The 72,089-nt window shown below is 38.3% G+C and overlaps 4 protein-coding genes and 1 pseudogene across 9 annotated transcripts; all 5 read left to right on the forward strand.

The window, feature by feature from the left end:
* The first annotated feature begins 277 nt into the window (after positions 1-277).
* Positions 278-13,230, forward strand: LOC121318771 (SH3 domain-binding glutamic acid-rich-like protein). Of its 2 annotated transcripts, none has more exons than XM_041255807.1 (4): positions 278-649; positions 8,962-9,147; positions 10,078-10,158; positions 11,313-13,230. In XM_041255807.1, exons 1-4 carry the CDS (start codon positions 605-607, stop codon positions 11,340-11,342), a joined length of 342 nt encoding a protein of 113 aa, XP_041111741.1. In that variant the 5' UTR covers positions 278-604; the 3' UTR covers positions 11,343-13,230. The 2 variants fall into 2 exon arrangements, with proteins under 2 accessions (XP_041111741.1, XP_041111742.1); XM_041255808.1 differs by lacking the exon at positions 278-649 and adding an exon at positions 4,251-4,343.
* A 4,210-nt stretch (positions 13,231-17,440) lies between these two features.
* Positions 17,441-21,927, forward strand: LOC121318772 (TLR adapter interacting with SLC15A4 on the lysosome-like). Of its 5 annotated transcripts, none has more exons than XM_041255809.1 (3): positions 17,445-17,648; positions 17,761-18,843; positions 19,194-21,927. In XM_041255809.1, exons 2-3 carry the CDS (start codon positions 18,645-18,647, stop codon positions 19,973-19,975), a joined length of 981 nt encoding a protein of 326 aa, XP_041111743.1. In that variant the 5' UTR covers positions 17,445-17,648; positions 17,761-18,644; the 3' UTR covers positions 19,976-21,927. The 5 variants fall into 5 exon arrangements, with proteins under 5 accessions (XP_041111745.1, XP_041111743.1, XP_041111744.1 ...); XM_041255810.1 differs by having other exon boundaries at positions 17,764-18,843; XM_041255812.1 differs by having other exon boundaries at positions 17,446-17,648; positions 18,679-18,843.
* Positions 21,928-26,034: 4,107 nt separating this feature from the next.
* Positions 26,035-28,544, forward strand: LOC121318773 (nuclear receptor subfamily 0 group B member 2-like). Its single transcript, XM_041255814.1, has 2 exons — positions 26,035-26,612; positions 28,081-28,544. The coding sequence occupies exons 1-2, from the start codon at positions 26,111-26,113 to the stop codon at positions 28,260-28,262; spliced, it is 684 nt and encodes a 227-aa protein (XP_041111748.1). The 5' UTR covers positions 26,035-26,110; the 3' UTR covers positions 28,263-28,544.
* Positions 28,545-30,702: 2,158 nt separating this feature from the next.
* Positions 30,703-34,744, forward strand: LOC121317871 (annotated as a pseudogene).
* Positions 34,745-37,680: 2,936 nt separating this feature from the next.
* LOC121317911 (transmembrane protein 182-like) lies at positions 37,681-42,372 on the forward strand. The gene is made up of 5 exons (XM_041254006.1): positions 37,681-37,940; positions 39,056-39,176; positions 39,566-39,664; positions 40,057-40,194; positions 41,229-42,372. Exons 1-5 carry the CDS (start codon positions 37,770-37,772, stop codon positions 41,453-41,455), a joined length of 756 nt encoding a protein of 251 aa, XP_041109940.1. The 5' UTR covers positions 37,681-37,769; the 3' UTR covers positions 41,456-42,372.
* Positions 42,373-72,089: the final 29,717 nt, after the last annotated feature.

Here is a 72,089-nt window from a genome sequence, read left to right on the forward strand (position 1 = left end):
CAAAGCTAAGCGGTAGCATGTTGTACATGCTGTTGGAAACGTGGCCGACAAGGAAAAAAGTTAGTCACATTTTTGTGTCACAAACCCAACAGTACTGAACCTTAACCTGGGTGGATAAGAAAATCATTCGTTCATTGAACAAACAAGTTTACTCCCCGTCGCAATCTCTTTCAGATTAATCTAGCCTTTATTCTTTACACTTAAAAACGTTCTTGGTACCGAGCAAACAGGAGGGAAGATCTCGCGTTGCTGGCCTGCAGCGATTTCGTTGCCGACTGATGTGATGGTTTAAGAAATTATGCAAATATTTCTCTGGCTTCCTGACTGAAAAGGGGTTTTTCTGCAGAGCCAAACAGTTGCTGCAGCTAAGAGAGTTTTCACTGGCAGGAGGAGGGGCTCAAATTGAACCAGATCAACCACAGCATACGCAATACAGCAACGAGCAGCTGCGTTTGCAAGAATATAAACTGCGTCGTGCACCCTTTAAGAGTGAAGTCGACAGAAATTTCAACTTTTTTTTTAAAGTTCCAAATTAATTTTTGCAAGGATCCGTATTGTTTGTATTTATTTTCCTGAAAGAAACATACAAAAACCAAACGAAACCATGGTGATCAAAGTTTATATAGCATCCTCTTCTGGGTCAACGTCGGTAAGAGAACATCTATATATGGGCAATTAATATAGCGAACCACTGTGTGGCAGTTAAAGAAACTTGAATATGAAAGATAAAAACCAGATAAGTTATTTTTCTGTTGTGTGTGTGTGTGTTTTTATGCATTTAACTTTTCAAGTTTAGTATTAAGAAAACATTTGGGTGACAAAAGTATTTTGCATTTATAAACTGCGTCCCCTTCCAGTCGATAATAATAGTTAACTTCTTGGAATGAAATCCTGAGCCTTTAAATGCAATTTCGGTATGCATCTAATTATTTATGTGTTTTGGACTAGTATTAGCACACTGCAATTAGAATAGTTTATTACAATATAAACACATATTTGCAGTATTCATTTTAAAAGTCTGATCCAATCTGGTAAAGCCACACATAGCCATGGACCTGTTTGTCTTCTGTTATTTGGTAGGGTTTTATTAACTGGAATTCAGTTCCATGGGCTGACTTTGTATGATACGTTTGCTTTGAATCTGTCCTCAGAATGGTTTGTTTTCTTTGGCTTGGAGGTATGGTGCACACAGTTGCTGATTATCCAGTTTTAATGTTTGGTTTTTTTAAAATCTGTTCTATGGAAAATAATTAACTCATGATTTAAAGTTTTGTTTACAGAGCCTTGTATGTAACGAATAACCTCAGCAGGACACCTTAATTTGGTTCACAAAGAAGATGGTAAAAACGAACTGTATGGAGTGACGCCTTGTTTGCATGCAAAGGGCTTCTGATTTAAGTTTTCATTACCCAGAGTTCATTCCAAACTAGAATTTTACTAGTGTAGTTATAAAAGATGAGCATGACCAAAACCACAGTCTGTGAATATGTATAGGCCTAACTATCAGACAGAACTATTTACCAGCTTGTGGTCTGTGCTCGGTGTAACTTTGGGCAATAAAAACATTATGCCATGTCAATAAAAACATTATGCCATGTCATTAAATATCTTTCCTTTTTATGCTAAAGAATTAATTCACCCCAGAAATCTTCAGGAACTTTCCATCCTACTCAGAGCTTTGATAGGGTAGAACAAGTACCCAGCAGAACAGAATGCAGTGTACAGTAGAACATTTCTATCTGGATTACAGAGTACAGTGTCCCTTTACTGTGTTTGCACAATATATTGAAGAACTAAATCGCAATAGAGAAGCATACAGCATTGAATTAAACAAAGAGAAAGGCTTTCAAATGCACTGAAATATTCAGTTCTTTCATTTTTTGGCATCAAAACTAAGCAAACGTTAGCAGCTGAGTTGTTGCATGTTTCTGCTTGTTGTTAGTGAGTTTGATTGTCTCTGGGGTATATACCAGAATATACTGATTTTGAGTTTGCTCTCTGCAGTGTGGTATCCAGACCTGTATAGAAGTGTGTAGACTACATACCAGGAAGTTCACAGCTTGTGTTTTGTTCCTGTCTGACAGCAGTATCAAAGGCAGCTTATTTCACTTACAAGTTTTGCATTGCCTTCTAGCATTGCTTTGCATTCAAAATCAAACCATTACCTTAATCAAAAACAGTTGCATACTAATTTAATTTAATTGACATTGTTAGTGGGTTTCATGAATAAAGGCTTTATATGAAAATAAAACCAGGTGTTCACTAAAAGTGCCTTTTATGTGCATGTTCAAGGGCTGATACTCCACACACAGACATAGTCAACCGCTTTTTAAAATGCAGGCCAACTCCACCCTTCGTGATAGAAAGCTGTTTTGAGTTTCATGTTTTTGTGTATAGCTTGCTCTTTGTTGTGCCTCATTTAAATAGGGCAAATGAAGAAGTTCCCGCTGAATCTGATTCCTGTTGTGACCACCTGAAAAAACCTTCAACCAAAACTCCTCTAGGAGTATCGGGTGCCATCTTGTAAGCGAGGTTATAAGACGGTTTAAGCTAATGAAACCCGCTGTGGTTGGTCTCCAGTCTCCAGAGAGAGCAAATGTTGCATGCCATTATGCCATTACAGAGTAACCAAGAGAGGCAGTGCCATTAAATTCAACTCGCTGGAAGTGGAGTACCTGCAGTATATTTGTAAAAGCTTTATTGTGTCTGTAGCAGGATAGTTTTTGAGGTACTCCATGTTTATTTTGTTCCAGTTTATAAAGACTAGAGCATTGATGGGGGGGGGGGGGGGGGGGGGGGGGGGGGTCCTCGTGGTATTTCCTGCTGTATTTTTGCTGGAAATTCCTAGAATTCCCCCCCCCCCCCCCACACACACACACACACACAGAAACAGAGAAACATTCCTTAGAATTGTCTTTCTGCATTATGCTGTTCTGTAAGAAAACACATGTGATTAAATCCTATGGAATTATTTTGCAAAGGTATTTAAAATATAATGGTAAACAAGCTTTCTGAAATTTTCTACAGCACTTTTGATTTTTTTTTTTTATTCAATACCCTCACAAGTGTGACATTATAACATTGTGAATAATATTGTCCTGCTGTGCATTCAAAATAAGGCAGGCTAACAGGAAACATGTAAGAATTCTAATATAATGCTGGTTAGTATGTTATGTTAAACTGTGGTTATTACAGTCATCATACATTTTAATTTGGTGCAGTTTTCAGAGTTAATTATTTACTTTGCCTCTATGCCTTCCGAGTTGTAAATATAGCACTGTGCAATGTAGTTAGACTTGAAATTTGCAGAAATGAAGTTAACACATCATAGTGTTACTTTGTGTGTTCGATCGCAGTGCAGATATATCTGGACCTGGATCATGCATTCTCTCATCCCCTGTAGAAATGAGAGGATGGGCTGTGAAATTATTCCATATGTCTCTGTTTTTTATTTGCTATCACTATATTGGTAAAACATGTTTTGTCACAGTACACTCTAATTTGAACAACCCAGGCTCTGGGTATATGGCTATAACTCCCATTTATCAACATGGAAATTAATATTGAAACTATACTGAAGTCAACTGCATTTAATTTGGGTCTGTTGGTAATAAAGTTGGGCTGATCCTTTGAATAAAGAATAGCGTTTGCCAGGACCACAAAGGGTCCAGCATGTGTGATGTATAAATAAATATAACTGAAGAATGTGGATATGACAGATTTTGAAGTGGAAAATCACTGGTCTTGTAGTGTGCACTCCACACTCTTTAAAAAGGCTTTGTTTCAAGGTTTATTGATTTGATATGATGGCTTGCAATGGGGTAAAGCTGCGGCAAGAGATTATAGATTGCAGACTAGATAAAACATTTCCGTTTCAGTGACCTTTTGTGATAAAACACAAACACATATCATTTGAACAGGCAATTGGCTAGTTGTCAAGAAGAGCAATGCATTTAGTCCTGGGTGTACTGGACTGAAAAATCAGCACACTCCAAGAGATCCTCTACAACCAACCCCCCCCCCCCCCCCCCGTGCGCTGTCCTCCATAACGCTTAGTTTCAAGGCATTCGTTTGGCTGACAAATTAGCAAAATCTGCTTGGCTGGTTCCCAGTGCTTAGTGAGGACATGGCTGGGGAGTGTTTCTGCTGTGCAGCTGGAAATGAGAAAGTCTTATCTGGGAGGGTTTAGTATAGTCAAGTGACTTGTTAACTCCAGGAGAGGTAGTAAATGTGTTTTGAAAGTAGGTACAAATTGTAGGCAATTAAAGGAGTGCCAAGGCTGGAGTCAACAGAGAAAATGAATGTTTGCAATTTAATTGCAGATTCCAAGTATGTATTCCAAGGTGGGTATGCTTTCGTTTTGAAAATATCACAGGAGTGCTAAAAAAGGTTTTGAATCAATTTTCTTCAAACTTACAACATCAGCAATATTATCACCTTCTTTTCTGTTGAAGATTTTTTGTTTGTATTTAAAAAGTAGGTATAAAACACATAGATGTTTGAATGACTTCTATAATTTCCTGTGTACTTCATTCTTATGTCTGACAGCAGGGTGTGCTGTTGGGTAGTGGGGGTGTTACAAACAGAGGGGTATGTCTGAGGCAGACTAAAGAGTCATAGTGTCATGGATTAAATCAAATTGACACCACGGTGGTGTGGGGGGGGGGGGGGTCTGTCTAAGCAAATCACACACCTTGGGAGCAACTCAATAATTGTTCACTGTTTACTGTAAACACATGCCATTAAATGGCTGTGGTCTATAATTTAAAACACAGAGTGGTGCTTTGAAAGGGTACTAGATAATATTATGGAAATTAACTGAAATTGAATGAAAAAGTACCTGTCTGCATTGGCTGTTTTCTGTGCTCTGCCTGTCATTGTCTTTGGCTTGTTTCGGAGTTATTAACTCTGCTTTGCTCTCTGTCCTTGCCTCTTGTAGCCATGTCTCAGGGGATAACTTCCAGGTCATGTTTCAGTTTCCTGTTCACGTTCTTGATGATTTTGGAGCTTGTTTCCAAACATGTAACCATTACTGCATTTCAATTAATGGTTCTTCAAAATCAAGTCTAATAGTTTACTGTTTGAGAAGTAATGTGATAAAAGAACATAGCAAATATGTCAATTAAGTGTTTTTTAAATTGTGTTTTGCCTTGACTGTTTTCAAATACGGCCCCATTAACTTGTGCTTTATTAGTCGTTCTTGCCATGACCATTTCATAAATGAACTTCCTGTGTAACAGGTATGAGGTCCTCATCAACTGTAAGAGTGAGCAACTGCAGAGTGAGGCTCAGTCCGGGTTCCCAATTCCTGTTGCACAACAAGTGTCTCTGTAGTGAGATAGCAGGTGACAGGATACATTTAAAACTAAACAATGTGCAGTGAAATTGAAGGTAGTGCGTACTAACTGTAAAGAGGAAATGGTGCCAACCCCACTACTTTCCTTTCCTACACAGACATGTGACATCTTGATTGCTCCCATGAAGTTTGTTCATGCTGAATTATACTTTGTTATTTTGGCGTTACAGCACCAACACTAGCTTCTCTCAACTGTATTTGTACCTACGTTGAACACAGTTTCTGTCTCCGTGGTTCTAACTCAGTTAGGCTCTTTTACAAGCCACTAAATCCATAACCTTGTTTGTGTGCTCTGAGACTCTGTCCCTTACAGAGTTCCAATCTCCCAGGCCTCTGCTCCATCACATTGTACCAGCAATAAAGTTGTAAAAAAATAAATAAATATTGAAAAAAGGCCATTTAATTGCATGTTCCTTGTGTGAACTGAAACACAGCTTTCGGTGCCAGAAATGTTTTTCCAAGTAAAAAAAAAAAAAAAGTGTTTAGTTAGCCCTGCCATTCTGGGACAGCTGCTGGTCAGAGCTAGCTGTGTAGATGCTGGGCTGTCGCTGTTTCTGTGGCCGGTGAACCGCCAGACAAAACGGCTAGCATACGGCTTTAGCCTCGGGTTGGCTCATTTCCCTAGCAAATTAGTTTAGCTTGGCACCAGTACAATGAACCCTCTGTAGTTGGCTTGCCTGTAAAATAATTGCCCTGCTAGTAGTCTTTAAATGGCTTGGAAGGGGCTACTAATGAGCAGCGGCAGACCTTAACGCTTGTGGTGCTGTGCTGGAAATAATCTGCCTGATTTTGCTTTTTTTGCAAGTAGGCCGATTTTTTTATAATTGTTTAAAACATAATAATTACTTTGGGGGTATAATTGTGCATATCAGTTAGACCCTAGCATTTTTTGGTTGTATCCAATCCTGCAGGTGAAACTTGGTATGGTCATTCTTTAGGCTCTGGAGATATTAGAATATATACAATGAAGAAGGGAAAGAGGGACGAGAGGGCAGAAATGGAAGAGCAAGTTTAGATCAAGTAGGGAGCGCTCTATACACAGATAGATATAAATCAACAGAATAGCCTAACAGATAAAGTACAGTAGTAGCATCTAAAACATAAAAAAAAAAATCAATTTGGTCTTACTAAAGCAGATCTCCTTAGTCAGGGCAAATGGTGTGCCTTGAAGGGCAGAACGGCCCTACCTTGTGTCAAGCTGATAATCCTTTAATAAGAAGTTTTTCTATACACGTGAATGTATGGGCAGCGGCATGGCAGGCGTGTCTTTTGTGTCCAGCCTCATTCACGGGAACCCACGGATTTTGCTGAGGATCTCGGAGAGTTGTATCCTGGGAATGGTGAGGCTCCTGAATTTCATACACTTGATTCCAGTGATCCTACCATATTTGGTTTGTATTCGCCTGGCTTCTGCTCCCCCTCCTGCATGCTGTGGGTCTGATCTGTGTTTTTGCTTGTCCTTATATGGCCTTGCTGTTACAGGAGAGAAACATCTGTATATATTGATGAACTGTTCCCTAGTGTGCGATGGATGGATTAATAGGACTTGAAACTTGTTTTAGGTGCAGTTTGGGGATGGTCTGGAGTATCTTTATCGTCTCTCTCTTTTATATACAGCTAGGAATTTTAAGATGAAAAAATCTTCAAAAAGTTGTATAAAACTTTTTGTGAAGCACTTTTGTACTAACAAAAGCAGAAACATGTTTATCTGTAAAATGGTTTTATCAAAACATCGACTGTAATTCTATATGTTTTTAAAAATTAAGATCACTCAATGTTAACAAAAAAGTACAACATTATTGTGTAGTCATAGTAAAAAAAAAAAGTGTGTTTCTATTTTATTTGGCTGGTAATTGATATTACTTCATTTTAAGGAAAAAAATCTATTTTATTTCTCATTATTTTACTCTGTTAAAACAAAGATGAGTTGCATTTTGTGTTTTTGTTTTTGAGATGTCTTTATAAGATGCAATAAAGTTATGTTTTTTGGTGTTCTAAATACCATTTAACACAGCTAAAATAGAACACCAAATTCAAGCCCTATTATTGCACCCCACCCCCCCAGTTTGTGTCCTGTGTTCATTTTTTTTTCTTACATCGGAACTGTTTAGTTTTTTTAGTTCATCTTGTGTTTAACCCAGTGCTCCCAAACCATTGTACAGCATGCCTGCTTTTAAGAACATTACACTGATTCGATTAATTTCTGGGCAAGTAGCCACTGTAACAGCATGAGTTTTGGAAAGTTTGGAAATCATCAGACAGTCAGAAGTTGCCTTGATAAAGGGGTTGGAGGTAGTGGAATGATTCCCTACATCTTGTATGTAGGGCATTTCTATTCTCTATGTAGGCAAATGGATAAAACGTGTATATAATGTGCTGTTTTGAAAAAAGCATGTCGTACCAAACATCTGAAATGACTTTCAGAAAGCATTGGTGTAACAGACCACTGGAAAGCAAAGCTTGCAAACTGTTAACTTTCTTTAACCTTGAATGCTAACAGTAAACTCCTTTCATTTCAGCATGTACTTACTCAGTTTGGAAGAGGTTTTTTTTTTTTTTAATCTAAAAGTTGCTCAATTACAGTTCATGTGTCTTGCTGTAGTAGTTTTATTGTGAAAGAGAATTCAGAATAATCTGAAAAGAAAGATTTACTTGCAACAGAGAAGTACATGTGAGTGAGGAATTAAAAAACCTTTGTTAATTGCAAAACTCTCATCTTCAAGATATTAATTAAACCCACTCGATTCCAGCTAAGATTATTGCTGGCTATTTATGGTATTAGTGTCGCTGAAGCAATACCATTGTTTTAAATTTGTATTCTCAAGATCAGATATGTGTCTATGGGTTGTCGAATTTCAAATGGCTCCAACTGCTATGCAATAAGAGTGTTTCTTTTTTTATTCTGACAGTTTTGCACGGTTATGTAACTGAACACAACCGTTATTTCTAAAGGGCGAGCCACTTTCATCCAGCAGTTTCTTTTGGAAAATGATTCTGAAAATGTAAGGCAATGAAGCAAAAAAACAAACAAACTGGCTCTTATAACAGCCAGGAGATTGCACCAGCAGCTGTAAACATTGTGCTGCAACCGAACGTGTTTATTGTGAAATCTCTGAACGCGTGACAACACAGGGCGGACCTACCAAATGTTGAATTAATTCCCTTTTAAATAAATCAAAAATCACATGAACCAATTAGCAGGAAACACAGCATGGACTGGAGCCTAAACGTGATATAATATAGGAGGTTCCTTAAAGGGGAAAAGTCCTATTTTCATTGAAACAGGATTTTTTCTTGCTATATCCTCCATAATTGAACTTTCAACATGTGAGATACAGTCTTCTTATTTGCAGAATTATATGAACACAATATTTTCTCTGATGTTGACCTAGGTTGCCATAAGCGTTCCTATGACTTGTTGGCACACAGTCCTCTTGCATATAGAAACGGTAATCTGATGTGATATTACACTGTGCCGTTGTGTTTTTTTTTTTAAATGTGTCCCTTTTTACAGTGTGTTTAAGACATATTCCCGTTTTGCACCACTAGGTCCTGTGCTGTGTTCGGTGTCTTGACTGACTGCTGTGCTGTGTTCCTTGTTTCAGATTAAGAAGCAGCAGCAGGATGTGATCGGGTTCATGGCAGTCAATAAGATTGAGTTTGAGGAGTGTGACATTGCAGCCAACGAGGACAACAGGAAATGGATGAGAGAGAACGTTCCGGAAAACTCCAGGCCTGCCACTGGAAACCCCCTGCCACCTCAGATCTTCAATGAGGAGCGGTACTGTGGGGTGAGGCATAGTTCCTGTCCAAAAAAACACTTAATAACAACGATGTATAACGCTAGCAGAGCTGGCTAGTGATGAGAGCTGTTTCGGTCATGGATTTTGTTCCATTAAGACTGGAAAGATATACAGAAATGTTTTATTGCTTTTCTAGCTGCCTGGAAAGATATACAGAAATGTTTTATTGCTTTTCTAGCTGCCTCCCACTCAATAACGACCTCAGAGGCTTTGAGTCCTGCCCTCAGTGCTGTTGAAAGCAAATTGAAACTGGAACCAGTGTACAGAGGGTCGTCAGAATCGCCTAATAATCATGTCTGAAAGGTTACCGAGAATGTTTTGGATTAGCCAAATGCAAATCCGAAAGGTGTGTAGGAGGCTAGGGGTATGATAAAAGTTTGGTGAAGGTTCAAAATCATGGCAGTTATTGTGCTTACCATGTAGAGTGTCGCTGACAGATAGGTGATAGACAGACACAAGCAGCACAGCCTATTTATCAATGAATGACCACAAAAGAAAAGCACTGTTTGGTCATTTAGTACCATGTGTGTCCTTTACAAGAGGTTGTCTGTCTGTCTGCAGTTTCCAACTGCTAACAGATATATTGTAACCAGCTTTAATGAAGTACAGTAGCCTGTAGTTACAGACTGTACGCCTAAACTACAGTATAATTGTTTTACAATTGCATGCATTGGTTAATCTGTAGTGTTTTGTCATGCATGAGGCTAGCCTCCCACGTGATGCTGCTGTTTATTCCATTCCAGTTTCTCTTCGCTGAGCTGTGATGGAGACTGTCTGGATGGCAGTTCATGTTTGATGGCTTAGCGCTTCTCTCTCTGTCTGTCTGTCTGTCTGTCTGTCTGTCTCTGTCTGTTGGTGGTCTGGAGGGGTTCACTGGATGTTGGTCATAACAAAAAAGTTCCTTATTTTTCTTTTCAGAATTACGAAGCGTTCTTCGATGCCAGGGAAGACAATAGTGTGTATGCGTTTTTAGGCTTGACGGCACCACCTGGGTCAAAGGTTGGTAATATTAGCTTTGCAATTAGTAAAAAAGCATCTCAAGTTTCTTTTCCCCATTTGTACCCAACTTACTCCAGATATGCTTACTATATAGCTTATTATCTTTAATGAGCTACCTGTCGGACAAGAGGAGTGGTAAACCAGAGTATTATCCATATCTTAGGAATAATAAACGAGAAAGTTGGGACATATATTGCTTATTAACCCCACACTCAGAACTCATTTTGTAAGCAAGTCATCCCAAGATGTACCCCAAATGTTTTCCTTTGACAGGATGACGACCAACTAGGAACTTAGTCCCTCACTCATTCACTTATATTTGTGTGAATTCAGAAATTATTTTTCAGCTGTCAGAGTTCAGCTTTAATTTAAAGAGGCAGGTTAATTGACACGCTCACACCTCCACAGGCTATTATTGCCAGCCTAACTGACGCCAATATGCAGAAACATTTCCTGCTCAGTCTGACGCCTAGTGCCCTTTCAGCTGCTGCCAGTGAGCAGTGTGGGCACAGAAATGCCATTGCGTGCTTGCTCATGATAAACTCCTCCACTGGAATCAAATCATATTTGAATGAATGCTGTCTTCGACACAAATGAGGGTCCACTACTAAAAAGAACAGCATGTACATAAACATCAATATAGTTTAATGTTCTGTAGTGTTTTAACATTCTTTGCAATGCCTTGTGGTTGAACAATGTGTTACCACAGTATAAACATTGTGTGTATACCCTTCAACAACAATGCAGTGGTTATGCACATAGGGGCAATGGTAGAATTGTACCCCAGTGGTAAGATTTTCATATTTGGACACAGCAATTAGCCAATGCATTACCATGGTACCATATTAACACAACTGGATTCTCAATGGGTGGCCTTAATGAATACAGGGGTGGCTTTAATATTGAAGATAACATTACATTGTTGTCAATAGGAGATGTTAAAATGTGTGCTTCATTATGAATGGTCATAGGTGGCCGAAAAGGGAGGTTTGGCTATACAAACTAAATCAATTGCTTTTAAGCAAGTAAAGCAAGCTTTAGCATGCTGCCTTTGACGTGTTTTGGTGTTCTCTCTCTCTACAATGGCCTTAGCAAGAGGTAGATGCTTCCTTAACCAATTCACTTTTCTAAACTGACCACTGTTTCACTTGCAGGAAGCTGAAGCTCAAGCCAAACAGCAGTAGTGAGCAATCACCCTTCATCAAACTACAGCGCCACTTCCTGACGACCTCCAGTACTGCAGTTATGCTTCTGATTTTAATGCATTGACATGTTTTGATATTGCACCATTTATTTATTTTTCTCTAAAAGAAGAGCCAAAAAATATTTTAAAAGGGGGGAAGAAATGTCATTAGCTTATTAATTCATTTTATTTTATTTTGTGTATAGAGAATACAGGCGTTTAGAGTGCGATATGAGAAATTATTAAAAAGGGAAATTTTGCACATGCCACCCAGAACATACATTCTGATTCAACATACATTCTCATTTTTGTATTTGTTTTCTTTGCTTTGCTGGAGAAATATGCACACATATTTCACTGTACTAACCATTACAACCGCTATGAAATATGCATATATAACTTCAATATGGGTGCAGACAGAGTTGGCGTTTGCATACAAATTTAGTAATTGATAAAAGCGTAGTGGGCTAATCAGCATACTGGAGAACCTTTAAGCACAGTACAATATATATTTTCTATTGTCAGCTGTTTTTTGTTAATGAAATGAGATTGCAGGAAGATTGTGACTTCACTTAATACACAGGCTTATAGCTCCTTGTTCAACTCCGCCATAGACGTGCCTTGTTTTCTACTAGAGAAAAAAGTTGTGTCTGCTTAATGATGGATGAATTGGAAAAATATAGGTGCATTTTAATGATCTAAATCACCCTTAAGCATTCATTACATGCATCATTTTATAATCATAAACAGTAGCCTGTCAGAAAATGTATAGAACTGCAATGCACTTAGCAGTGATGCTTTGCAAATATGATCCTGTGTGTTTCAGGGCTAGAATCCATACTTAACATTAACCCTATATAGTGACAGTGCCCTGTATTTAATATAGGTCTGTTTACCTGCCCTTCATATTCCTGTATGTGCTGCTCTGTGATAAAAGGTACCATGCAGCCCAGGTATAGAACCAGCTCTCAGAGTGATTGCTTATCTGCGGGGTCCAATTACATTCATGGCTTACTGTGGCTGAAAAGTCAAGTGGTTTGAATTATTACTCCAGATGACCTGGCTGTGACCCATTTTACTGCTTTAAAGACACAGGGAAGCACAATATTCACTGTTTTGCTGTTTAAGCCTGCTTATTTAGCACTAAAAGTGGTCTTGAAGGAACAGCTGCCTGTTTGTTCAGGTTATGTGACATGAAAATACACAGTGGCAAACATTTAGACAATTAAGTTTCAACAGCCGTTGTTTTACAGTTACATTTGTGAAAAGTACCTACTGCCCTAAAAAAAAAGTTTTGAAGTAAAATAAATGATGAACTTGTACATTACATGGTAGATTAAAACATTATTTGAATGATCCATTATTTAACAGTGCCAGCAATAATTATTCTAAATCATTCTAACAGATGATCTAGCCTGGGGTAAAGGACACATTTACACTCATTAATACACTTAGTGTCTGTTAAATCTGTCATGGTATTTATAAGGCACATTTCTGGGGTGTAGTACTTATAGCATACCACAGCAATAAGACAATGCAAAAGGATATATCGAATGACATCCAAACTAAAGGGATTTATCCGATTGATTGATACTCTAGCTGGTTCTCCTCTACAGATACAGGCTTGACTGTAGTAAAAGAACTACATAAAAAAAAATGTTTCATCCTAACGAGCCAGGTAATATAAACACATCTACATGTTAAATGAGTGACAACCTCTCTGGTGTAAAAGTGCAAAGTGTAAGAACAAACCAGGTGCTGTCCAGTGAATCAAATCAATGGTCTTAAAAGTAACAGTTGCTACAAATGGTGCAGGGTCCACTGCTTATTAAAAAAATGTTCCCTTTTGATGATGTGTATGTAATAAAATACCTTTTTTTCTCTCTGCAGATTGTTTAGTGTTTGTTGTATTAATTGCTCGCACAAGATCACAGGTTCGGGTTTGTTCTGATTGGGTTGCTCAGAAATATTTTCTCCCAAACAACTTTTGATACCGCACAAAGCAGCGTTCCCATGACGAGGGGGTCAGTTCACTCTCACGAGCATTGCTGTTGTGTTTAGGGTTAGTGCATTTTGAATGCAGCACTTCCTACTTTGATGTCAGCCAAGGCCTGTGCTAACAGCATGTACATTTCTACATTAAAATAGGGTGATCGTACAGAACAATATTTCACATTTATATAGATTCTGTATGTGGGGTTCTGAGTCAGGATGTCAAATGTAATGGGGTGTGTTGTGCCAAGAAAATGTGTGAACCCGTGTCCTATAGCACTTACTTTTTAAACGTGATAGAGGTCGTAGACACATGTCAAGCAGACAAGTGTTTTTGGTAATACCTGCATTGTAAAACTAAAGAACACACTTCCATTCACTGTGTCGCCTCTGTTTCTCACCCCACAGGGAAATCATTTACTGTGGTTTACCATGCTACAAGCATTGCGAAGAGTCAACGCATGGTGACAGTATGTCGAAGCTAAGATACACGGTTAATGCAAGAAATAGTACATTTTCATTGTATACTATTGGCAGCTGTACTGTGGCTGAATAAACTTAGAACTTTATTTTGAAGTACCTTCCCAGCAAGGTTGCTTGCATGCATTTAGCTTCTCAGATTTACTGTATTGAAAGAGTGGTGACAAAATCTTAACTAATTACAATATAGTGCAATTTGCCATGCATTCCAGTCCTAAACTCTTTCAGCCTTACTGTTTGCTGCAAAACTTTGCTAACCAGAGCCAAATTAAACATACCCTCTATTTACCACTGATCGCAATTATTTCTGCTAATGAAATTTTGTTTAATACTGAAGTAACTTAACAAAATAGATGGTGATTAAGTAGATTCATGAAAATGCACAGAGTCCTTTTCTTCAGTCAGTTGCCAGGTTTATTGAAATATGCAGGGAGTCTGGTCCCAGGTACAGGACAAACAAAATACTCATCATTACAATGTTTGCATGACATTAAATACCCTTCTGTATAGATGGTCCATCTCCCCTTTCTCTGACACTTAACCAATTGCAAAGGTAATTTATTGTGTGAGTGTGTATGTTGTTTGTCTAGTGTGACAACCTCTGAACTCAGTGCATTCTTCACACTCCTGGAGACAAAAGGTCCATACATCTGCCTTTTGTTATCTTCTTGGGACCCCCTTTGATCCAAGTGGCATTATCTCTTTCGATCTCTCTGAAGTCTTTAGAGCCTGTGCTAATTGTAGTCCACAGCATTGTTATCTCATTAGCTTGCAGTCATTGTTGGGCAGTTTGTAGACGCATCGTCTCTATCAATGGTTAGCAGTACATGCAATTTGAACCAAACAGTCTGCTATCTGCAATATTAGTCTCTTTTCAGAAAAGAACACCAGTATAGCTCTGCCAGTCCACATGCGTAGCATACTCCTAATCAATTCTCGATCCATGTTTTCCAACAAACACTGATCAGTAGCAACTAATAATATCAATGCAAAATTAGTAAATGACCCCTATTTTTTTAATTAATTTTTTGAGTAAATAACAGTTCATGTCTTGCTCAGTAGATGGCACTGTTTATTTAGATTCTGTTTCATTCCTCTCAAAAGAGCCAGACATAAATACTGAGCAGTACCTTTCCATTGTGGAGACTGACCGGCCGTTCTTCTAGATAAACACTGGGGCTAATGGAAGCTTTGTGATCCTTTATAGGCTGATAGGAAACAATGGGAGATTTCTTTCTCTGTTCATTCGTTTTTTAATATTACCAAACACTGCACACTGACATTTTTAATCCATCTTACTACACTCCTCCATACTATAGGCTTCTGTGCTTTATAGTCTGTTGTGTATGTTCCTCATACAGTGGCTTGCGAAAGTATTGACCCCCTTGGCATTTTTCCTATTTTGTTGCCTTACAACCTGGAATTAAAATGGATTTTTATTTGGATTTCATGTAATGGACAGACACAAAATAGTCCAAATTGGTGAAGTGAAATGAAAAAAATAACTTGTTTAAAAAAATTCTAAAAAATAAATAATGGAAAAGTGGTGCGTGCATATATATTCACCTGCTTTGCTATTAAGCCTCTAAATAAGATCTGGTGCAACCAATTACCTTCAGAAGTCACATAATTAGTTAAATAAAGTCCACCTGTGTGTAATCTAAGTGTCACATGATCTCAGTATATATACACCTGTTCTGAAAGGCCCCAGAGTCTGCAACACCACTAAACAAGGGGCACCACCAATTTGCCACCACATTGCTTAAAGAAAGAAATAAGCAAACACGTTTGGTGTTCGCCAAAAGTCATGTGGGAGACTCCCCAAACATATGGAAGAAGGTACTCTGGTCAGATGAGACTAAAATTGAGCTTTTTGGCCATCAAGGAAAACGTTATGTCTGGCACAAACCCAACACCTCTCATCACCCCGAGAACACCATCCCCACAGTGAAGCATGGTGGTGGCAGCATCATGCTGTGGGGATGTTTTTCATTGGCAGAGACTGGGAAACTGGTCAGAATTGAAGGAATGATGGATGGCACTAAATACAGGGAAATTCTTGAGGGAAACCTGTTTCAGTCTTCTAGAGATTTGAGACTGGGACGGACTTCCAGCAGGACAATGACCCTAAGCATACTGCTAAAGCAACACTCGAGTGGTTTAAGGGGAAACATTTAAATGTCTTGGAATGGCCTAGTCAAAGACCAGACCTCAATCCAATTGAGAATCTGTGGTATGACTTAAAGAATGCTGTACACCAGCGGAACCCATCCAACTTGAAGGAGCTGGAGTAGTTTTGCCTTGAAGAATGGACAAAAATCCCAGTGGCTAGATGTGCCAAGCTTATAGATACATACCCCAAGAGACTTGCAGCTGTAATTGCTGCAAAAGGTGGCTCTACAGAGTATTGACTTTGGGGGGGTGAATACTTACGCACGCTCAAATTTTCTGTTTTTCTGTCTTATTTCTTGTTTGTTTCACATTAAAAAATATTTTGCATCTTCAAAGTGGTAGGCGTGTTGTGTAAATCAAATGATATAAACCCCCAAAAAATCAATTTTAATTCCAGGTTGTAAGGCAACAAAATAGGAAAAATGCCAAGGGGGGGGGGTCAATACTTTCGCAAGCCACTGTAGGTATTATTAGCTGTAAGGTACAACCCTCCCCCCTTTTGTTATACTATACATTTACCAGGTAGCACACAGAGCTGGTAAAAGCAATGCAGACTTTAAATCTTCTTACACATGTAACATTGGACAATGTACCTTTAAATAACTAGCATTAAAAATATTGTTTGTATTTCACCACTGTTATACTATATAATCTGTGCATTCTAATATAAAAATTGAATTATTTACATATCACTGGCCATATTTGAACTTCCCTATAACAGCAAGCGGAACTAGGTATTTGTCAAAGAAACACGATGTGTTGCTCCATATATGGAAATTTCATAGATGTGCCTCCATATAAACAGATACAAACTCGTTTGATCTGAAATATGATCAGGGCTGTGCTAGCTCATCAGGTTTGATTATATGTAATAATATAATATTAAATAGGATTGACAGTTTCAGCTCTGTAATGTTCATCTCGGAAGAAAATACTTGTACACAATGTGAATATTTTTTGTTTATTTTCCGATGCGGTCTAACACATGAAATAAGGGCATTCTGTTAAATATTATGGTATGGAAATGATCTGTAAGGACTTAAAAGGTGAGTTCTCTTCCAGCCTGACTGGACATATTGAATCTAAAAACATTGGTCTTAGTAGCCTGCATGAATTTCCAGTTAGGAATACCCATACCCTCTAAGTTTGCGTGATGTGATTGTTTATCATCCCATGATATGTGTTCTTAATTATCGTGTATCCCTCTTTCCTTATTAAGGGACAATAGCACAGTTAGTAACCAGTAATTCCTTCCTTCTGGAAATGGAGTTAAAGAACTGCAATGGAAAAAATTAAAAAATTTATGAAAGATTTTGAGTGTTTAATAATGCAAAATATCCCATGGATTTGGGCATACTGAAAAAGCACAAACCATCTGCTTTTATTTAAAAAAAAACAAACCCTAAATTGCCAAATGGCTGCTTCTGTTAAAATGAATTTTCTAAGTTCCTGTTTCTGAGCGGGACAGTGCCTTAACGTTATGAGCAAGCACTTTAATTTGCAGAAGTCAAAGACACAGCCAGACCTATCTTACTCTTTGTTTTTGGGGTTGTGTAACTCCAGAAGACCAGAGCGACTGTCTTCTTTGCATTACGGCCGGTCTACAGAAACAAGAAACATTCATTTAAATTGACAGGTAATTGATTGATCCGAGCAGGATTTGGTGAGTACACATTGGCATCTTTATAAATCTATTATACAGGAGTTCCTAGTCTGACACTGGGAATCATACTATTCTATCAAGCCACTGACTTAAACATCATTCCTGTCAATAGCAGCTACGTGATCCTGTCATTGGAATGAGTTGCTAGAAATGATGCCAATGCAAATTGCCTGTCTACTTGCTGTATATGGCACCACACTATTGTTTTGCTACTAACTGTATTTGTAAGTATGAGGTTATTCTTGTTATGATGTTGATTTTCAAGCAGCATTGGGACTGTGCGAGGCAAATAGGTTTTTCATATTGAATGTCTTTTCCATATATAATACATATCATTTTTGAGTACATGGTCTAAATGTTGTAAAAATAAACAAGTAACAGAACACTATTTAAAACACGGCCTGTCGGTTATTCTAGCATTGAGCTCCTAAACACAGTTTTTGTTCGGTACTTCAGCCATGTCTTTAGCTATAGATATCACGGAAAAAGTAATTTTACTGTACATGTGTTTTTGGTACAGATGAACAGCATGTGTGAATGCACCAGGATTTTCAAAACCATCAGAGAGTTGGCCAGGCAAAATTGTTTGTTCTAGTAGTGTCACAAAGTCTTCATAAAATAAAACAATGATGCAAACTGGGAATAAACAACTCAGGGTGCTTGAAAAGCTGATAAACTTGAAAAATACCAGCGTTCAAAGTTTTTTTTTTTTTTATGCTTTCTAGAACAAAACATGCACCTTTTGTACTAGGGACTATGAATTTGTTCAAGTATGACATGCGTAATGTGTCCGATGAAGTCACTGGCACTTTTTTAAGTAGAGGAAGTAACACTGATGTACGTTGCTGATTTCCACAGCATGCTATTTATATATATATGTGTGTGTGGGTGGGTGAAATTCTGTATCATTGAGCCACAAAAGTCAATTTCCCTCCTCCTGTTTGCATAGCTGCTAGGAACTTTGAAGTGTATTCTGAAACAGGACACAGTGCTGGCATGATTAAGCTAACCCTTTCCCTCATTGACACAGCCATGCTAGCAGAGGGCTTCATCAGGGTGATTGGATACCAGGACAGCAGGTACACAACCACTCCCGTGAGCCTCCACTGTCAGGATGGAGGGAAGAACCAGCAGGATGCACTGATAAGAGACTTTGCATTGGCGGAGTTCCCAGAGTATACTGAAGCAACACAAGGTATGCACTTGAGGGCTTTCAGTATCAGGGTATAGTTAAGCTATAGGGTTAGAGTACTGTATCTTGTTGTAACTCTGTTTAATTATTCAAAGCAATTAGGAGGGAGTTGAACTTAAAATCAAAATATGTAAGCAATTAAGTAGAATACAGTAGACTATAATATGTTATGTGCCCCACAGGCACAAAAGAATGTTATCTACTATTTCACTAATAGATATTTTCCACTGCAGAGAGAACTTGGCCAGGGTAGTGGAATAAATCCAGTTGCTCTTCTTCAATAGCTGGACATCCACAAATAGCCATAAATACTGTTTTAGAAGTGAGCTAACGTTTTCTCTACTACTATTTAGCAGAGAAAAATACAGAGCTTTCTCCGGCACAGAAGTCCAGTGATTCTCTTAAGCAGCCCTCTCCACTAACTCGACGGCTGCAGTTTCCATCTTACAAACAGAAAGTGTCCTGCGCTCGTCCTATTCCTGCCAGTCCCCAAGACAGCTACAATGGACTAGAGCTTTACCGTTCCTGGTCTTGCACAAGTATCTGCAAGAACTATCCGGACCTCCAGATCCGAGGGGATCACGTTGGGAACGTCAGCTCTGTTGGTTCTGGATTAGCTGTAAAGGAATATGAGTATGAGACCTGTAATGGACCTCTTTTACAATCTGGAGACCTGGAAGATCTGGAGCTGGAACAGTCCACTCCAAATCACCAGGAGGATGAGCTGTACCGAGATGAACTATCGGATGAAGGCTACTTAGCTCAGGACCGCAGCATTACTTTGCAGCAGGAGCCCCTCTCCAACTCCATGCTCAACAGTTATCTGGAGAAGAAGGTGCTGGAGGTCTACAAGCAGTACCTGGAGGAGAGTTTGACCAAGTGTGCCTCCCCCAGTCACACGTTGGCCCCTAGCTTTGTCATGCAGAACGTCAACCAGATCAGCATGCTGATCTCTCAGGAGAAGAAGATGGAAACCTCCAAGGTTCGGAGCATGGTCCTTAACTACCTGTTCAGCGCCATCAGCGGGAACAGCTCTGAGTTCAGCACGCCCAATCTGCACTTCTCAAACCTGGAGCAGAAGAGATATCCAGAGCCCTCCAAGAAAAAGACCACGATTAGCCATCAAGCCTTGTAGAAACTGAAATTAACAGTACTTCTCACACATTACAGAAGTGGCTCTAAATCCCACCACTTTAGAACAATTTGAAAAATACCAGTGCATTACCAAATAGAAACAGTAACAGACAAATTCAGAGAAAACAGTATTAGCATAAATGGCAACTCAGTGAATTTAGAACAAATATTGCACAGCGGTCCCGACATGCAACATGACGTTAGACCCAACGATAAGTGACCAGTGTGAATTGATTGGCACGGGAACATTGGCATGCCAAAAAATATAAAAATGTTAACACTGCTTTCCAGTGTACATAACAAAATGTAACAACATTTCAACAAACAAGCGTATCTATTTCAAAGATTCTGAAATATTTCTCATGCTACAATTACTCAGTAACGTTCTAAAAAAAAGAGACACATGCTACGAGTTTGTTCTTAAGAGTTAGATTGTACTTTTATCAGCACAACAAGTCTAAGAACAAAATACAACGAACACATACAGCATAGAGGAGCAATAAAGTTTGTAGCACATTCTTTTTAAACCTGTGTTGGTAGTGGGAATGGGAAAATCGCTGAACACCAAGATGTTTGTGAAAGTTTTTAACCAGTGCTCAATGCGATCAGAGAGAATATGATTTATAAAATGAAAAAGGAATGACAAAATTGACTGTAGGGGGCAAAATAAGGACTAGGGTTGAGAAACACTGCTGCACCTATTTAAGCAAATTAGCACAATTACTATAATTATTTTAAACCCTATGTGTGAAATGTAGAGAATCCCATTATATTTATTCCAGAATTCAGTTATTATCAGAAAATTCAGTTGCAGGTATTTTTGAGTAAAATTGTTTATTGTGGTACAGTGTTACAAAAAACAGCTCACTTCTATATACTCCTGTGAAGCAAGCATTTAGTACTGTATTTGTAAAAGTCATTATAAAGTTAATTGCTTTAAAATTCTACAGGTGAAGCACATCCGTATGTTTGTTTTATCTGCAGACTGTATTTCAAAATTGTCTATTTCTATTTTGTTTTTAGTGACTACATTTCCAGTGCTTGCTTCTATGATCTTACTGAAATTTAAATAAAATATCAATAGGTGAACAAATGCTGTGTTTCTGTTTAAGAAATAGATTAAAAATGGAAAATACAGGTACAAAAGAATTATCCTAAGTGTCTGTCTTGTGTAATAGGTTAAATTATTAGGGTAGATTTGATGTTCAAAAAAGCATAGCAAAGTAATATTTTAAAGGTGCCCCATACATTTGAAAAGGCGTCACCTTTCATGTTCTCAGTGGTCTCAAGTCTTGCAAGTGTGGTTTAACCTATCAGAGGTTCAGAAATATGATTTTTAAAAAAAAATGCAATATTTCAGCTGCAATGCAGAAGTGGGCGGTTTCAACTCGACCGTGCTGGTATATTAATATTCACGGGATTAAGAGTGACAGTTCCGCACGTGTAGTATATCTCACAACAGCTTTCAAAAGCATTCCTTTTGTAAGAGCATTATTTGGGAATACAATAAATTCTGTGGTACACTGTGGTAAGAGCATAGTGAAGAGTATTAAACAGAGGGGCACTGGCAGAAGGGTGTGACCATAGCAAAACACAGATAGGTAGGGGAAATCACACATACACAGTAAATCCACAATGTAAGCAATGGAAAATCATTATAAAGTGTATAATGACCATGCACATGCACTATGTTAAAAAAAGAACTTTAGGAAAGGCATTAAAATACCTAATACATTTCTTACAAATGGTTTTTTACTGAACTAAAATCTAACACAGGGCTTAAATTTCAGTTTTTTTTTTTTTTGTATTGCACTAGTGCCAGTTAATTCCTCCTATTTATTTCTTTAACAGAGAAATTATTATCAAAGTGCTGTATTATATGCATGTACCTTGACAAAGGCAAATGCATTGTTTTTAACTAGATCCCCCCCATCCCCCTCCAGCAAAATGAAACTGAGAAGCTGACACACTCTAGAACAACAATTCGAAAGCTACACAAACAGAAATATTTGTAAGGGTTCCTTTAGGATAACAAGGTACAGTATTAATTGCTAGAGAACCTCTCCGAATGACTGTGATAATCAGACAAAGGGGACAGTACAAAAACTAAGCAAATCATATCTAAATTAAAGCTACTTACAGTTTAACTCATGTATTAGGTTCCAGACAATTCATCTTTTTGGCTGCCTGCTGTTTGGGTGTGGAAACCACAGATTCGCCGGAAACAAGGTTTGGTCAAAGCTAGTGCATGGGAATCAGGGATGTAGTGCCCTTGAGGCAGGGAGGGTTGTGTTATTAGAGATGCTGGAAGAGAGTGGAAGGCCTTCTCCCAGTTAATATGAAACGGAACGCAGTGAACACCTAGTTCCAGAGGACCTTGCATTCAAAGGGTCTTGGAAACTAATGAAAAGGATAATTACTTGACAGCAACAAAAAGGAATCTGCTTCCCATGTAACAGTAAGCAAGGACGAACGGTTCTTAATGGTGCTCATCAAGCCAAACAGACACCAACAACAAAGACAGCAGCTGACATGTCTATTAGTGTTCTGATCCCACAGTTTCTTTCTTTCTTTTTACTGTTGTTATCACATGTGTTGAGCGTTTCTACAGAAAGGACAGGCTTGTGCTGACAAGGTTACTAAGGTTACTAACAAAATTAAAGCCTCTACAGATTTAACTGTTCTGAAGGATCACAAGGATATGGACAGCAGCAAGGTCAATACTGACAAAGTTAATAAAAATGCTAGGTTAGTTTAAATGAGGGGGGGCAGGGTTATGAGTGCTAGTGGAGAGCTGTTGAGAAACCCTGGATGCAGTGGGTGTCTTAGTCATAGGAAAGTTTTCTTCAGTGTTATTTGGTCAAAATGTTTACCTGAAATAATAATGATAATGATAATAATAATAGTTATTTATTATTATTATTATTATTATTATTATTATTATTATTATTATTATTATTATTATTATTATTATTATTATTATGTTAAAACATTTTTATATTATACATTCAATAGACTATACTCCTGTTATTTTAATCTTGTAACTTGTACACAGTTGGTTTTTAATCTTTAATCCACGGGGAGTGTCCGATAAATAAAAAAGACTGTCAATAAAGCCAATTAACTGTGGTCATATCCAAGTAAATCATTGTAGGATAAATTGGGGCACTGAAGTAAATAATTTCACATTCAATACACAACAACATGAGCATATCACAATTGTTTGCAAGTTAGCCTGATGAGAAAGAATCACTAAAAACTCATGTTCATGTTTGGCACCGGCATCAAACTCAACATGAAATTAAAGGTCAGAGAAGAGTGTTGACAAGCCAGCTTAAAGAGTAACTCCCTGCACCACCAAGGGAATCAGCCTGGAGCTGAACAGGAATTGAGGGGCATCGTATTCTGTATTGATCACTGGGACAATAAATACATGTTCCCACTAGGGAGGCTGCACTGCAAGCACACTGTCAAGGACTATCGATTCTACCTGGCGTAAGCCTTGGGCTGTTAGATTTGCTACTGTCAGGCTGCAGCTTAGCTTCCAGCACTGCATGGAAGAGTGGCATGTCTGGAGAGTTACACTGCAGTAATTAAAGAGCACTGCCGCGGGGCCTTCCTGTAACAGAAGCAGGCTTTATGGAAACACCAAGGCCAGTCCTGTCACAATAATCAACTACTTAAGTCTGCAGAAGCTCCAGCTTCAGTCAACCTGGGAAACTTAGAGTTCCTCTTAAGGAGGGTGAAGCGCTGTAGCATACAAGGGCACTGTATCGACAGCGGCTGGGTGCTCAGACACACCTACTGGTCTCCTTATATAAGTATACTAGTCATGGTAAAAGCACAGCAAAGTTTTGGAAAGCACTGTAAAAGCTAAGTAAACCATACACAAAGCTATATATATATTATATATATATTATATATATATAGATATATAATATATATACGATATATATATATATATATATATATATATATATATATATATGGAAACTCTGTGGTTACCCTTAAATGCAAAATATAAGCATGGGAAAAGTCTGGTAATCTGTGAAAATGACAGTGTACATTTACCATGGAAACTTTTACAAGGGCTATGCAGCAGTGGCAAAGCAATACATTTGAACAGATGACAGGAGGTAAGGTATATTTAAGTGTTATTCATTTTTTGCTTAAGTTTAGTGAATATATACTGTAGTTACTTATTTATGAACTAAAAAAAAAATTCAATAAAGATCTGATACATAATTAATATTATTGACATTTTTGATAAAGGCAAATATGTAGTTTATAGGTATCATATATTATTAACTACCTGTTAACACAAAAGAAACAACATTTGCTAATATGTCAGTAAAGTAGTTGTAAACAATAAACTAAAACAGTGTCCCTTTAAATAACAAAACTTGGAACAGCTTAAATTCAAGTAACAACAGCAATACAGATTTGATTTGGGTAACTTGTGAGAATTGCTTGAAAATGTTTAAGATTTTTGCTTCAACATTTGCCAGAACACAATGCCAGAAGTTGCCCTGTGATTTGCTTATTTCTTGTCCACTTGTAGTTCTGAGAGTCAGATTGCACTGAGAACTCAGAGAACTACAACTCCCACACTGCCTTGAGTCTACAAAACAGGGGGAAGTGAAGTTGATGCTCCAGAACCTCCCTTCCCATTATTCTTCATTCATTTTTCAAAGCAATATTTCCTAATCATTTCTTGGAACACAATATGTCATTTCCCTCTGTTGTCTTAACAAATATTATGTTTCCTTTCCTTTATGTTAGATTTGCAGAAAAAAAGCAACACTCCCTTATCTTGCAATATATTGTGTTATATTATTTTAAAAACTTAAAGGGGTGTTTACACACAGAACTTTCACTTCCCATATTAAAGTTTGCCCTGGCAAATTTCCATTGCAGTATATTATGCTTTGCACATGCTTATTTGCAATTTCCCAGTGGTTTAACATAAGTCTTCTTGTCTGTGGTTTCCATTGCTTGGTTGCGCTTTGAATTACATCCACTATGATCTATGTTATCACCACATTACTGTAATACAGTTATAAGGGTAGGGGCAAGGCTCATACTATATGTATGTTGCTCTTGTTAGGGTAATTAAGTGCTAATTACATTTTGATTTGTGCATTGGGGAACAGAACAAGAAAAAAAAAACATTTCTATCACTGGCTTGTTGTTTAGATCTGTGATACGCTGGCTGCTGCTCATCACTGGTTAACAAAACTGAAGTCAAGTTTACAGATCAAGCTAGAAAACTTGATTATGTAAGAAAAATAAAAAACCTGAGCTTACTGTTTTCTGTCAACCAGCGACAGCACCTAAGTGATGGCAATCAATACGCATGTCAGTCACTGCATGGTGTCATTGAGAGTGGGAATGATCATTGCCTGCTGCATTCTGGTATATTAATAAGGAAGAGAAAAAGAAGGAAATCTCTAAAACATCTCTTAAGCCCATTAAGTGTCATTGTCCTCAGGCTCTTTGTAAATTTTTTGGAGCATTTTTAACTGGCACCTACCTGTTATTTAAATATTCTCTTTAACTATATTGTTATCATAATTTATTCTAACGTTGTTAACTGGAAACATTTAGTCAAAATGTAGTGTATCCAATTACATAAATACAGCTTGTGTTCTGCTTTTTTTTAAACAAAAATTAATTTGATATTTAATGGGTTAAATCCTGCACAAAGTTATCCCACCTACACTATTGGATCGAAGTAGGGTCCAGGTGGAAATAAGACACACAGCTGTAGTTAGGTTGCATTGTAGAATGTCTTCTTTCTACACATTCAGAAAGTTTTTTTTTAACGAGTCTGCCTTATCTTAGCACTTAAAAGTTGGAAGATAATTTGACCTGATTAGCTAGCGTTAATCCCTGTTTTTTTTTTTGTTGTTTTTTGTTTTTTTTTTACAATTGCAATTCTGACCTTGGAAGTTGCAAACAGTGCTGTTCAAGGCTAACAGGCAGCCAAGAATATAAAAGGATCTATCAGCGCTCTTCTCTCTCTCTCTCTCTCTCTCTCTCTCTCTCTCTCTCTCTCTCTCTCTCTCTCTCTCTCTCTCTCTCTCTCTCTCGTAACATCATAACAGTTCAGCGTGAGCAAGAGGACGTAGTGCTGATGGCTTCCAGCTCAAACCCCAGTCTGCTGCTGATGGGCAGGTGCAGCTGTCAGGGGCAGGAAAAGTGTAGCACCAGCATTCTCTACCAGCTCCTGAACCAGGGCTGCCAGTGTGGGGCTGCCCAAGAGAGGGCGAAATTATCCCTGCGGGTCACTAGCCAGGCAGCCTCTGAGGTACTGCTGAAAACGATGGAGTTTGTAAAGAAGCTGCCCTCCTTCCTGGCACTGGTCCTCCAGGACCAAGCCAAGCTTCTCCAGGCAGGCTGGGCGCCACTCTTTTTGCTGGGTTTAGCTCAGGAGAAGGTGGACTTCCACTTGGCATCACCCAAGAAGAGCATCCTGCTGGGGATCCTGACAGAAAAGCAGCAGCAGCAGGGAGACTCTGGAGGACAATACAGGGAGAAGCTGGGGAAAGCCAAAGAGTTCTTGAAAGGGTGCTGGAGTCTGGATATAAGCACCAATGAATATGTCTATCTCAAAGGGATTGTCCTCTTCAGTCCTGGTGAGCCACCAGACAGACAGGCAACCTTTTTTTAAATATTTGTTAGTTTTTGTTTTTTTTGTTGTTTTTTTTGTATGAATATCATTGGTCACATTTTAAAGCTATGCTGCATTGAGTGCATTGTTTTGTTTCTTAGTGGAGAAAACTTGAGTTAAATTTACAACACAAGTATTTAATTCTGACATTTCACCCTGAAAGTGGCTTTTGAGTATTTCTTTTCTTATCATTTTGTGTTTTCTTCTTTTAGAGACACTGGTGAATCTACATTTTATGCTGCCAAAAACGTTTTGTAGTATTGCCAGATTGCATTGCCGGTGAGGCCTCTGTTCTAGCTCCAATGCCCCAGTAGGGTGCTATGGGACGATATGCTCATTGTGGTGCTATATTTCAGTTGAATTGTCATGGCAAGTATTCTGGTTAAACGATCCGTTCAAAATGCCTTCCAACCTTGGATAATTTAATTAAAAAAGTATTTCCAATTCCTCATAAATGGGACAGGACACCCCTGGGATTTGGTTAGAATATCCTATGCTTCAGCAGACATGTACCATTGAAATTCTGCAATAATTGTAGTAATTAATATTTAATAATATTCAGTCGGCTTTAAAGGTAGCTTGCATTTGTTGTTAATTAGAGATTTTTTTTGGAAGATTGCGTAACAAACACTCACAAAAAACATCTTATGGTTTTGTACCAAGCGGAACTGTAATAAACAATGGGATTTCTAATGGGTATGACGTGGAGATGGTTGTTTCTAAGTGTTGCAATGCACTGCTGTACATTTTCCACTGCTCTGACCACAAAGAATTATTTGTATTTGTTTATTTTACTGGGGAAAAAAACCCTTTACTGACATTTGCTGCATCACGGTCATCTACGCTAGGGAAGAGGGAGACAGAACCACACGTGGAATTAATGGGACACTGGAGATTAGTTGTTATTTGTTCCACCTGTAACTTTTCCAGGACCCCACTGAAAATTAAACCTTGGTCTCAGCTCTATTAGCCATGCTCAAGAGAGCAGAAGTTGGGAGACCATCTATCTGTAATTTACAATAAATAATATGTAGCTTCAAATGTTATTTTTTCTTGTTAATTTTAATTATTTGAGTGTTACTATTATGAGATACTAGTGCTCCATTTGAGTTCTTATATATATTTTCTCTACACCTGGCTTTATTTGTCTCTTACTGTAGCTTGCCTGAATAATCCTAAATGTACCGAGCAGAATTCAGTGACAAAGTGAACATGATATCAGCTAAATAACAGAGCAATACTGGAGCAAGAGAACCAAATCCCTTGAGCATAGAGCTGGTTTTCAATAAGAGCTAGTTAGTCAACAATCAATTGACTGGTTGATGTATTATATTATGTTCTTTGGCTATGACTCTCAAATGTTTGCTGTATTGTGTTGAACTGTAACCTTTAATATTAACTGAACTCCTGGCCTTGTGTCTGATCCTCCCCAGCTGTCCCAGGCTTGCTGTGTCCCCATCACATCCACTACCTTCAGCAGGAAGCCAAGATGACCTTACAGGAGCACCTCAGCTCCCTGCACCCTGACGCCCCCTCTCGACTCGCCCAGCTTCTCCTGACCCTCGACTCCCTACAGGCCATCAGTGCCAGAGGCATCACGGAGCTCTTCTTCTAGCCAATCACAGGAAACACAGCCACGGAGGCGCTGTTGTAGGAGATGCTTTAGCCCAGCTAATGCTGGCCTTTCATCTGCTCTCAACTGCTTTGAGGGATGAAGCTGCAATACACAAAAACTGCTTTTACAACATTTCCATCCTCTCATCCATACAGGTCCACTGCTATTAATAAAACTCCACATTGCTCATATATAAAAAAGATTGTATTTCATATTTCGTGGTTTTCATGAATTGTTTTGGTCCTGCTAAATGTATAAGCTGCTTCTATCATACATTTATGACGTATGTTCATGTTTACAATATTTTTTAAATATAATAAATTCACAAATGTATATATATTTGTATAAAATTGGCATATGGGTTTAATTTCAGTTTTAAATATTTTGTCTGGATGTATTTCACATGGTGTGCTTTTTACATGTGCATGCTTAGTTGCATCTATATGAATTTCATCATACCATATCAACAAGAAAGACAACTGTTCCAGAATTCCTTCTGCATTTACACACTGTTGTGACCTTTCCGGTCACCATCAGTATTTGTATTATTAAATGGGATGTTGATGGAATGTGCACTTTGAGGTGGAAATTATTAACACTGGAGTCTATTGGAATCCAGTCCTGCCATTAATTTAAAACAATATTGGGGATTCCGGAGGTAGCATTGCATTGGCTCTGGCGCTCCTGCGGGTTAAGGAGGACTGTGTCTCTTCATCTGCATCCGCTCTCGAGTTCCTGGGTGTAAAAGAGGAGTCTGGGAATCGGAGAAGGCCCACTGAAACAGCTGAGCACTCTAAATATAAATAAAGAAAGAATAACCCAATTTCCCCAACACTCACTTATTAACAGTACTGCAATTACAAATGTTTGTTTACCTTTAATTAGAGGTAAGTTGTTTTGCACTGTATTGCCAATTTATGATCAATTACAAATGTATTAGTTATCCTTATTGCATTTGATTAAACAGCAAAACACCCTGATGGGCTAAAATGTGAACTAATAAATATATATATATAGAGAGAGAAACAATCAATGACAATATTATAATATTATAAAAATGGAAAACAATCGATTTGGATTATGGCATATTGTAACTATTCATATCCTTGTTGGATATCATTAACATATTATTATCTGACTTCTAAAAGCATCAACATGTTTGTTGAAGGGTTAAATCTAAACTTCTGCTAAGAAGTATTCATTCAAAGGCTGCCATCTTTTGCTAAAGTGAAGTACTGCAAGTCAATATAATTGTTTTTGCATTTAAATTAAGACAGATTGATTGTGCAAGAGAGATAACAGGAGTGTGTTACAATAAAGTGTTTTTGGTCAAAAATGAAACAGCAATCCATAATTATACAAAACACAATTATCCAGGGCTGGAAGGAATTGTGCCCAGACCAGCATTTTGAACCAGTAGTTTAACCAGAATAACCTGGGGCAGCATGCCTGCTCTACTCTGCAATAATGCCATGGCTTCTTTATTTTCAGGTAATCAAATTAACAAGGTAATCAATTAAATACAAAAAAATACAATCTTTTTAGAATGTTTCAGACAGAAATAGAATGTTTTGTGGACAATGCCTACTTGAAATAATTCCATTATAATATTGGCGTGTCAGTAGTTTGGTTTGGAAAATTATGATTTAGTTCTGTCTTAACAGCAGATCACTTCATAGTCACAACTCTTTTCTAAGGCTAAATAACTCAGCAGGACTATGGTAACTGGGTTATAGCAATGCCCACCAAACCAGGATTTAATGGGGGTGATCATCAAGATTAAAATCAATGTTCTTACTATTTCTCATTAGCGATTGCCGTTGATCATTCTTAACTGAATAATAAAGTGACTATTGCTTACTATTATTCACTCACATTGTGTGCTGTATGTCAAGTTCATTTCAGTGGCCTTATTACAACTAGTCCTGCAGTCTACCAGGCAGCAACAGTATATACATGTATCTACTGCACTACTGTATCTGCTGTCAGAATCTCCTGAAAATAACCAAGTACCAATTACAGTAAAAAGGGGCCAGTGGAGTGCATTTGTCAAACTAGAACAACAACATTATTATGATCCCTTCCAGTCTCTAACCATTGCAAACTAATGGATTCCAGAGCACATTAAAGTACATCAATCTCCCGGATAAACCTCTGTGCAGCTGAGCACAGTCCCAGCTGGGTGTGGTGTAGAGGCACAGGAAGCGCATTAACCCGGGCCAGTGCATTAGGCAGGTGGTCTTGCTTCTCCCGACACTGCCATGGTCAGGTTCCTGGTTCTCGCTCTACTTGGGTTCCTATTGAGCAGGGAAATGGCCGTTTCTTTTGCAGATGACGCTAGCTTCAAGGCTTCAGAAGCCCACAGCAATGCCCTGGATCCCAGGCTCCACAATGGGTCAGACCATCCCACCCAGAAGAGGCTGAAGGTATTCACTTTTGATTACACTACGCTGTGCTGGGAACGTTCTGGAATGTCTTCGGGATCGGCCTGTCTCTGTACGCAATCTGTCAGGTGGGGCCCTTTGGGCTGGACGACGTGTCCCTCGTCCAGACCCTGCTCTTCGGGAGCCTGATCGCTGCGGTGGATCCTGTGGCTCTCCTTTCAGTCTTTGAGGAGATTCAAGTCAACGAGCAGCTCCACATCCTGGTCTTTGGGGAGTCGCTGCTCAGTGATGCCATCACTGTGGTATGCACTGGTTATTACATGCATTGGTTACTTATTATTACACTTTGTTTAAATAGAGCAAGACACTGATATTATTATATTCTACTAGGTCATATTTGAATTATCTTCAGTGAGGTTAATAACAAGGTCACAATGATTGCAGTATTTTAATTGGCTGTTGTGATATTAAAATTATGCTGATCAGAATCACAAATGGGTGATGTTGAACAGAAGATAAACAGTGTACTGACAGCAGGAAGGATTCCTGTTAGATATTACCTTGACCTGCTCCATTTACAGTACTAAAACTGCATGAATAAATGAGGACCCTCCCGCTCTCTGCAGGTCCTCCACAAGCTGTTTGAAGCATTCTGTCAGATGCCAAAGATCTCTGCAGTGGATGTGGTGGCTGGGATCGGACAGTTCTTCATAGTGGGGGCGGGGGGTGTTGCGGTGGGCATAGTCTACGGGTTCATTGCGGCTCTGACAACGCGCTTCCTGGAGAAGATCCAGGTGATCGAGCCGCTCTCTGTCTTCCTGTACAGCTACCTGTCTTACCTGAAATCTGAAATGTTTCACTTCTCTGGCATCATGGCGTAAGTAGTGTGTTTTCAGTGTATAGTGTATTAGCATCACATCAAACTGTTCAGAAGTAAAAAGGTGCTTGAAGAAAACAAACTGCACACTGCATTCTGTAACTCAGGTAATTTGGTACTGTAGTTGGTCATTGTGTAAATCATACCTCGGTATAATAAAATGTAATGTAATACTTTTTAAAAAATGTACTTTTACATTTTAATGTAGGCAGAGTGTTTTAAGTTATGGATATACTAAAATACAACTTAACAACCCAAAACTTGCAGAATATTTATTGCATATCTTGTGGTACTTTATGTACATTTGTGTTTTCCTGTATTAGGAAACAGACATTTTTTCTATGCAGGATCATATGAATATTCTGGTACAGTACGTTTTATCCTGATGAGTTATTGCCAAGCTTTTAGGATTGTTCACTTCTCAGAAACTGCATTCCAAAACCTCATACAATGACACCCAGACAATACGCCCCAGACAACAGCATCCACTGATGAAAACCACGTTCAACTGTGTCTGACCTTGTTTCTCTCAACATTATAGCCTGTGCAGTGACTATGAAGCAGTACGTCCAAAGTTTTCCATAAGTCTCGCACCACTATCAAGTACTTTATGAAGATGTGGAGCAGCGTCAGTGTGACCCTCATCTTTATCTTCCTGGGAGTCTCCACGGTCAGAGACAGACAGGAGTGGAGCTGGCCTTACATCTCCTTCACACTTTTCTTCTTTCTGCTCTGGAGAGCTCTGGGCAATTAGGGGGAAATATGTGAAGCTTAACCATATACAAGCCCTTATAGATATGAACTGCCATATTCCAGGGTGAACCCATAGCAAAGTAAACTTACAGCATAATCATTTGAAAAGCCAGTGGAAATGTTGGAATTGCTACACTTCATAATGTTAACTGATATCACCAGCTGTGTTTTTTGTTTGTTTGTTTTTTTTTTAAATTAGTGGTCGCCAATTATTTAGATTTTTTTCTTCCCAATTTAGTAATGTCCAATTATTTTAGGCTCAGCCCACCGCTAACACCCCTGCGCTGGGCGAGGACGAACAGACGCTGTCTTCTGAAGCGTGTGCCGTCAGTCGACCACTTCTTTACACACTGCAGACTCACCATGCAGCCACTCACACCTAGAGCGTCGGAGGACAACGCAGCCCTGGGCAGCTTACAGGCAAGCTCGCAGGCGCAGGTTTCTGGTGCACAGTGAGCTGAGGACACCCTGGCCGACCTAACCCTCTCTCCCCCAGCGTGGCACTTGGCGAATACAGCACTGCCCCCTGGGAGCTCCCATCCTCGGTTGGCAAAGGAATAGCCTGGACTCGAACTGGCGACGTCCAGACTATCGGGCGTATCCTAAACTCCACGCGGAGCGCCTTTACTGGATGCACCACTCGGGAGCCTCCACGAGCTGTGTTTTTGAGGGGGTATGTTGGGTATCAGTGTGGCAAGAGATTATTGGGTACTTATTTTCCAGCTAAAGAAGACAAATTAGTACTGTATAGGGATCAGTGCTAGCAGCATGCTCATATTAAAATATTTTGCAGTGGAGGCCAGGGGTGCATCGAGATGGAAACAAAGTATCTTAATGTACATCTTCCATTTTTAGGAGTTATTTTTCTGACCTCCATTGTGAACAAGTTCCGTATGACTACCATCACCTTTAAAGACCGGTTCATCATTGCCTACGGTAGCCTCAGAGGGGCAATCTCCTTTTCGCTGGTCTTCCTACTTGACGACTTCCCCAGGAAGAAGCTCTTCATTACTGCCACAATAGTGGTCATCCTCTTTACTGTCTTTGTGCAGGTACATTACAACCCCTCACAAGATATTACCCCATACTGTTTAAATGCCATCATGTAACATAGTTAAAGAAATATCAGAACATGCTTAGTACAGTATATGTCACTACAACCAAACTATGTTGAATGAAGTATTTTATCTGCAAGACCATGTTTGTTTTTTTGTATGCCCAGTATACCCTATATCAATAATATGCCATTTTGAAAGTGCAAAAACAAATGGCTGCTTTTACACTCCAAATAGGGATCACTGAATAAGCTCACTTCATTAGGATTAACAGGACCACACCAGATCAGTTAGTTTTAAAGGGAAGCATAGAATTGCAGGCTCACTGTGTCATTCTGTTGCAGGGAATGACAATCAAACCACTTCTTCCAGTGCTACTCTTACTTTAATAAAGCTACCTGCGTTGCCTCTAGTTTCTGGACCACATATTGGCTGGAGTTGAAGACATCAGTGGGCACTGGGGCCAGCATTACTGGAAGGACAAGTGAGTCTATTATCAGTGAATCGGAACTCTTCAACAGCATAGATAAGCTGTAACACACAAGGAGGAATGTGATTATCATGTATGTATGTGGATTTTAAAACTTTTTTTTGTAGATTTCAATACTTCAACAAGAAGTATTTGAAGACGTTTTTAATCCGAGGGGACAAACAGCCAAAGTCCAGCATCGTCCTCCTTTACCAGAAGCTGCAGAAAAAACATGCTGTTGAGTTTGCAGAGTCTGAAGAGTTGATCTGCCCACCTCATCCGTCGTGGGTAGAAAATTGCCTTCACAAATATCACTTATCACTTTCACAGACTGCTTTTAGGCTCCATCAGTTTATCACTACTGGCTGGTTTCCTTTTAGCTGATATTGCTTCAAGGCAGTTTTACAGGATGCTGGTGCATTAGGGACTATTAGGAAATAAAATATAAGCATAATTGAACTGTGTGGCATGGTATTTGATCGACTGTGCGGTATTGAAGGCCAAGAGCTGCTGTATAATGGAAAGAAGTAAAGATTTATCAGTGTTTGAAAGGGGTATGCAGCTGTTGCATTTGCATCTCAGAATAAAGGCGTGCCACAAAACTTTATGGAATGGGAAATTACATTTTGTTCCATGACAGATGAAAGACAATGGCTGCAGAGTATTGTGACATCTGAGAGATGTCAATCAATGTACACAGTGACTAAACGTTGCATGCGCTGTGCAGTGATCTGAAGGTTGGTCCACTTAAGGAACTTCCTAACAAAGTGCCCACAGCCTGAGTTTAGATCTGTACCTAAAAATGTGTTGGAATTGTGCTCTCTTGTTCCTGCTGTAGAGGAGACTGCCAAAAACCAGCGGTCAGAATATCACCTCTTCTGCCTGGGGAGCTTGACAGCATCAGGAACATCCTGACTAGGAACCTGATCCACATCCTGAAATAATTGAACTGGGAGACTGGGCAGAGAGCGGTACAAAACCTTAACTACTGTTGTGTGTGGTAGGGTTACTTTATAATTTGTAATAATGTATCACTTATTTCCTGTTGAGACGCCATGTTACAACAGACACACCCCGCAGCGGGGTGGGAATGCAGAGGAGATAAAAAAAGATTCTGCACAGGAGAAGCCAGAGTCTGGGGGGGAACTTTACCAGAAAACAGGTGCCTGTCTTTGCTTCAGCTAAAAACTGTAGACTTACCAATAAGTTAGACAAGTACTTTCATTTAGCGCCCAGACATTTAAAGACAAAAATCCTAACACTTTTTACGTTTTCAACATCTATTCAATTACGTAGATGTGTAGTTCCTTTAAGTTAAATTTTTTTTTTTTACTCTGGATGGTGGGTTTTCTGAGTAGTACCGAACAATCCCAGTATTTTATTATTTAACTGTTTAGAAAAAGGTTTTAATAAATTGCACCCAAACTTACACCACAAATACCTGTGCCATTCATTTATAATTCAATTCAGATTTGATGTCAAGGTGCTATAAACCTCCTTGTTTTTGTTTTAAACACCAGTGAAGCTCACTGGTAGACACAACTGCAGAACCACAGTGGTTTATCCTGGACAGCAATGATTTCTGTTAAAGCTCTCTTTGGTTCCTTTAACTTTAAAGGGTAGTGCCAGTGAGTCGGACAAAGAGCTAAGCAAAGAGAAACAATTAACAAGCTCTTATACTGGTAAGCTAAACTATCATACTTAGTTAGTGTAGAATGGTATCATCTTTTTATTGATAGTTACAGTTGATTGTGTTAAATTTACCCCTTCTTATACCATACCTTCACTATGCTTTACCCTGTTATTTCCATACTTCCCTCCTGTGCTTTACCATGCTTTCACAACAGCTTGTCTTAGTGCACTATGCCATGCTTTCACCACAGTTATTTATATGCCTGATTTCTTAGCGTATAATTTAGAAACAGTCCAGTTTCAATATGTGAAATTAAGATTTTGAGGAAACCACACTCACTGGCACTTTTTCAATTTCTGCTACAAAACATTAGCCCGGATATTATAGCTTTGAATGGTTAGAACCATGAATGAGTTTGTGTTTTCAAATTTTTCGAAGGGGAATGTGCTACTGAATAATATGAAAGAAACAGCACACTTTATATAGCTTATTAAACAAACTTTCAAGTTATAGAATGAACAATAACTCATCTAACCGCACTTAAAGGAAGATATTAAAATAAATACACGATGTTGGGGTCTATACAATTAATCTAAACTGCAGCAGGTCCAAATTCCACCATTCTTTAAATCACTAGACTAGAATACGTTTGCTTTTCATAATCTTGGCACAAACACTTTGAGCTGTACCGGTGGATATATTTACAGCTGGCACTGTTCAGATCAATTGAATAGACCTACTTTGAAAACCTACTTTCTTAAGAAGCTTGAAAAACCCCCATTCCTTCCTATTCCATCTCTCCACAGTGGGTTCAGAGCACAAGCCTGCTGTTGAAGGTGCTAAGCCTCTTGCAACTGATATCCCAGCCTCCATGTGTGCTACTGGGGCCGGGGGCATGGAAAACGGACCCAACTTAAAAGAGTCACCTGGAGGCAGCACCCTAAACAGAAGAGACAAACCTCCGAAAACACTGAGCCTTTCTTTTCAAAACGAAACTCAAGAGTAAAGAGTCTTAAAAAAGGAATGCAAAAGGATGGTTTAATGTTTTGTTCTGTAATACACTATAATTGCTGTACCACTGTAATTTCCAAACATTATATTAATTATATTAATTATATTCAACCAATAGTTTTTTAAATACATCGACACAACATCAGTAAAGATGGCAGTAGCCCGAGTCACATACAGTATCATTCTCTCAAGGATGAAGACCAGAAGCAAAACAAGATAATAAATCATTGTTCTGTGGCTGCACACATCTTTAATAAAAGAGTGCCCTCTTGAGGCCATTGTACTTTACTATACATTTCTGAACATTGTGCTAATAAAACAGAAACTCCTTTTTTACAGTCTTATGCTGGAGCAATTATTGTTAAGCTTGTTCTAAAAATACAATTCTGTTAAATAGGATGCATTACCCAATAGGAGTGGGTTAAAATTGCTCCTTAGGTTGGCATTTTGTAATATGTATCTGGCAAAAAGCATTTCATATGTATGAAACAGACAAGTAAGAAAAATCACCAAGTAAAATCTAGGGGTTAACGGTGATATTGTGTCCTTGTGCCCTATTGACAGTGTTTTGGCCGGTATCTCTAATATTTTGTCCAAGCCTCTGTGTAATTTTAAATCTGCTACATCCAAAGGTTCTATTTTCTGTGGTTAATAATGCTCCCTCTAGAGTACTAAGAAAACCCTGGTAAAACAAAGTGTAACAAATACATAATATAAAAATGGGAAAAGTCGTGGTTTAACTGCAGAATACTCAAAATACTGTGCTAATCTACCATGGCTAATATTTAGATGGGTATTGAACTAAATAAAGTAACCACTTGGTTCAAACTACATTGGCATGTCTAAATAGCTTGGTCAAGCTATTACACCACACACCCTAATGCTAACTATTCAGAGAAGGTTAAATATGCAGCGTGCATTTACTGGGTCATTTATTTTTTGGATCCTACTGGTTCACACGGAGGAGCCAAATAGTTAAACCTGCCTTTAAAAAACAAAACGGCCAAACTTGTTTGACGCTTTCAAGCAAATTGGTTTAAAATGCACGAAACACACTCTGCACCAATTATTATTTTTAACCCAACTGTACTGTTACTTTAGCTCACTTTTCGTTTTAATTACTGTATTTGTGTTTGCGTGATTATCGAAGTCCCCTGTGAAAATCATACCAGTCTCAAGTCTCACAAGCTGCTGTTAATTCTGAGTCTTAAAATAGCCCCCCAACTACCCTCCCTGTGTAATTCTCACTCACCCGCTTCTCCAACCGAACTTCCCTCTCAGACAACTCGACAGTTCTGCTCAAGAGTCGTTCCCCTGCTTTCACAATGAAAGTCGGTATAGCAGCACTGGTGGCGGGCGTCGTCGGTTCTATTGGGGTTCTCTGTTTTTTAACTGCCTTTGGGACGGACTACTGGCTCTTGGCCAGTGAGAACTGCGCTGCTGACGAATTTATGCAATCCGAAACTAGCACTTCTGGGCTCGCTAATAGTACAGAGGTAATTTTTATGTTTTTTATATACTGTATTGTTTTAAAGATGCAACAAACGCAACAAACCCTTAAAAGTTTACCACAGCAGTTTTATCATGATATTGGCCTGGTTACTGCATGCTATGCATTTATTACAGTTTTGCTTTGCCATATTTTTTAATACGCTTTACCATAACTTGATATAATGTACAATGCTTGCCTATGCTCTACCATGAATTGACTATGCTTCACTACACTTTGCTATACTTTTACTATGGTAAACTTTTAATGAGGGATCGATAAGACAATCTTTTCGGATGCAGTTGTTACCATACCTTATTATATTCTGCTACTAAAGTTCAAATGCATCTTGAAGAGCCCGGTGAAAACTTGAACAGAACAATGAAGGTTAAATAAAACATTGCCAAAGGAGGAACGTTTCTGACTGCTACTTAAGTGTGATTGCATTAACTCTTCCATGTGCTGTCATGACGTGAAACCTAAAACACAATGGGCAATGTTACATTTTTGGCTTGTTTTACTGGAAGGATGAAAGAAAATGCAGGTTCAGCACCACGCTGTCGGGAAAATGTTCTGACAAGATACTGCAACAACCTTAACAGGCTTTTTAAACTTGTAATTGGAAATTTTAATTAAAACAGATGCCTTGCACTTTTACAGATAGTAGTTTTAATAGAGTGATGCTGTGTGTAATCTACATTGACTGAGCTCACTGCTGCCACACATTTCCATCACTTGCTGGATTTAGTGACAGGTGAAGACTGGTGACCGTTTCTCAATTCCTTCCGTCAAGAAAGATGAGGGTTTAAATCTACAGCAATTTTTTTTTTCTGTTTTTAGTGTCATTCTGTTTTTGCGAGTGTGCGTCATGAAATGTCATTGATTTGTGCAACCATGGGAAGCACCTGCCAACCGAGCTCTCACCATCACCCCTCTGTTGATTGGTTGTCTTGGCCACTGTGACTGAAAGTGATAGATGGCAGGGATTGATGACAGCTATTATACTATATCTTACATAATATATTTTAATTGGCATATGAATGAACATATTGCAGGTGTTTCTATTGTTTTTGTTTTTTTTGACGTTACAACCTCATGAAACCGTCTCCTATTCTAATACAGAATCAGACTGTAAAGGTTGAAAATAATTTATCAGAGATCCGCTTTCACCACGAAGGCTTCTTCTGGAGGTGCTGGTTCACTGAGGATGTCTCCCACGACAGCATATGGAACTTCCTGTTCAGTAGGTGTCATTGTTAATCGTCTCTTCAGGAATGTCATATCCCTTATCAAAGCTACATGCTACAGATTAAATAAATGGGATAGGTAGACAGATAGATGGACAGAGAGATCTGCTATTACATTAGACTTTACTGTCCTTACTATATATATATATATATATATATATATATATATATATATATATATATATATATATATATATATATAAACGGGTGTAATTGAAACAGAAAAATGTTTGCGAAACCTACATGGTATTTATGATGGTCTGTGACTAATCACTGGGCTAAGTAGGGTTTGATACTTTGCCACATGAAACTTCAGTTACAACAGATAGACGATGATATATGAACGACAACATTTATACAATTCGTGATCATTCTACCTTTCCAGCAAATCAGCCTCCATCCAAATACTGTGTTCATGGATACCTCTTTCCCTTGCCCATTGCAATCGGATCAGTACCCCATCCCTCCTATGATGCCACTGCAGGTATGTTGAAGCACACACTGAACACAGCTGCTCAGAACAGGCTTAAGGCTGTTTCTCTGGATAAACCAGAAACATAATGTACCTGTTAATATTTATTAATTCACTAGCATATTGTACAGTATATACAACAGTATATAAACCATTTACTTAATGGGTGTTTGGATGCGTTCTTTGTATTTTCAATATGCTGTTACTGTAAATATTTAACAATCACATACCCAAGAAGGATATCCAACACAAGGACTTATTTCTTTATTTGAACCTACTTTAATTTACAGCAGAATACAATGTGTAAAGAACAAAAAAAGAATCAGTATAGGCCTTCCACATTATCGCCACTGAATTCTGTCTAACACTCATTCTAACAGGATGTCGTCTGTTTGTCTCCCCAGTGTTCCGTGGGTTCTGGACGGCGTTCATTGTTTTAGCTGTCACTGCCAGTCTGGTGGGCGGGTTCCTGCTGGTGTGTGCTGTGCCCTTCGTGAGCGCCAAGCTGTACAAACTGGGAGGAGGGTTCCTTATCACAGCTGGTGAGCGTCACAGTTCCCATAGATCACAACATTTTAAAGAGAGGGGATGAACTGTATATGTGGGTTGAGGATCACGGAGTTAACATTGTGAGGGGGCGGGTTGTAACAGTGATTCTTAAGAGGGAATGTGCAGGATAAAAATGAGGCAGTCTGGAATTAAAGGCATTTAAATGAAACCTAAACTGAATCTCTTCCAAACACCGCAGGACCAGGACAGCTGGTCTGTTCCATCCCTTGTAAAAAGTTGGATAAAGACATTGTCTCGTTGTCTGTAGCTGGTGTCTCAGTTTATTATTTTTCTAAAATACTAGTAATTTTTAGGATTTGTAATCTTGATTTTCCTTGATTCTGAAATTTAAATCAAGGAGACAATTAATTTATTTATTAGTTGCAGATATGTTTTCAGCAAAATAAACATTTTCAGATGAATATGGTTAAAGCTGTTTTCTGTCTACTTGATATTTCTGCCCCAATTTTTATCATTAGCATACCCTTTTTAATTTTAGGTTTTACTTCACACTGTAGTTTACTGTATATCAGTGAGAGGTTTTTTTAAGTTCTCATCACAGGATTAGAATGCCTTAAGCTGACAGGCCAGCAATACAGTATTTATATTTACTGTGTGGAAATAAGTCTTCCCAGAGTTCTATTCTGCTTGACGGGACGGCTGACCTCACAGCAGAGCGTGCTCAGTGTCAGAGTGCTGCAAGTTAGGAGAGTATTTCTCAGCTTACTGATATTATTAGATTTGGCTTATGGGTCAAAGTAACCTACCTTTTCTTAGAACTAGCACGTGTATGTGTGTGTGTGTTTAGGTAAATGTTTTAACTTCCATTTCAAAACAGAACTACACAATGTTGTTGATTAGTGCAGAACTATAGAAAGGGAATCAGAAATCATACAAACAAAAGGCAAAGCTCTAGAACTACCAACAGAGTTATATTTAACTCCCATCCCATCTCAGCTAATGCAATGGTATCTAATAATAAACAAAAACTTTTTTTAAATGTCTTTTCTAATCTGTCATGTCTCAGGGGGGCTGTTCACTGTGCTGATCGCTCTGTTTGTGCTGTGGAAGGAGCTGGTTGCAGACATGAATAAGTACATCTTGCTGGAGAGGAGTCTAATCTGCCTGGATACAGAGGTGTATGTACAGTATGGCTGGTCATTCATGTTCGCTGCGGCTGGGATCCCATTGGACCTCCTCAGCGGGCTGCTCTTTTATTTTATTGGCCGGCACATAGAGAGGAACAAATGGTAGTCTCCAGGGGGCAGGAGTTTGCTTGTTTTTTTTGTTTTTTTTCAAACTATACCTTTAAGCTTTGTGGACTGGACATTCTCATTAATTTTCTGCTATGATAAAAAAAAAAAGTTAAAACATAAGATTATAAGCAAAAAAAACAGTGAGTGATAAATGTGTTGCTGTCTAATACAAAATGAGAACATTTAGGCATCTGTCTTCCTCATGTGACTGCTTTTTGCTAGGTGTGTATCATGTTTAAAATCATGTTTCCATAGCTAATAAGCACTGTATTAATATAATTATGTACTATATACAATCATTGGTGTCCTATGTAGTTTACCAATGACTGCAGAATGTGTTTTAAAAGGAGGAGGCTTTTACCGAATGACACGGTTCGATTTGCTGTTACCTTGTGTATGTTCTGTTTGTTCGGTTTTCTTGTTTTTAATTAAAGAAGTCTATTTGCTTCCCTTACGATTCTCAGTATTTAAGAATTCTGGCCCCTCCACTGGCTGTTATATTTGGGCCCTGCTTGATTAACATTTAGCTGGAAAGAAAGCATTTTAGGGAAAGATAAGTAGCAGCAAAACTATATTGATTCAATGAACACGTCATTGATAAAGAATCATAATAATAACCATTTAGCCTGACAACTGAAAATCACCCATTTTATTCAACTGCCTGACATTTTCTTGTGTTTATAGAGAAACAGGAGTTTCTGAGTTTTCTTTTTTTAAAGTGTACCAGGGGTTTTCTGTGCGGGGAGGCAGCCTTATGCAGAGATGAATTATACTCTGTATGGGCTTTTAAAAGGCTCTGTCACACATAAAGGCCTTTCCTATTTGCATGATTCATTTGTGTGGCAGAATCTGGACAGCTTTTTCAGAAGCCCTTTCACAGAGCCCCAGTGCTCTGACAGCCCTTCAGGAACCAGAGTGCCCCCGACAGTGACAGCTCAGCAGCAGACTCACAGCTTTGATGTGGGACTGTTTGCAGCTCTGTGCAGCTCTGTGCAGCCATGTGCAGCAATGTGCAGCCCTATGCAGCTCTGTGCAGCTGTGTGCAGCAATGTGCAGCCCTATGCAGCTGTGTGCAGCTCTGTGTAGCTCTGTTCCCTTACAGCTGCAAGATTTTGGGGGGGGGGGGGGGGGGGGGGGGGGGGAAACACAAAGCAAAATGGAGACAGGGGTGATGGGAGCAGCCTGTCCACTTTGGGGGGTGTCCAGTGGTGTGTGTTATGCCAGTGTTATGTTACAGACCATGTTTCAATCTGCCCCATTGATCCAGGCTGTAATAGTAAAATGATGATTACAGAATCCCCAAATCAAAAAGTTTGAATTGCTGTTTTTGAAACCCAATGCCATTGATTTCAGATTTCATTACTGGATTTACAAAATACATAATGCATCAGTGTGCCCTTAGGTCTGCAAATATGAATTTACCAGCAGATAGATGCATTGACAAAGCAGGATAGGTCGATTTCCTATGCAAATACATTTCCATGCCCTACACAGACTCAGTTTGTGTGAAATTAAAGAGTTAACATTACACTAATCCCCCAGCCCTAGACAAATCTGGATACAAGCACAATAAAGTGAAGAATAACTGAACATGCTATTCAGTATTAGAAAGCCTATGGAGCAGAGGTGACAACAGGTCTACCCTATAGGTCAGGGCTCAGCAGGGGTTGGACCAAAACATGTAACACCAGCTAAACCCTGTCAATAGGGTACAGGGCCACCATATGCAGCCAGGTCAGCAAACCTGCAAGGTGTTTGAATTGATTTTGAGGGATATGTGATTCGATAAATATTCTTCAATGAAAGTTGTGGTTGGAAATCTGTAATTAAAACAACGTCAAGCAGGTGCACCAATGTATGCAGGCGGTCAGATGTGAGAAGTGGCATTTGCCAGTCTTATACAGTACTGTTGGGTTGACTTGTTTTTGCCGAAGACACTTCATAAGGAAGACATTTTGCCCATTTCATTTTGCGAGCCTGCTGTTGTTAACATGACCCAAGTTTAAGTATCTTTTTGTGTTGCTGTGCTATTTAGTTCACACAGCTTTATCTTTTCACATACAGTCGTGTGCATACAGGCTCACAAGCACACCAATAGCACAAAAACACACCCATCCATCACAATGTACTCTTGTATAGTTCATGCAATAGTTCATCCAATCACGGCTTGTCCCCTAGACTATTATTAATTATAAGTATATATATAATTGTTTACAAATCCCTAGTGCACACAGAAACACAAACACACATTATACTGTATATGTACATACACAAACACACCAAGACATAACTAAAACAAACAAAACATTCAAATACACATCCAGGCACACACATACAGAAACATACACACACCACTGCATAATCTAACATAAACACGATTAAACATCTGAGGGGCTTTCGTAAATGAATAAATACAAGCTTTCTAAACTTGTCTGCAGTAGTGTTGCGGCCCCCTGTCCAGTCCCTCTCTTCTCCACTGATGAGTGTCAGATCCTGGTCAGGAACCTGACTGCCGTGCACTGTCTCTCTGATGTGCCTCCATATCACTGTCTATTTGCATTTCACAGCCAAGCCCTGTCAGTTGCCGTCAACAACCATTTATGCACCTTTCTGCAAAATTACCAGTGAATAGGAGGCAGAGCCTTGAAGTTTCTGATAGTGAAGCCACCTTTTCTACCTCTCCCCTTATCTACTTCAAGCAGCTTCCCATTTCAAAGAAAAGCTGGAAAAACCTTTGCCAAAATAATGGCACTGATGTAAATGGCATCCAACCACAACAAAGTAAAGCCATTTTATTCATTATTCATGTCATTTTTTTATTAAATAAAATGCACACCAAAAAAGCACTTTATTAATTTGAATTACATGAAGTCATTCTTTTAAAAAAAAAAGAACAAAACGTAAAACGGATTTTGATTGATAAATTCAGAGTTATGACAAATGTACCTGAGTGTTTCCAGCTCAGAACCTCCTCCCTGAGTGACACAGGAACTGCTCCTCTGCCTGGTCTGGTCTTTAAAGGGTATGAAGGGTAGTGTTTAAAATAAATGTTGGTGGTACCCTTGAAGAGGGGTGGTAGAAGTCATTATTATGCCAATCTGCACAAATTACATATTTATCATACAACAGTGCCACTTACCTCTCTAGGGATTCCAAGCTGTTATGGCCGGTATGCTGTGATGAAGCCAACGTCATGAAGACTTACACTTTTTAAACCCCAGCATAGCTCAGATTCCAGCCTCCACTGAATGAATCTGACACAGGCTTCTACTTTCAAAGAGCCTATCACTTCGGCTGTCTATATAATTTCAAAACAGATCCAGATACGTTACTTTGATCTGATATTCATCTACACTTGTTTGAAAATAAATAAATAAATAAATAAATAAAAGCTAGTTTATTTTTGTTTTTATTTTTTTATTCACCGGTCTCACTGGCCCCATTTTGTAAAACTCAAAACCCACAGCATTTTCCTTTCAGCTCAGTCGTGGATTTGTGTTGGTTGATGCCGACGCACGTCACATCCTGTTGGGTTTATTTTCACCCAGCACCGAAGTTGTTGTTTAATTAAATGCTTTGCATGGTTGGCTGGCCTGCCTCCTCATCCTTGCACTGTGCCTGAGTGCTTGGCCCTGTCAAGGGTGGTCCTATCCATTGTTCTCTCTGCACCAGGCCCTACTGGAACAGTTCCTGTCCAAGCCATATTACAATGCCATCCCCTCCCTCCTCTCTTTTAAATGGGATTATAGAGGAGGGTTATGTGATCAAAAAAACCCACCCTAATCCAAAAAACCCCCACAGTAGAAATGCCTGTGACGTGATCCAATTAAACTGCATATAAACACGTGTTTAAGTGCCCAGTAGCACAGAAGACTAATAAGTAACGCAGGAGAGATGTCAAAAGCTTTGATTGATTCCTCAATACCCTGTCCCACCTGATGGACAGCTCTCTCTCACTATACATCCATAAAAGTATTTTACTAGGAAGATAAAAGCAACTTGTTTAGAAGACTGGCCAGGGAAGGGGGTATCAGTGAATGCAGCAGCAGAGCAGTTGCATTACATTCACACCAGGAGGACAGTACTGCATAACACTCAGGCAGGAATCCAAACACAAAACAGTTATTTACAAGGGCATCTCGGTTTAAGAGGATCAAACACCAGAGATTGAAAAAGGCAGTGCAATCCACCTACAATCCAAAAGAAAAGGTGGATTTTACAATAGAATTTCCGACAGCCGGTACCGTAACTATGTGCACAGGTTTAGGATGTCTGGGGAAACACAGAGATCAAGGATTTGGAACCAAACAAAACAATTAAGCCAGTGGTATATACTCATATCATACAAGGACAACCAATCAAGCTCACTGTACAAGGAGCAATGAAGGATGTACTCACAGCAGTACAAATCTGCACGCTGTGAGATACATAGAACAGTGATGTGGAGAATCTGAGATATAGTGCGTTTGCAAGGGAGCTAGATGGTGCAGAGGGATCATTTCCCAGTCTTTTATGCCTTTAACTACTGGAGGTCTGGGTTCGAACCTGGCTCAGATCGCCAGGGAAATTAATTTGGTGATGTGGCCCCTATAGACATTAGTGACTCTTGCAAAACCACAACACAATTGTCTGTCTGTGTTTACAAGAAGCCCAGGGTTGCAGGTGGGGTTCAGTTCAGGGCTGAGGTGTGGCTCAGAGCTTCTGTGACACCTATCAACTCCGTGCCTGACTGGAACCTTTGTCCTCACCAAAACATGGGTCAATCTTTAAATCTTTAAAAAAGTGTATTGGTCACACGACAGGTAGTTAGTGTCTGGTTGCATTATTAATATATAATTGAACCATGCAAATGAAAGCTGGCTATATTTCAACTGCCTCCTTCAAAGTAACATCTGATCAAAAAAAATGTTTGCTAATAATGAAATGAAATGCAGGTTTTAATGGGCACTCATTTCAATATAAATATACTGCAGCTTTCTTTACCCACTGCTTTCCTCTCATGGTCAAGTATAGGGATTTTATCAAACACCACACTAATCAAATACATCATATTATGATGCTGCAAGTACTTACAGCTAATTTAACTCTTTCTTGATAGTTTAATCGACTCAAGGATTTACAAAACAGGTGTTATTACTGGCACATGTTAATAAAATAATACATCTGCACAGTGATCACTGCCTTCTTCATTGAGAACAGGTTTCACTGGCAGTATGCCATGGCACTAGGATAACAATATGTTTCAAAGTATAGTACAGAATGGTGAAAGCATAGTGACAGAAATTTAAAGCAAAGCAAAGGTGCAGGAAGGTGTCTCGAGGGATGTTAATCCTCGAGTCATTCCACTGAATCTTTTATTCTCATCACATTTCACCTGGGATGTGTTGAGCCTGTTCTGAGCAGCGATACAGCTTGGCAGATGTGCAGCATCTTTGCTGAGGAGATTGGCTGGCCACACCCCCTGCTGCTGGCTGCCAGCACTGCCTGGCTCCCTGGACTCCACTCCTCTGAACGGGTTCAGTAGGTGAGTGGTCTGGGGAGCCCTCAGCTTCCTTCCTGTGTAGAGAGCTGGGGGAGCGTTTGGACTCTTTATATCCTGTGTGCGAGGGGCAGCCCATGCCTGTCAGGATAGGTTTTCAAACCCTGGATAAGTAGGTAATATTAGAGCCAAAGAATAGCCTTAAGTAAGCAAATCCTCAAGTATGTATTTATGTCAACCATATTTATGTATTTACATATTTCAATGTTTGAATGATTGCCTCTATAGTTTCCATCAACCGTACAGGTTCTGTCCACAGAATGCAACACGTAACCATAGCAAACTTTTCACAACTTAAAACAAATGGAACTGTATCGGGAGATAAATTAGCCACCACAATGCATAACACTTGTTTGTAATACTGTAGGTTACACTGTTTTCATCTTATTTTGGCTGGTCTTGTCTCTTTTTAATATACATATAGAAAAAAGTAGCCAGTAGTCAGAGCCAAACACTAACACCCCTCTTCACTTAAAAAAAAAAAAAAAAAAAAAAAAAACAAAAAATAAATAATCAGTCTGACTCTGTTTAAAGATACAAAGGGTGAGAAATCAATGTTTTCCTCTGTGACAGATCTGGGTGAAACTGTCTGCTGGTGTCCTTAGAATCAGGTGCTGGAACTGAAAGTAGAAACATAACTGTCTTCCAGACAGTATCCATGGAAAAACAACATCTCAGAGGATGCACATCAGTCACTAGATATTAAAAAGAGAAACTGAAAAGAAACCGGCAAACAGAAAACGCACTCATTTACAAGCTTAAAAAGATGACTAACATTCTTATCATATTTCACATGCCGTAATACACAACATATCATGACACCGATGAAAGCATTAGCTTAAATGTTGATCTAATTTACTTTTTATGGTCCTATTTTGAAACAAGAGCAAATGGAAAGTGAAATTTGCTTAGGGGAATAAAACAACTGTAATGGCATAAAACTTGCAAGAAACCAATGAGTTGCACTGAATTTCACGGTGTACAGGAGATACAGTTGTGTTGTCACAAAGTCATTGTTACAAAAAAAAGTTTTGGGAAGTTGCTGACACGTTTTTTAAGTAGCGTACTTTGTAATTGATCCAGTAGTTATGCAATAACAATGCCATTAATGTAACTACATGATACAGGTATATGTGCTGTATATATTCTTCAAGTAGATTTGATCCTGCAACAGTAGGGCACTGTCCTAAAAACACACCAAAAATGTTACAAAACTGTATGTTATCAGATTATTAGAAACAACGCACTGATCTCTTTAGATTTAGATGTGTGTTCATGTCATCCTAATGCATGTGATAATAAAGTTAATCGAAACAAATTCACTGCAGAGCAAGCTGGCTGGTAGAGAAACGAAACGAGGGGCGTTGAAGGTTATTGCATTTTAATATCTTAATAAACCCTAACTATCCTAACTTGTGTCCTCATAATCTCACTATTAGAAATGGAATGGGGCTGAGGTATTTTTTCTGTTCTGCCCCATATACTTTCTCAATGCCCTGGCATCCACTAACGTTATATTTTGATGTGCAAACTGTCTACAGCGTTTATATCAAAATGGAGATCGGACCACATTTAGATTTGAAATAATCCATTCTGGTTCGGAGTCTAATTTAATGCTTTTGAGGGCTTTTTGTTTTTCCAGCCCCTGAGCTACAGTAATGGGAAAATTAATTTTGAAAAAAGAAAGAAAAAAAGAAAGTTCGCTCAAAGGATATGAGCGGGGTCGTCTTAATTGGATCCGCGTGGTGAGGGGCTCCAGGCTACTCCAGCCTCATTTCTCAGCTAACAGCTTTCCTCCGCAGCCCTCAAACCCGATGCAAATGGTTTGATTGTAGTGCGTGCCCAACATCTGACCATCCCATCTCTGACAGTCAGCCCGCGGCATGGCTGGTTTGATAACTCTTGTCAGATTTGTGACAGCCGTTTTAACCCAGACAGCCAGGGAAACACAACGGTCTGCTGAACACAACCCTGCCAATAACACAGACCTTTCGTTTGCATAGAACCTTCCGCAGGTTAGCCATGCCTGAAAGACCCCCGGACAGGGCTCCATTCAGTTTAGCTATCAATCTAGATTTTGCATGATCAAGTTAATTTCCTATAAAAAACAATGTTTAATTGGTTCATTTATTTTACGGTGTTCGAGTGTCATTTCTTCTGATAGTATTTTATTTGCACTGCATGGATAACAGTAACCTCATTACTTGCGACCATGCCTATAAAGACCAGCTGACCATTAAAAACCAGTCTATAAAAACATCAAGTACTTTATTAACTTTAGGCCTGAGTTATTACGCCTTTAAGCTGACATTTAGCATGTGTGCTAAATAAGTCCGTACACCTGCTTAACTTGATCAAAACCTTTGACGGTAGTGCTGGTGTTGCTGGTTGATTATGAAGACTCATATATGTACATATTAATTTAAGTATAGGGCTCATTATCAGAGTTATATTTAAATTTGTGACAACAGGACATAGAATCAGAATGTCCATCAAGGTTTGTCCACTGCTGCTTAAAAAAATAAATAAATAAATAAATAAAAACAGATGAGCCAAAAGTCGCTCCAGTTGTTTTTATTATGTGAAATAAATAAAAACATGCAGAACGAAGACATAAAAAACGGTGAATGTTAACGATAGGCTTCTTCTCACAGCTAAGTTATTATGTTCAATGTACAGTTATGAATTTTACATAGCAAAGTATCTATATAGTATTACTTCAATTACATCCGGTGTGGGATGCCGCATTATGAAAATCCATGCACCACTACAGGATAACAAGAGGGGTTTTAATCAGCATGGATATGTTTTCTGCATAACTCAGTCGATCTGTTATAGTAAATAGAAAATTAACAGCACAGCGAATTATAACTGTCAGCTCCATTGGGATTGGTTTATCATTGAGCAATTTATTGAAAAACTCGCCATTACATAATGGTTTCCATGCTGGTTAAATGTTTTAAGCCTGTCCTTTAACAAGCTTTTAGAGACAAGGCAATTAAAACTGGGAGATATGTAAAATGTAACAAATGGAGATTTGTAGCAGTATTGTACGCAGGTTGACTTAATAAGACACATGGGGGGGATGCATGCAATTACTGTGCTCTAAGTAGTAAATTATTTTGCCCTTTTGGCGACAGGAGCTATCAAGAGTGTAAAGCCATGGTGACCGACTCTGTTTAACGCAAAAAATTAAAACGCGAAATTTGGTGAAAATCACCATAGCTTCATTTTTTTGTTTTCACAAAAAAAAAAAAGTTAAACTTGTGTCAGTGGTTCGAAATTACACCTCTTTCACTTTTTTCTTTTTTTTTTTTTTTTTTACTCCTGCACAAATAATGAGAAGCTCCTAATGTTACAGCTTACACTTTAACTTTGTGTCCCCTTGGCGATATTTAACTGTATTTCATCTCATGAAATGTACTGCAGAGCAATCATATAACAATCTCACCAGCAGAGGGCACTCTTGTTCCTTACTCTGCCTCATCAGCAGCCGGGAGAAGCTTTTGCATTTATTGTGTTGTTTCCCTGCTTGCCTCAAGGTGTTTTTTTTTGTTTGTTTGTTTGTTTTTTACAGCTTTAAAGCAGCGACTGTCAAAACAAAAGGGAGGAACTGAAAAACCGACACCACCCATGAAAATAAACTCATAAGAAGTCCTTACCGTTTCTAAATTTGTTTCCCTGTGTTCTCCAGTGCTATTTACCCATATGAAAAAGTTTGTCACATGGAGACCTGGGTTCAAATCCAACAGACAATTGAGTTTGCTGGTCTCAACTTAGCCCCCAGCAGACTTTAGACTACATCACAAAGCATCACACTGTTTGAGCCGAATTCCAATCTGTACTCGAGAGGGTCAGGCTTGCACAGCAGGTGTTCAGGTGAAGATTAAGGTGGATTAGGAGAGTATGAGCAGCATCCAGTGATCCTGAGGACTTTACATTGACTCCCATACTCATGAAAGTTACAAGGGCTAAAGGAAATACTGCTGCATTTTTATGTTTGAAATCTCTTTAAACATTACGGGGACATGGCCTGTGTCCTGGTAAGGTAGGTTTTGTCGGTTTCATTCCTTGAGGAGACACTATAAACAAGCCCACATATGCAGAATGTAACAATAATTACCTTTAGCCCAAATAATTTAGAATGTGCATTCATTGTATATTGAGTTATTAACATACAGTATACACTAACATGTACACAAATAGAAACCATATATATTACAAAGTTTAAATCTAGTATCAGTCCAATAAATTAATGGCAATAAGAGTATGATTCTATAAATGAACATGTGGTATGTCTCTTATTGTATCATCTTGTGTGAGCGAAAGAACCATGAAGTGAGTGCCTTGCATGTCAATCATTTTCAGCAACAGGCTGTCCCACTTCAGCTCCGACCAGGGGCAGCCTCCACACTCACCCTGTATTAGTCACTACATGCAGCGTTCCAAGTAAGAATTCAGGACCACAACCAAATCAAAGGATTACCCATCTAAACCCTCACCCGAAATTAAAATAAGAAAAGCCGAAAGCTTACAATAACCTTTGTGGACATGTGCCAGGAGATAATCATGAACACCACATCCTAGGCTCATCTTCAGACTATTTCTCAGCATGAATAGCGAATGGAAGCCACTTACCTTTACCAAATAATCTCCACTGGCAAAGGCGATGCAATTATTCTACAGTAAGTCGTCACAGGCAATATCACATGTTATGTCAATCAGAGTTAGTTCCTCTTTGCTCAAAGACATTTCAGATCTGAAAGAAACAGTCAGACGACCAACATTAACACTTATGAATTGATGACTGACTTACAGGACGGTCTGTATATGAAGGGGTAATGGTAGCACAAGGGCAGTTACAATGGTATGAATGATTGGTGGAATGCTACGGCAGGGGTAGTGTTTTATATTTGGACATACCAATGCTACAAGACCTATACTAATGGCACTGAGCCCTGGCTCCCTCAGTCCCAATCCTCTGTGTAAACTTTAGTTAATTAAGAGCGCATTCAGCACAATGAAGGACCAGCTTTACCCAAATTCCTTCCCCTCCATTCAGACGCTGTAAAGAGCGAGCAAAAAAGAAGAGAAGGGAATTCATTATTAAAGCTCTCTTCATTTGTTTGCCCCTTTCTTATTATGACAATGGCGAGCGTGATTCCTTTTTTTTATTATTATTATTTTTTATTATTTTTAAATTTCCTTTCAGAAGCGATTGTCTTTCAAATTGCCGTGCCGCCTCCAGGCTCCCGACCTTCACTCTCTCCCCATCTGGAGAACAAATGAAGCGAGGAAGATCAAAACCGAAGGGTAATAGTCAGGAATGCCCTGGTTGCGAGGCTCATTTCAATGCGCTGTACTGTTCCACCGGACCGACACACACTAAAAAACAAAAAGGCTTTTCGGCTGTGTGCTGCTGGGAGCTGGGTGGCTCAGCATATCGTCTAGATGGCGTGAAGTGTTTCAGTTGCCAATCTTTGTCAATCTAGTTCCAGTTTTTGGAGCTTGTGATGCTGTATCTGTTGTACAGGTGTCCACATTCCACCAGAATGCAGAGGAGAGCTGTCAACATGACATTCAGGGGATTGACATGTGTGTTTCTTTTTAAAGAACATCTTGGTACAGAAGTGAAATATCAATATTCATAGACAGCTTAACTGCTGTATTCTTCTTGCTGTTAGATTTGCCTGTATCCAGGTTAAAGCACTCCCATGGTCTCAATAGAGCTCTCAGAATCATGTCTAATAACCAAGCACTAGTATCCCAGAGTGTAACCATTAACCTGCCCCCCTGCAACACCCCCCAGGTGAATGTAAGAAATACAAACACCACATAGAACAAATGTGATATTTCTTACATTTCTTACATTTCTTATTCACTACTATTTACCATGGTAAAATCGAAAGCAAAGTCCAATAAAGCACAGTGAAAGCATGGTATAAAAACAGGTAAGCATTGTAAAGAACAGAGAGGTATGCTAAATCTTATTAACAAACATGACAAAGCAGGGTAAACTCTAGTAAATGCATCGTATAACCATGGGAAAAGCATTGGAGAATTGCAAGACTACCATGGTAAACTTTTAGAGTAGGGGCAGCAGTGCTTTAAACGTTTGAGTTTTGAAACGCCTTTGGTCCAGCTTTGAGGACTTGCTAATGGTGTATTTAATCAGAATTTAGGGTTTTCAATGCCTTTATGTATTAAGTTTCTTATACAGCAATCTATCCTATGTAATATTTACCAGTCTTCTAATTATTTAGTTTGTACTCATTTTTATGATGCATTTCACATGATAGATAACAGAAGCGTTCATAAAAAAGGATGTTCTGAAAATCAATGTTTTTTCTGCATGACATAATGGATCATTTGACTTATTGTGAAAGTAACATTAAAAATACCCTTTCCCCTTGCGCAAAATGTAAGCAGTGGATGGTTTGTGGTGCCAGATTCTGTAGTGTTTTGTCACAAGTATAACTCACTGTACTTGCTGGGGTTACAAGTGAACATCCACAAAGCCAGAAAAGCCACAGAGACTAAGCCACAGAGACTAAGGAGTAGACAGATCCAGGGCAGGGATTTCAGTAGCTGTGCTGCAGCCAGCCACTGCACAGAATTCATACAGTACCTCTACTTGAATACTTAATTAACCTTTAATGCGTTTTCTGTCACCTGCAACAAAAGGAATCTAAGTTCATTTGTTACAAAATTACAGTGGCTGCGAGGGTGTCATTGATTATATAAAAAGGGTTAGCCTTAAAAATGAGATGTGAATGAGGAAATAATGTGACTTAATGATTCACAAATTAACCTCGGCTGCCCTCCTAACTGCACTGAAGGGCATTATCAAATACCAGCGGAGCTGCCTGACAATAAGTCCAAGGCTAACACCTATAAACAAAAGGGCCATATTACTTGCTATGGCAGTAATTATGCTTGGAATCTATCTAAATGTCTCAGGGCCTGAAATTTGTTTGCGTCGTTTTTATTACCTGTCAAAAAAAAAAAACAAAGGAAAATATGGAGAATGGGCAAGGATGGAAAATGATGTTATTAAACAAGGATTGGATGTGAGTCATGTGGCTCAGCCAAAGGAAAGTTCAAACACCACAGGGTTCAGCACACAGAACTGCTTGTTTTTGGTGTTTTCTTTTTTCAGCCATTATTCATTCCAAATAGGAATATTAAAAAGGCTAGGCTGCTGTACACAAGTCTCTGGTCGCAAGAGGGGCACAGTCGCAAGAGGCTTGTCTAAACTGGCTAGAGTGGCCGAGAGCCTACAATAGTTAGACACCATTCGGGAAGGATCATGGGTAGAGTACACACACTGAGTAAACATTCCAGGTTAGTCGCCCCGGTGAACACTCCAGAACAGCGATATTATGAGCGTTCTCGGTGCTGACGCCCACTGTGACCCCATCAGGTGAGCTGTTCAGGTCAGAGATTCACAGCAGGAGAGACGTGAGATTGAGTCATGCAGAAATTAGAAAGTTTCAGCTTGGAACAGTGTATTTTAAAATCCTGGTCTGGATTTTCCACAGTAAGTGGACTCCCCATAAAACAGTCTAACATGTCTGTAATGTGTTTATTGTCCAGCAGGGGGCTAAGATGTTCTTAGGTTTTCATGTGGGATTACATCCAGCAGTGTAGATGACAAAATTATTTTAATTTTAATAGCAGTTCTAGCCACCTGCTGGACTACAAGTACAATACATGCAATTCTGAAAACCTGCTTTTTAATTTAACTGCCTTAAATTAGTAAAACACAGTTTAACACTTTCCAGTCCAGTACAAAGTATTGTTCTGACTCCTGGTAAAAGCCATTTCTACTCACATTTGGTCCAGTTTTTATCTGATTTGTTACAGAAATCTTGTGAGATTTCAGAAATCGATAATTACCTGGCAGTAGTTTAGATCAGTGAAAACACTGACAACAGAACATAGCTTAAAATTCCATAAAACACATTTGAGCTAATCTATAACAATATGACATGATTTGCATCGTCTTACACGCTGAATATTCATTGAAAGTCATCATAAAATAAACATTTTAATTCTTACATTTTGCACCATGCCTCTCTGTGGTTTACAATGCTTTTCTATGCTTTATTATGCTTTCAATGCAGTAAATGCCATCTAATCCAACCCTTCTGTTTACCAGCAATCTGCATAATTCAGAATGATTTTTGGGTCTCGGCCAAATTCCTATTTAAATGAATGGTGTGATACCCTCTACAATCCGGAGAATGTCTATTCTGGAATTAGGCATGATTTGCATCAGTCCAACACGGGTCCTGTGATTTTATTTTTTTTCTAAGTTCGAAACTACAGTATTACACTTTGCTATGCTTTTAACATGGCAGACCTTTACAAGGGCAGGTATGTGAGAAACGAAATCTTCAGCACACTCAAGCAAATGGGACTTAAGGCTTGGTGTCTCTTTCTAAGAAAAACCTGGTGAGAAAGAGAGCAGGTACATTAGCGGAGCCACCAGGCTGTGTGCAGTGGGAGGAGAGAGCACACAGCACCAAGTGGGTCACAGCAAGCACACAATTAACTCTCCATGCTAATACAAAGCGGCTCACAGCCCAAGCTGCAACATCATGCCAACATTGATTAAGAATGATATAGCACATCCTCATTGTCAAACACTATTCAACCAACACAAACCTGAGTTGGAGAAGCACTTGTCAGAGTGAAATGTGTCTTTGATTTCTATTATGCCTTTCCAGTAATTGCTGTCATCAGTGGCAGGTTATTATTACAGCTGAATAGAGTTTCAGTAATTACTTTTTACCCAGATTCACTAGGCATTGAGATTGAAGGATTTTTCTGACAGTCTGAATAGTCTTGGAAATAATCACTTTTCTTTTTGGAGGAAACTGAAAAAATTAAAAATGGGATTTCTTTTTTACATTTTCTTTCTTTTTGTGTTTTGTTTTGTGGGGGTTTTCTGTTTTCCGTATTCAAGAAATGAAGAAAAGCTAATTATACTGGCGTATAAGGGGAACTGCATCCGACACAGAATTGCACCTTTTAATCGCAATGCAAATATATCAGGATTGCTCTTTTGAAAAAAGTCAGGCTCTTTATATAGAGTTGGCCACAAGAGTTACTGTATTACCAATAACAATTATACCTGTTTTAAAAAACTGAATTTACACTGTCTAATGATAGTTCAGGCAAATTGTGTTATGATTCATATGTTTGACCAAGTACGGCAAGCAAAAACCAAATATTATATATTGCCTTCAAGCTCCTATTTAATGTTGGCAGTCATAAAAATATGCATTTCAAAATAAATGAGAAGCATTTTGATTTACTATTATTGAGTCACGCAGAATTACCTCTTCAATGTTAAAAAAAAAAAAAAAAAAAAGCAAAAAAACACTCTTTATTAAATTTAATCAGAATAGTGACTTATATATTCCAGCGCACAAAACATACTGAATGAGGGCTCCCTTGTAAAGGTGCTCACCCCGGAGTGCCGGATGCTCCATATAGCTTGAAGATTGCCGGTTTGAATCCAGGCTATGGCACTGCTGACCATGACCAGGAGTTCCCAGGGGGCTGCTGGGGAATCCTTGGCTCACCCTGTCGGGGTTGCAGTGGTGAGCCGGCTTGAATAATTGGGAATTCCAAACCAGGCAAAAAACAGGGGTAAAATAATTGGCAAAAAAAAAAAATACTGAATGTCTCTGACTCGATGCAGAAATTCTCCAAACTGTGACCATACGTTCTCATGCCCTGACTTCAACATTTTCACCAACCCTGCCCTTCCAAAAGCACGACTAGCCAGCCAGGTGTCCGATTAATACCAGGATTTGTGGGCCAACAAAGAAAGAATAGATTGCTGTCAGATTTAAGCATGTATTTGTTTAAAATGAAAAGAAAAAAATGGTTAAGGTTAGCAAGCTCACATTTTTAATATTGATAAATGTCAATGTAAAATTCCAGAACAGGAAGTTTTGTGCCTATCATGGTATTTTAATATTTACCAAAAAGGGGTAGGGTCAAGGACAATCCGACCTTTCTCTTTACATTCCGTCAGTAGAAATAGAAACAAATTCTATTTCTTTTGGGTTATATTTGGATTTCCAAAGGGGCATGTGAAGAGACCTCAGCTAAAGATAACACTATATAAATGTATTAATAAGATGTTCTACTAAGCTTTGGATAGTGTAGATAGTAGCTACCTACTGTTGAAGGTCAATGCCAGCTTGTTATTGGTATGTAGAACGCTGTGTAAATGGGCTATTTTGCAAATGCGTCCCCAACATGTAACCTTTTTCCTTTGCCCAATTATTTTACCCTCCGTTTTCTCTCTAATTTTAGAATTTCTCATTATAATCCCTCACCGCATCAGCTCCCCACACCAGCTCAGGAGAACTGAAGGTCAGTGGGCATCCTCCGATCGCAAGCCAATAGCCTCTTCTTTACATCCAGTTTTCTACCAGCCTCTGGAGGACAAAGCCCAGCCTTGCAGATGTTTGTTCGAGCTCACCAAGTGCCTGGCCAGTAGTGGGCCTCTGTAGCAAAGTGAGACATCTCTTCTGATTTTGCCTCCCTAGTGCCACAGCCAATGCGAGAAGGACCAGCTTTTATATTTGCCTTCAGAAATAAAAAAAAGGGAATTTCTGACTCAAAATGTATGAGCAGAAGAATTTCATCCATGAACTGATGAAATGTACTGTAGCTACCAGGTATGACAGCGGAATATTTAAACTGCTATTTATTAAGGACACAGGCTCTAGCAAGTGTCATTAGGACCAGATCTCAAATTGAAAATCTGCAAATCAGACTCACTTGTGAGCATTCCTTAAGCAAACAAAGCAGGGAAAGAGAATTCTGTTAAGATTTCATTAGTGTCCTGTGGATATTTATAGAGCCTTGGGTGCTGTTACAGTACATAACATATGCAGCATTCACAGATTGCTTATTACAAAGATGCCATTTGCTTTACTATAATACACTTGTTATTGGTCCAACACAACAAACAGGGCAATAATGCAGTCACAACATAATAAGTCCAGTTATTTTTTTAGGTAGGCAGTCAGATTTTTCTATAAAATCATTTACATGTCAACACCAATCTACCTTTGTATGGAAATAACATCTTTTTTTCAACACTTTAGAATTATAGACTTTCCTTATTGTAATATCAATGCAAAGAACATTACATTTTATTATGCTTGTGAATGTTGCACAAAGGCACCTGTAGTTCTTTTAATGGGTTGAAAAGAAGCAATCTTTTACATGACAAATCCAACATTATCATGTGTAACCCTAATTTATAATGCAATAGCATGCTGTTTCCAGCTCATTAATTGAAGGCAACCTATTTGCAAATTTCAGTAGGCAGTGAAGATTTCCATCTATCTAGGAATACAGCAACCTCCGCTATCCCCTGTACCAAATAATTCAGAAAATGGCTTAAATCTAAACAAAAAATGTCAATAGCTCCAGAAAGATTCTTATTTTCCTGTCTAATGAACTCAGTTATGTTTATGAAACTGGCAAAGCCCTGGAAGAGAGAGATATTGCGGTTTTATTATTTAAAGCATAATTCTTCATCGTCTTCTTACTGTATTAAAGTCGTTGTCTTGCATCTCAACCTATTCATTTCCAGGGGTGCTGAACCCTTATAAAAGTCTACCATAATACATTTGCAGTGTAATTTAGCATTTTCCTTTGTTTGACCTTTTTTATGTATTTACTGTGCCATCTTTAACCATGTCCAGCCATGCTTTTAAATCTTGCTTTATCAATACTTTACAACACTTCCCAATGCTTTTGCCATGGTATACCATTGGCAACTTTAGTGGCAATACCGCCATGCCTATGGTGCTGATTCCTTCAGTGTGATGGATTGGAAGGCAGACTCTCAAAAGTGACAAACATCAAGCAGCCATAAACAAAACAAAACAAACAAACAAAAAAAAGGATTATGCTCATATCAAGTTAAAGCATCCAAGACCATAACGTGTAAGTTAGCAAAAACAAGGATGACATAAGGAAGGTTTTCTTGTGTACCTTGCATAAAACTTCCATAGTCCCTGAGGGCTTTTTTAAAAAATATTTAAAATCTTGCTAATTCCTTGTGTGATCCATGCACCTCTTGCATAACTTTTTATGCAAAGCGTTCAGGGAATTGTTCCTTATCCTTGTGTCATCCATGCATAGTTCTTGCTTTAAGCTTGCATTTATGGTCCTGTATGTCTTCCTTGATCCTAGCATGATTCTTTGATACCATATCAGTACAAGGATGCTGCCGTATCAGGGTCACTGTGCCATATTTGTTCCTAATCTATTGTGGTGCGATTAATACTGTGGAAACCAACCTGCACAGAATGTGTTCCACTTGCTATTGTTTGTGACCCCTATCCTCATGATGCTTAAAACTAGCAACAAATTCAACTCCCAGACAGCATAGATGCAAATGATACAGAGGCCTGACTGGTGTGCAAATAACATAATCAGAAACGAATAAAAATAACTGGAGGAAAAGAAATTGGAGCCTTAGAAACAGCAGTTATCTAAAGAATAATATATTGGGTAGTGTGTGGTATCAGAATTCAATGCCCACCCAAGGGGTGAGATGCTACATAAACCTGAGGGCCTTATATTCTCATCTATCACATGCTACCCCTTTAAGTATTTTTTAGAATCTCTGGTGAGCATTTTGTTCTGCCAGAGTTCTGTCTTGCTTGTTGTGGGGGGCTTACTCTGCTTAATCTATGTCAGTGAGTTATTATATTCACTTGCGCTGTGGTCACACTCTGTCACTGGTGTTAACGAGCACGTGCTTCCCGTAATAACCAGGCAGTTATTATGGGAAATATTAACTGGATGAGCCCTTTGAAAAGATTGCTCACTAATTATTATAAATGTTTTATTTACAAATTAACATAGGAAAAGATCAGATGAGGATTTTGGTGTTGCGCTGTTTTTTTCTTTATCTTCATGAGAACCTGCAGATCATCCTGGGTGTGTAATGCATTTCCAGTAACAGAGAGTGCCTTCTATTAGCGCTGCAATAAGTATACAGTAGTACAGTAGCTAGCCCCAGCCGCAATGTTGAGATTCCTCCCAGCTTCCCGTTGCAAGCACAATGCAACAACACAACCGTCTTTCCTTCAGCCTGCCAATCCCATGAAAGTCAAAAAAAAAAGGGGGGGGGGACGGGGGGAAGGGAGTCACAGCAAATTCTGCTCAATCTGTGCCCCCAGGTGCGCACTCCTCTTTTACATATACAAGATTACCTGGAGCTCGGGGGAGTCGCACAAAGGAGCCATCAGGGGCTACACTGCTCCTCTGATTGAGGTTTGCAGCCTGTCTACACGTCCCAACCAGATAAGAAGAGATGAAAGGAAACAAGAGGAATTACGTCGCTCCCATCTTCCCTTTTTATCAGAAATCCCATTCTCCCACCCAAACATGTCAACGGCTCTGACTTCTTTACTGTGTGGCTTAATTCAACTTGACCGAGTGGAGAGAAAAAGGGGCGAGGGGGGAGTACTGCCACTTACAAGCTTGAATTAAAAGCTCTGTACTGTCCAGGCCCAGACAGATTTTTCTTTAATTAACCTAACAAAGGGAGGATCATGTTCCTGCTTCTCTTCTGATAAAATATATATATATATATATATATATATATATATATATATATATATATATATATATATATATATATATATATATATATATATAGTCAAATAAATGTGAAAAACCAAGACAGAAAGGACAACATAAGAGGCTGAAGGATTATGAAATCGGAATGCTGGTTTTAAAATATATAAATACCCTTTAGTGGACTCTAAAGGAGATGTGTCTTTCTGCCTATCAGTCTCAGATTTGGGGCAATCCGCTTCTTGGCTTCGTTTCGTACCTGGCTTTACTGTTAATCATCATCAGCAGCGTGCGAGGCTCGTTCAGGCAGCTTCCTCGCGAACAATAAACAAAAGGATCTGGTGCCGCTGATAAAAATGGGTGATTTGTTAAACCGACGGTGAAAAGCAAGCTTAACACAAAAAACGAAATAAAATCACCTAACCTAGATAGTACAGTATTGCACATTACGTGTGTCACTAGGAATTAATTTCCTGGTCTGTGGCAGCTGGAAACTTTGTGAACGAAGCTGAATGTTCTAAAAGTTTTCTTCTTCACATCCAGGTCCCAACAATTAGTCCACAATATTATACAGCCTCACCCAGGGGTTCCCAAACTTGATATTAGGAACCCTGACTAAGGACCCCCACCCAATGAATCCATACAAATGGAGTGTCTTACTCTCATTGCAAACAACATTTTTCTTTTATATCTTAGAAAAAAAATCGAACGGCACCTTCCATTGTATCGTTCGACACTCGAAATGTGTATACCTTTAGTGAGGGAGGTTATTAGTTTGTACTGGTAGAAGTACCACAGTACAGTTTTCATTCTGCTCAGGGTCATTTCTTGCACATTTGAGAAACCATTCCCTAATTATCTTAATACTGTACACTGCCTGACTGCAAATGCAACATAAACCTGCCTGTAAAGGTAAATGGGAGCGGTCTGGTTTATTTTATTAATGTAGATGAAGGAAAATATATCAAGAACTTAAAACGAAAAAACATACATTGAGAGAAATCATGCATTCATTTATTTATTAAATTATTTATTTATTTAATTATTTAATTAATTAAAATTATATAATTAATAAGTGCATCAGAATTGTTGCCTATTCTATTCTCCTTGCAATCATCCCATTTTGTTATATAATGGTACATACTGTAAGCACGGGCATGAGGTTAATGCTACATTCAAAATAACCCCAAGCACCAGCGTTATTGTAAATTAATTGAACCCCTGTTGTGGAGAACATTGCTTTGCCAGGGTCATAACACTGTATAACAGGACATACAAAGAGATGAGAAATTCAGGTGACCACTGGTACAAAAAAGTAGGAAGAAACTGGCTAGTAGAAAATTGTAGATAGCATATGAAGGCCAACTGACAATACCGGTATCTTGTCTTCTGCTATTAGAACCAGCTCTCTTATAAAGACCCTTTAACAAGTGGACTGTTCAGTGTATACATTTTTGCAATGGCCTATTTGTTTCATTCACAAGGCATGCTAACTTTGCAGGAAGGATAGAGCAGGGTCAAAACTTAAAAAATAGTGACTTTTTAGAGCAGCGATGATTGACAGGAGGAAGCATATGGAGCTGAAGACACATCTAGCCCAGATTTAGATCTAAGGAAACAAATATTTGCCTGAAGGGAAAAATATTAATTAGTTTGCCTACACACAAGAAGATAAAAGTCAGGGAGACAAATCCATCAAAAGGCAGCGAAGTAACCAGTAAAATGGAAATTATTTGTAAATTGACAGTATCCAAACTTGGCAAACACTGAGGGGTAAACAAGTTATTTGGCATGCAAAGCACTCGGAAATCACAAGCTCTGTCGGGAGGCATCTGTGCGTGTATTCAGTTATTTTGACAGAAATTAACATTATGTGCAAATCTTTTTCGCATGATAAAGATTTCTTTAGCCTCCCTAATTATTTTTTAATTACAATCTTAGGATGCTCTCTACAAACATTAGAGAGACAAATTAAAAAACGTTAAAGAGCTGCACTGTATCTGTACAACGCACCACCACCTTGTTACAATATGACATTAAAAAGAGGCCTTTTTTAATTGGAAGGAAAGAAAGGTTCCTTCCTGTTTTGTGTTTTGACTTATTTGGGGTCACGCATTTACATGCCAGTTTCAAATTTGAATTTGTTTTAATTATTTGTATTAGTTTCAGAGAGAGTGGTAACAAAGACAGTTGGATAAACACTGCACAGCTAATTAACTTGGCAGGTGAAGACTCTAAATTATAGTCGGCAAACATTGCAGAAGTACCCCCAGAGTTCACATAATGCATTTACTGCTTACCTGCTTGGATGAGTGACAAACAAGCTTTAGCATGCATTGTTCTAGGGATTGTTAACCCTTCTAATGACCTTTCAAACAGGCTGTTTGTGTTCTTGCTGTGCTGTCAAATCCTAATCTCCTATAGCATAGTAGAAATGTAAACTCCAAGAGTAAATATAGAAAATGTATGGTTGACATTATTATATTAGAATTATAATATGATATTTTTTCTTTATAATTTACTTCTCTTTCTTGTTTATTTAGAAGAAAAAAAAATACATTAAACATAAACCCCATAATCCAAAAATGTATGAAATGCAAGACTGACTTCTTAATACAAATTTACAAATAACCAATGGTACCATATATATATATATATATATATATATATTATATAGATATATATATATATATATATATATATATATATTATATATATATAAATTTAAATTTAAGAAAGATTCTCTGACTCAAACTGAGTAAAAATGCATACAGTGACAAGATGTACTGGCAGACAGAGACAGCTACAGAGACAGTCAGGAAAGCTTTGAAGATATTTATAGATCTAGAGAGGTAGACAGGTAAATGGATTGATAGGCATCAAGAACATTCTTATTTCAAACCACAGTGGTCACGTTTACAGCAGAAACAGAGAAAGCGAGATTGCACGCTATGATAGCAGCGCTGTTATTCCACTTGACCCTGTCCTTTTCTATTCTGACATGGGTTTACAACAATTATCCCTTTTCACTCAGCAATGCGACCATTGGTATAAATAGCTTCACTGCAATATGAATTTCAAGTTAAAACAAAATGTGTCTGATGAAAGATATAAGCCTTAACTCCAGACCAATACAATTTTCAAAAAAGGCTATAACGACTGTTGTTATTAGAAGAGAAAATTAAAATTGTTTCCAACAGCAAGATTCAATACAATCATTGTAAGGACTATAAGCTAAGGCTTTATTGACTGAGCTGCACAGAGAGTTCAGCTTCTGTGTGGAGGTGTGTATATTTCAACTTAATACTCTATTTGTAATTGATATTTATAAATGAAATGTACAGTATAAACAGATGAACCTGTTCTGAGATCATTCAGAGAAGTCTGTTGTAGAATTCCTGAGAATGTGCTTTTGGCAGTCGTGGGGAAGCTCTTGTGCAGCTCTGTGCCCATTCCCCAGTTTGCTTTGTTTTTCATTGGTCATTGTGTTATTTGTTCTGAAGTTGTTCGATAAGCACTAGTTTTGCAGCAAGATTACATGATGTTAAGAAGTGTATTTCTGTCTCAGTAAGATGACAGATTGTCCTTGGGATTTGATGCATTCAAACTAAACTGTCACTGACTTACCCCCTTCAAGCATTCCACACACAGAACGTGCATTTCCAAAATCTAGAAAAGTAGAATTCAATGACAGCATGATGACATCAAAATTCTAGAAAAGAACATTCCATTCTGTGGGCCAGTAGCCATTGTAAATATAGCCAATGCTTCAAAAAATATAACTTCAATATTGGGTCTTCAGGGGCACCAAACGCAAAGTAAAAATCCAATTAGAACCAAAGGTAAACAATAACACCTTAATGTGTTCTTAATTTTCTAAAATCCTTTATTTGCAGATAGGCAGACAGACACACAGAACAGTATTGTAAAAGGACAGACATTGATAAACTATGTTTATGAATATGTATTAATTGAATTATTTGTTCATTCATCTATTTATTAATTTGTTTTAATTAGATAACCCTTTGAGGGAGATTTCTCATTTTCAATTCCAAGCAGAAAAACCCCCCCAAAAAAAACAGACCTCTTCAAACAAGCAATCCAAACTCACAGAGGGACTGGGAATTACACAGGATGAAATCTAAAATTATTAAACAGCATGAAGGCAGTGCCAAACAGATGCAGACAGTAACAGTGCGCTCTAGTGTCCCATCCCCCAGCCAAATGAAGGGATTAAAAAAAAAACAAACTCAAAGCACAGCAATGAGGGGACATGCTTCTTTTAGCATTAATCTTGACAACCTCCCCACTTCTAACAACTTCCACATGAGAAAAGTGTTCGTTCTTACTGAAACATACACATAAACTCAATGAAACCCACCACACTTCAGACGATTGCACTGTGATTATACCAAACAGCTTCCATATTGATACAGAATATGATTTATAGATTCATGTATGTATTCATACAGTATCTTCAAAGCAAAGTGGTCATTGTAAGATATAATATATATATATATATATATATATATATATATATATATATATATATATATATATATACATACACACACACACACACATATATATATATATATATATATATATATATATATATATATATATATATATATATATATAATCTAGGGGGGCTTTAAGTTTAAAATACCACCTTGGTCGTCACTCACTGGGCTGTCATAGCTGCTGAGGGACCTCACTTCCTACTGAGACCGGTTCCTCCAGGGCAAGGTTGAGGCACATTTGGCAGCGTGTGCCGGACCATTCCCCAGTGGGTAAAAAGAAAACCTCATTCATCACTGCTATCCATCCATCACCTTTCATCAGCACCGGCTTTTTCTTTAAAAAAAAATGGATACACTTTAAAACCAGATAACTACCCTTTAAAACTCTAGCCCTAAAATAACACTGTAATTATGACCCCACTGTCCTTATAGCGGCTTAAGAACCTGATAACAAAGCAAATAGCAACTGTGGTGAAATGGTTTGAGGTTTTTTAGGCAGTGTTAGAATTAAGTAATTGCACACAATTATCATAGTTTTTGTAATTTGGTACAAAAGGATAGCGGGCCATCATTAACATGCAATCCTAGAGTAGAGCACAAAAAACATTAAATAGCACACTTCCAAAAGTTTTTCTCATTTGAAAATGTCTTTGTAGCTATAGATAATGGTGTCTATTCATAAGAGTTACTGAAAGGCAGTTTTTATGTGTTAAATACAATATAAAGGCTGAGTGGCTTCTTTAAAATGGAAAACTTTCATACATGTGAAACTTTCTTTAATACATAAACCAAACTGAACAATAATTCATTATGGAATTAAAGCCTGATTTTTACCCCCCTCAAAAATTTTATTTTTGAAGCAAGAGTTAAACTAGAGTTCACGCGAAAATAGTGTAAAAAAAAAAAATAGTTCTTAGTCAAACAGGTTCCTTTATTAATGTTGTGTAGCTATTCTATAGCATAGATAGGATATTTCTTAGAGTGATGATAATTCATATTTCTTTCTTTAATAAGTCTAATGAAATAATATTAAAATGTTTCTGGTGTATTATTTGTTAAGCATAGGATATAATATAGTTACACTGTAATGCCGTGTTTCTAATATACACTGTGTATTAAGAAATGCAGTTCTAGGAGCTTCACAGTTATAGAACTGTAAGCATTAACAATGTATATTTAACAAGCAGTATTTACTTTCCCACTTGGAAACATTCTACCCCACAATGGAGTTCTACAAATGTTTTTCTAATAGGGGTCCCAGCCATTTTCCCTGGGTGGGAATGTCACTCAAGGAGAGGAAGGGGCACAGATTCCTAATCAGAATCTCCTTGCTCCAGATCCCCATCTCATTGCTTTCCTTTGTGCTGTACCTCTACCAGCTAACCCTTAGCCCTTCTCAAGCTAACCTCAGCACACCCTCCCCCTGGCCTTGATTAGTGGCATTTTAAACAGGAAATTATTATGAATGGGTTTTTTAAGATGTCGTTCGTTGTTGCAAAATGTGGCCCCAAAAGATTCAAATTAAGCTTTAGACCTGACTATGATTGTCTTAAAACTGTTTCCCCAAGTTTACATCATTTTGTTCCAAATGTAAAAACAATTAATGAAGCAAAACTGGGAGAAACAAATTGAAGTGCCCTTAAATTAACATTCAGAGTCCTTTATTTATTTTTTTCTAGCAATACCAAGTCTTAGTTTAGCAAGTGCTTTTGTATTTAAATGCTCATTTGCCTCTAGGGCGTCTTCACCTCGAAATGTATAATTTGATCGTTGGAAGTCATCCACCAGCTAAAACTATTCGTTTGCACTGTCTGAGACATAGCGGGGTATTTCAATGTTGTTATTATTTATCTGATAGGATAATAATGAAATTGATGTGGTTTCCCAGGTGAAACAATTCATATGTATTCATGAATCGGGACACCTTCTTTATATATCGCTTCATACATGACCAAAATAACTTCATACACTTGTCATCTTTCAAAAGATTCTTGAAAGATGAATGCACCTGATTCATTTTTTCGCTATGACTACTTTCTCCCTCAATCTCAACAACTCTTATTTAACATCATAGTCCTGCAATAAATACTCAGACCCCTTACTAATTCCATCAAGCTCATGCAAAATACCTTATAAAACATTGAGATGTGTAGCATCGAATACCTTTGTCATGTCCAGTAGTACTGAGTGAATATTTTTTTATTTTGCTTTCATTCAAACCATATGACTGGGACAATCGCACTGTACCAAATTACTGTAATGAACTCTCTGATATCGGCTATTAAATAGAGGTTAAAACATACTTTCTTTTTCAAACATTGTACTTGTTACATAAACAGGATACTCCATTAACATTCTTAGAATGCTGTGGTTACTTCAATAACTCCAGTACTCTGTGAACATTAACCCCTGTGTCCTAACATGTTATTTCCCTGTTCTATGGTGCCATTCAAACAAAGCTCCAGACATACAATGGCATGCTTTGAACACACCACTGAGTTAAAAAAAAAAAAAAAACATTTGCTATTGAAAACACATTCCACCTTTTAGAATAAAAAAAAAGCAATGTTGCCATAGCACAGGAAAGTAAAACCGGTTTTTGATCAAATTCAAAAGATATGCAGCATGTACCGTCTCTAATTTTGTCCCCTCAGTTTTTAATGCTCTTTTTGCCTTTTCTTTTTCATTTCCCAGGGTTGTCAGTGACCGTAATTAGCTCACGAACACCAGAGAGCCTACGGTCACAGAGATATATTTAGTATAGAGAGAAACTCTCAGCATCGGAGCGTAAAAGCGAACGTGAGTTGAGAATATAAAATTGGTAACGCTTTACCCTGAGTGCCCATCAACAGCTATGCAAACGTGCTAATTACAAACCAGTAACTACTTTATTTAGTTATTGACTTAAGTCACACATCTGCTAACTCAAAGCTTATTTAGAAAAGACTGCTATAATTGTAATACAAGACACCCTATTTTCAGAATAGTTTACCCCCATCTATTATGAAACGAATTCTAGTATTATTAGTATGGTATTGTAATGATTTAAATCTTACAACTGCTTTACAAGATACTTTACAAGCAAGTTTCTTGCTCTGTACCACTGCTTGGAGAGATTTGACACTTTGACCCATAACACTTCTGTCAGAAACTTATTGAAGGGTTCCTGAGGTTGTGCCTCCATTTGGCAGGTTTTATTGAATTTGCAGTAGCAGAAATTTGGAATGTTTTACAAAAGTAATTTAGTTTCTGGTTTTAGTCCTAACCTAGATCTGTTCGTAACTGATAACTTTATCCTCCGATAACCTCTGTGGCCTCTAGAAAGTCTTCCCTCTAGGAACATCAGGTACACTAGTGTTACCATTAACTTATCATTATTCAACACTGCCTCCAGTGGATGTAAGAAATAAAAAAATAAAGTATGTGGTAGATCATAATGAGCTTTGAAGATATACTGGCAAAAGCAGTAAACACTGGAGCCAAACTATGTGTTATTTGTTTTTGTTTTGTTTGTGGGTTTAGTCTTTCTGCTATAAAAAGAAGCCGAAAAAAACACCTTTGATTTTAAAAGGCGTTACAGACAATACCATTCTGCGGGCTTACTTTTATTTCCCATGTAAAAAGATATATTTTCATCTCCATTAATTAAGCAAGGTGCCTATCTTACTTTGTTTTGCGTATTTTTGAGACAGATTATCACCTTATTTCAAAAGAATTAACACATGGAAAAGGGCATCCTATTCTCATGCAAATTGTGCCAGCTGTTTAGCTGAGCCAGTCCTGTGCTTTAGGCTCCGGGATCTGCATAAAAATGGAGCGTGCTGATATGACAAGGCTGACAATCGCATGCAAATAGAGATCAGCTACTGCAAAGAGAGGGGGCTCATTTTCATCAAAAAGAATTAGCTGACAAAACAAAATAACCCATTGTGATAAAAGTAGAGATCGCATTATTGGTAGGAAGGGATGTGGGATTTCTTTGAGGAAGAAACAAAGCAGATGGTGAGAAGATGTCACAAAAATAAAATGACAGATTTCCATACCTCACTGTGTGTCTATATAATCTAAAAATATAGTATTATTTACATAGTATATCTATAGACTATAGATACTATATATATAATACAGTAGGCTGTCCTTCACTTATGAATGTGTTATACAAATGGCATGCCTCAAATGTCTCCTGTAATATATGCAATCTGCACCTCCCTGTTGCATCTCCCAGTTTCAGCCCCAATAGCCTGTGCATGCTAGTTTGGTAGACAGTTAATAAGAGGTGCTATCCAAGACTACATAAATCACTAATGAACAAATCAGTCTCTAGATAACTGACAACACCTACTTTACTGCTAAATGGAAAAGCTGATTCCTTACTTTATAACAACATGTCAGTTTCCACCCAAGAAACTGTCCATATGCACTGCACAGTATGTGCAGTGGCTGCATTTAAGGGGAGCTTTTAATCATATACATAATAGAATGAAATTCTGAATTGAGATGGCTGTTGTAATGACCACTAGGGGTGTGCAACTGGGATTTCTGCCCCATTTGCAACTATGGCAACCATGTGCTAATAAATGGGAAATATCTACAGCGGGAACTGCCTAGTGGTCATTCTAAATGCACATTTTAGAAGCAGGTTGAAAAGGGACATGCTGGGATGGTTAGTGAGTATGCGAAATAATAATCTTAGCATTAACGCTAAGCATTAAGCATAGATAATGCCAGCCCTTACAAACATTTACTATAGTAAAAGCATGTCATGAAAGCATAGGTAAGTATTGATAAGGTACTGTAAGATACAGCATGTTTAAAATAACCGTACAAATTTAAATGGGAGCGCACATACAGTAATATGATATTAGAAAGGAATGATATTACATATTATGAAAATGTAGGGTTATATAAATCGATGGTTTTCAACCGAGGTCCAGGTTTTTGTTTCAACCAAGGACTAAATATTTGATTTAATCATGCACTGTTTTACAGCGCACATCAAACAAAGTACAGCTACGATTGATATAGCGTCGATATCCATGTACCCGAGGACCAGGGTTGAAAAACACAGATTTAAAATGTGTTCAGTCCCTCCACCCCTGTGGGTTCATCTTGTATAAATGTATTCAAATCTGAACATCAAATGTACAAACATGCCAAGGGTTGCTGGTTAAGGGTCTAGACATAATCTAATCAGTGCTGTTCTCATGACAGGTAGTTGATTGAAAGCACTACTGTTTCTAAGCCAGTACCTTTCCACCCCTCTGCCCCCTGAACTCAGCCATGATCTGGTAGCCTGGCTTGACCTCTGTGTATTCTTCTATATCCTAATAGCTTTTACCCATCTTTAGGAGAACCACACCTGTTCATTTTTTGCAATTCAGGTCTCTTAGAGGTGTATTCAATCAGAAAATACAGCGCCTGCATCTTTCCTTGTTTTATGGATACAATTAATTCCGCCTTCAGTGCCCAAATATATTTTACGCTAGTTTTATTAAAACCTGGCATAGGCATGTACAGTACTATATGTGAATTAACGTTGTAGATTTACATTTAGCAAATAATGATTGTGTAAAACATCTACATTTGAAATTATAAAGCAATACATGAATACAAAAAAATGAATAATTGTTTTTTTTCAACAAGGTTTATAAACTGTTTTCTTTATTTAATAAATGTTCTTTATTTTCTTGAATGAATCCTACTATAATAAAGCTTCATATTTTCATATATAGTATAAAGATATCCACATTTCCTAAGTGGTTATATAATAATAATAATAATAATAATAATAATAATAATAATAATAATAATAGACGCGTCATATGGGGTTCTGAGTATTGTGAAACATAACACTATTGAGGGATTCTCCCTTAGACAAGGAAACCTATTCCTTTTTTTCCTCACGCTTCCGAATTTTTGTCGGTTCGAACCTTATTAAAAGGAGCCTTTTCAAATTAAATTTAAATGTAAGGACACCTTTTGTACTTGGGGGGGGGGAAAGATGGGTGGAGGAGATCCCACCCCCCTTCTCCGCCCTGAACAGCGGGCAGTCTATGCCCTTGACTGGAGGGCATGTCATCCAGGCATCTTTTCAACACCAAGCCGTCAGACTGGCAGTGCTGACAGATGAACAGCTTACCATTAATTTCAACCCCCCTTTCATGCCTTCAATCCAAATGGTGCGTATTCTCCACAGGGAGGCATCAAGGTCTTTGCCTTCTCTCCTTCGCCTGCGTACTTGCTGTGACTTATAAATCAAGTGCAGATAAGAAGTGAGGGCAAATATCAATCTCGCTTGCCTCCACTCTCCTCTCTCTCTCTCTCTCTCTCTCTCTCTCTCTCTCTCTCTCTCTCTCTCTCTTTCCTGACCAGTATGCCCACTGGCATTCTCTCTCTATGTCTCTCTCTGTCTCTTTCTCTCTCTCTCTCTCTACAGCTCTATCTTCTAAAGTTTCTGCTGTTCTAGAGTCGAGGGACAAAGCTGAAGTAGTTTTTTTTTTTTTTTTTTTTTCTTACAGCCCCAGGTCCTCATTTAGAAAGCTTTAGTTCCCTCTGTGGGGGCTGAACCAGCACAGCTCTGACAAGGCGCATCTCACATCCTTTTATTTCATTATTTTCTTTTGCTTTTTTATTTAAAGAGAAGGTTTTATTTAAAGTGATAGCCCATTGTACCCAAGGTTAAACTGGAATTGCATAAGTCCAGTGATATAGATCAAATAAATAAACAAGTCAAGGTTAAAAAGCAAATATAATGTTTGTTTTGGACTATATACAATACAGCAAATGAACAGACAAACGTGTATTTGCAGCATTGGGACTGAGGTACATTATATCCCTTTTAACAATGTAGATGTAAGGCATTTATTAGATAGGTATCTACTGTATATGTATAGTACAGTGTGAATTTTTTTTTTTTTCTACAATATGAAACAGGCAGTTAA

The sequence above is a fragment of the Polyodon spathula genome, chromosome 7, assembly GCF_017654505.1.
Source record: "Polyodon spathula isolate WHYD16114869_AA chromosome 7, ASM1765450v1, whole genome shotgun sequence".
In the NCBI taxonomy this organism is placed as follows: domain Eukaryota; kingdom Metazoa; phylum Chordata; class Actinopteri; order Acipenseriformes; family Polyodontidae; genus Polyodon; species Polyodon spathula.

Bases quoted from the DNA above. Each gene is read 5' to 3' on its own strand.
- LOC121318771 (XM_041255807.1), top strand. From the start codon at position 605: ATGGTGATCAAAGTTTATATAGCATCCTCTTCTGGGTCAACGTCG. The intron at 9,148-10,077 runs GTGAGGCATAGT...TTTTCTTTTCAG, and splicing joins ATGAGGAGCGGTACTGTGGG to AATTACGAAGCGTTCTTCGA. The intron at 10,159-11,312 runs GTTGGTAATATT...TTTCACTTGCAG, and splicing joins CGGCACCACCTGGGTCAAAG to GAAGCTGAAGCTCAAGCCAA.
- LOC121318772 (XM_041255809.1), top strand. From the start codon at position 18,645: ATGATTAAGCTAACCCTTTCCCTCATTGACACAGCCATGCTAGCAGAG. The intron at 18,844-19,193 runs GTATGCACTTGA...ACTACTATTTAG, and splicing joins GTATACTGAAGCAACACAAG to CAGAGAAAAATACAGAGCTT.
- LOC121318773 (XM_041255814.1), top strand. From the start codon at position 26,111: ATGGCTTCCAGCTCAAACCCCAGTCTGCTGCTGATGGGCAGGTGCAGC. The intron at 26,613-28,080 runs GTGAGCCACCAG...GATCCTCCCCAG, and splicing joins GATTGTCCTCTTCAGTCCTG to CTGTCCCAGGCTTGCTGTGT.
- LOC121317911 (XM_041254006.1), top strand. From the start codon at position 37,770: ATGAAAGTCGGTATAGCAGCACTGGTGGCGGGCGTCGTCGGTTCTATT. The intron at 37,941-39,055 runs GTAATTTTTATG...ATTCTAATACAG, and splicing joins GGCTCGCTAATAGTACAGAG to AATCAGACTGTAAAGGTTGA. The intron at 40,195-41,228 runs GTGAGCGTCACA...GTCATGTCTCAG, and splicing joins AGGGTTCCTTATCACAGCTG to GGGGGCTGTTCACTGTGCTG.